At 50.3% G+C, this 72,089-nt stretch overlaps 3 protein-coding genes across 3 annotated transcripts; all 3 read left to right on the top strand.

Moving 5' to 3' along the window:
- Positions 1–17,535: 17,535 nt before the first annotated feature.
- Positions 17,536–23,470, top strand: gdf3 (growth differentiation factor 3). The gene is made up of 2 exons (XM_068039928.1): positions 17,536–17,821; positions 22,671–23,470. The coding sequence occupies exons 1-2, from the start codon at positions 17,536–17,538 to the stop codon at positions 23,468–23,470; spliced, it is 1,086 nt and encodes a 361-aa protein (XP_067896029.1).
- Positions 23,471–35,343: 11,873 nt separating this feature from the next.
- On the top strand, positions 35,344–38,670 carry LOC137374148 (neurofilament heavy polypeptide-like). The gene is made up of 4 exons (XM_068039927.1): positions 35,344–36,330; positions 36,523–37,038; positions 37,315–37,830; positions 38,131–38,670. The coding sequence occupies exons 1-4, from the start codon at positions 35,344–35,346 to the stop codon at positions 38,668–38,670; spliced, it is 2,559 nt and encodes an 852-aa protein (XP_067896028.1).
- Positions 38,671–46,620: 7,950 nt separating this feature from the next.
- On the top strand, positions 46,621–47,800 carry LOC137374147 (spermatogenesis-associated protein 31H1-like). Its single transcript, XM_068039926.1, has 2 exons — positions 46,621–47,113; positions 47,748–47,800. The coding sequence occupies exons 1-2, from the start codon at positions 46,621–46,623 to the stop codon at positions 47,798–47,800; spliced, it is 546 nt and encodes a 181-aa protein (XP_067896027.1).
- The last annotated feature ends 24,289 nt before the right edge of the window (positions 47,801–72,089 follow it).

Genomic DNA, 72,089 nt, shown 5'->3' with positions numbered 1-72,089 from the left:
GTGTACACCATTCCCAAAACTGAGTCCTGGTGTACGCCACTCCCACTCCCAGCACTGACTCCTGGTGTACACCACTCCCACTCCCAGCACTGACCCCTGGTGTACACCACACCGACACCCAGCACTGACTTCTGGTGTATACCACTCCCAGCACTGACTCCTGGTGTACACCACCCCCACTCCCAGCACTGTCTCCTGGTGTACACCACTCCCACTCTCAGCACTGACCCCTGGTGTACACCACACCGACACCCAGCACTGTCTTCTGGTGTATACCACTCCCAGCACTGACTCCTGGTGTACACCACCCCCACTCCCAGCACTGACTTCTGGTGTATACCACTCCCAGCACAGACTCCTGGTGTACACCACTCCCACTCTCAGCACTGACCCCTGGTGTACACCACACCGACACCCAGCACTGACTTCTGGTGTACACCACTCCCACTCTCAGCACTGACCCCTGGTGTACACCACACCGACACCCAGCACTGACTTCTGGTGTATACCACTCCCAGCACTGACTCCTGGTGTACACCACCCCCACTCCCAGCACTGTCTCCTGGTGTACACCACTCCCACTCTCAGCACTGACCCCTGGTGTACACCACACCGACACCCAGCACTGACTTCTGGTGTATACCACTCCCAGCACTGACTCCTGGTGTACACCACCCCCACTCCCAGCACTGTCTCCTGGTGTACACCACTCCCACTCTCAGCACTGACCCCTGGTGTACACCACACCGACACCCAGCACTGTCTTCTGGTGTATACCACTCCCAGCACTGTCTCCTGGTGTACACCACTCCCACTCTCAGCACTGACCCCTGGTGTACACCACACCGACACCCAGCACTGTCTTCTGGTGTATACCACTCCCAGCACTGACTCCTGGTGTACACCACCCCCACACCCAGCACTGACTCCTGGTGTACACCATTCCCAGCACTGACTCCTGGAGTACGCCACTCCCACTCCCAGCATTGACTCCTGGTATACACCACTCCCACTGCCAGCACTGACCTCTGGTGTACACCACTCCCAGCACTGACCCCTGGTGTACACCACTCCCAGCACTGACTCCTGGTGTACACCACTCCCACTCCCAGCACTGACCTCTGGTGTACACCACACCCAGCACTGACTCCTGGCGTAAACCACTCCCAGCACAGACTCCTGGTGTACACCACTCCCCCTCCCAGCACTGACTTCTGGTGTACACCACTCCAAGAACTTACTCCTGGTGTAGGCCTCTCAAATCCCAGCACTGACTCCTAGTATACACCAATCCCAGCACTGACTGCTGCTGAAGGCCACTCCCACACACTACACTGACTACTGGACAACACCACTCCCACTTCCAGCACTGATGCCTGGTGTACACCACTCCCAGCACTGACTCCTAGTGTACACCACTCCCACTCACAGCACTGACCCCTGGTGTACACCACTCCCAGCACTGACTCTGGCAATACACCACTCCCACTGCCAGCACTGACCTCTGGTGTACACCACTCCCAGCACTGACCCCTGGTGTACACCACTCCCAGCACTGACTCCTGGTGTACACCACTCCCACTCCCAGCACTGACCTCTGGTGTACACCACTCCCACTCCCAGCACTGACTCCTGCTGTACACCACACCCACACCCAGCATTGACTAATGGTGTACACCACTCCCAGCACTGACTCCTGGCGTAAACCACTCCCAGCACGGACTCCTGGTGTACACCACTCCCCCTCCCAGCACTGACTTCTGGTGTACACCACTCCAAGAACTTACTCCTGGTGTAGGCCTCTCTAATCCCAGCACTGACTCCTAGTATACACCAATCCCAGCACAGACTGCTGCTGAAGGCCACTCCCACACACTACACTGACTCCTGGACAACATCACTCCCACTTCCAGCACTGACGCCTGGTGTACACCACTCCCAGCACTGACTCCTGGTGTACACCACTCCCACTCCCGGCACTGACTTCTGGTGTTCATAACTCCCAGCACTGACTCCTGGTGTACACCACTCCCACTCCCAGCACTGACTTCTGGTGTACACCACTCCCAGAACAACATCCTGGTGTAGGCCTCTCCCACTCCCAGCACTGACTCCTGGTGTACACCACTCCCAGCACTGACTCCTGGTGTACACCATTCCCACTCCCAGCAATGACTCCTGGAGTGCACTACTCCCAGCACTGACTCCTGGTGTACATCACTCCCCCTCCCAGCACGAACATCTGGTGTACACCACTCCCAGAACTTACTCCTGGTGTAGGCCTCTCCCACTCCCAGCACTGACTCCTGGTGTACACCACTCCCAGCACTAACTCCTGGTGTACACCATTCCCACTCCCAGCAATGACTCCTGGTGTACACCATTCCCACTCCCAGCAATGACTCCTGGAGTGCACCACTCCCAGCAATGAGTCCTGGTGCACACCATTCCCAGCACTGACTCCTGGAGTACGCCACTCCCACTCCCAGCATTGACTCCTGGTATACACCAATCCCAGCACTGACTCCTGGAGTACACCCCTCGCACTCCCAGCACTGACTCCTGGTGTACACCATTCCCAGCACTGACTCCTGGAGTACGCCACTCCCTATCCCAGCATTGACTCCTGGTATACACCAATCCCAGCACTGACTCCTGGAGTACACCACTCCCATTCCCAGCAATGACTCCTGGTGTACACCACTCTCACTCCCAGCACTGACCATTGGTGGACACCACTCCCAGCACTGACTCCTGTTGTACACCACATCGACACCCAGCAGTGACTCCTGCTGTACACTACTCCCACTCCCAGCATTGACTCCTGCTGTACACCACTCCCAGCACTGACTCCTGGTGCACACCATTCCCAGCACTGACTCCTGGCGTACACCACTCCCACTCCCAGCACTGACTCCTGGTGCACACCAATCCCAGCACTGACTCCTGGAGTACACCACTCCCACTCCCAGCTCTGATTCCTGGTGTACAGCATTCGCAAAACTGACTCCTGGTGTACGCCACTCCCACTCCCAGCACTGACTCCTGGTGGACACCACTCCCACTCCCAGCACTGACTCCTGGTGTATACCACTCCCACTCACAGCACTGACCCCTGGTGTACACCACTCCCAGCACTGACTCTGGCAATACACCACTCCCACTCCCAGCACTGACCCCTGGTGTACACCACTCCCAGCACTGACCCCTGGTGTACGCCACACCCACTCCCAGCACTGACCCCTGGTGTACGCCACACCCAGTCACAGCACTGACCCCTGGTGTACACCACTCCCAGCACTGACTCCTGGTGTACAACACACCCAGAACTGATTTCTGGTGTACACCACTCCCACTCCCAGCATTGACTCCAGTTGTATACCACTCCCACTCCCAGCACTGACTTCTGGTGTTAACCACTCCTGACACTGACTCCTGGTGTACACCACTCCCACTCCAAGCATTGACTCCTGGTGTACATCACTCCCCCACCCAGCACTGACTTCTGGTGTACACCACTCCTGGCACTGACCCCTGGTGTACACCACTCCCACTCCCAGCACTGAATCCTGGTGTACACCACTCCCACTACCAGCATTTACTAATGGTGTACACCACTCCCAGCACTGACTCCTGGCGTAAACCACTCCCAGCACGGACTCCTGGTGTACACCACTTCCCCTCCCAGCACTGACCTCTGGTGTACACCACTCCTAGAACTTACTCCTGGTGTAGGCCTCTCTAATCCCAGCACTGACGCCTAGTATACACCAATCCCAGCACTGACTGCTGCTGAAGGCCGCTCCCTCACACTACACTGACTCCTGGACAACACCACTCCCACTTCCAGCACTGACGCCTGGTGTACACCACTCCCAGCACTGACTCCAGGACAACACCACTCCCACTTCCAGCACTGACTCCTGGACAACACCACTCCCACTTCCAGCACTGACGCCTGGTGTACACCACTCCCAGCACTGACTCCTGGTGTACACCACTCCCACTCACAGCACTGACCCCTGGTGTACACCACTCCCAGCACTGACTCTGGCAATACACCACTCCCACTGCCAGCACTGACCTCTGGTGTACACCACTCCCAGCACTGACCCCTGGTGTACACCACTCCCAGCACTGACTCCTGGTGTACACCACTCCCACTCCCAGCATTGACCTCTGGTGTACACCACACCCAGCACTGACTCCTGGTGTACACCATTCCCAGCACTGACTCCTGGAGTACGCCACTCCCACTCCCAGCATTGACTCCTGGTATACACCAATGCCAGCACTGACTCCTGGAGTACACCACTCGCACTTCCAGCACTGACTCCTGGTGTACACCATTCCCAGCACGGACTCCTGGAGTACGCCACTCCCAATCCCAGCATTGACTCCTGGTATACACCAATCCCAGCACATACTCCTGGAGTACACCACTCCCATTCCCAGCAATGACTCCTGGTGTGCACCACTCTCACTCCCAGCACTGACCATTGGTGGACACCACTCCCAGCACTGACTCCTGGTGTACACCACATCGACACCCAGCAGTGACTCCTGCTGTACACCACTCCCACTCCCAGCACTGACTCCTGCTGTACACCACTCCCAGCACTGACTCCTGGTGCACACCATTCCCAGCACTGACTCCTGGCGTACACCACTCCCACTCCCAGCTCTGACTCCTGGTGCACACCAATCCCAGCACTGACTCCTGGAGTACACCACTCCCACTCCCAGCTCTGATTCGTGGTGTACACCATTCCCAAAACTGACTCCTGGTGTACGCCACTCCCACTCCCAGTACTGACTCCTGGTGGACACCACTCCCACTCCTAGCACTGACTCCTGGTGTACACCACTCCCACTCACAGCACTGACCCCTGGTGTACACTACTCCCAGCACATGACTCTGGCAATACACCACTCCCACTGCCAGCTCTGACCTCTGGTGTACACCACTCCCAGCACTGACCCCTAGTGTACACCACTCCCAGCACTGACTCCTGGTGTACGCCACTCCCAGCACTGACCCCTGGTGTACACCACTCCCAGCACTGACTCCTGGAGTACACCACTCCCACTCCCAGCTCTGATTCCTGGTGTACAACATTCCCAAAACTGAGTCCTGGTGTACGCCACTCCCACTCCCAGCACTGACTCCTGGTGTACACCACTCCCACTCTCAGCACTGACCCCTGGTGTACACCACACCGACACCCAGCACTGACTTCTGGTGTATACCACTCCCAGCACTGACTCCTGGTGTACACCACCCCCACTCCCAGCACTGTCTCCTGGTGTACACCACTCCCACTCTCAGCACTGACCCCTGGTGTACACCACACCGACACCCAGCACTGTCTTCTGGTGTATACCACTCCCAGCACTGACTCCTGGTGTACACCACCCCCACTCCCAGCACTGACTTCTGGTGTATACCACTCCCAGCACAGACTCCTGGTGTACACCACTCCCACTCTCAGCACTGACCCCTGGTGTACACCACACCGACACCCAGCACTGACTTCTGGTGTACACCACTCCCACTCTCAGCACTGACCCCTGGTGTACACCACACCGACACCCAGCACTGACTTCTGGTGTATACCACTCCCAGCACTGACTCCTGGTGTACACCACCCCCACTCCCAGCACTGTCTCCTGGTGTACACCACTCCCACTCTCAGCACTGACCCCTGGTGTACACCACACCGACACCCAGCACTGACTTCTGGTGTATACCACTCCCAGCACTGACTCCTGGTGTACACCACCCCCACTCCCAGCACTGTCTCCTGGTGTACACCACTCCCACTCTCAGCACTGACCCCTGGTGTACACCACACCGACACCCAGCACTGTCTTCTGGTGTATACCACTCCCAGCACTGTCTCCTGGTGTACACCACTCCCACTCTCAGCACTGACCCCTGGTGTACACCACACCGACACCCAGCACTGTCTTCTGGTGTATACCACTCCCAGCACTGACTCCTGGTGTACACCACCCCCACACCCAGCACTGACTCCTGGTGTACACCATTCCCAGCACTGACTCCTGGAGTACGCCACTCCCACTCCCAGCATTGACTCCTGGTATACACCACTCCCACTGCCAGCACTGACCTCTGGTGTACACCACTCCCAGCACTGACCCCTGGTGTACACCACTCCCAGCACTGACTCCTGGTGTACACCACTCCCACTCCCAGCACTGACCTCTGGTGTACACCACACCCAGCACTGACTCCTGGCGTAAACCACTCCCAGCACAGACTCCTGGTGTACACCACTCCCCCTCCCAGCACTGACTTCTGGTGTACACCACTCCAAGAACTTACTCCTGGTGTAGGCCTCTCAAATCCCAGCACTGACTCCTAGTATACACCAATCCCAGCACTGACTGCTGCTGAAGGCCACTCCCACACACTACACTGACTCCTGGACAACACCACTCCCACTTCCAGCACTGATGCCTGGTGTACACCACTCCCAGCACTGACTCCTAGTGTACACCACTCCCACTCACAGCACTGACCCCTGGTGTACACCACTCCCAGCACTGACTCTGGCAATACACCACTCCCACTGCCAGCACTGACCTCTGGTGTACACCACTCCCAGCACTGACCCCTGGTGTACACCACTCCCAGCACTGACTCCTGGTGTACACCACTCCCACTCCCAGCACTGACCTCTGGTGTACACCACTCCCACTCCCAGCACTGACTCCTGCTGTACACCACACCCACACCCAGCATTGACTAATGGTGTACACCACTCCCAGCACTGACTCCTGGCGTAAACCACTCCCAGCACGGACTCCTGGTGTACACCACTCCCCCTCCCAGCACTGACTTCTGGTGTACACCACTCCAAGAACTTACTCCTGGTGTAGGCCTCTCTAATCCCAGCACTGACTCCTAGTATACACCAATCCCAGCACAGACTGCTGCTGAAGGCCACTCCCACACACTACACTGACTCCTGGACAACACCACTCCCACTTCCAGCACTGACGCCTGGTGTACACCACTCCCAGCACTGACTCCTGGTGTACACCACTCCCACTGCCAGCACTGACATCTGGTGTACACCACTCCCCGCACTGACCCCTGGTGTACACCACTCCCAGCACTGACTCCTGGTGTACACCACTCCCACTCCCAGCACTGACCTCTGGTGTACACCACTCCCAGCACTGACTCCTGGTGTACGCCACACCCAGTCACAGCACTGATCCCTGGTGTACACCACTCCCAGCACTGACTCCTGGTGTACACCACTCCCACTCCCAGCACTGACCTCTGGTGTACACCACTCCCAGCACTGACTCCTGGTGTACATCACTCCCACTCCCAGCACTGACCTCTGGTGTCCACCACTCCCAGCACTGACTCCTGGTGTACACCACTCCCAGCACTGACTCCTGGTGTACATCACTCCCACTCCCAGCACTGACCTCTGGTGTCCACCACTCCCAGCACTGACTCCTGGTGTACACCACTCCCAGCACTGACTCCTGGCGTAAACCACTTCCAGCACGGACTCCTGGTGTACACCACTCGCCCTCCCAGCACTGACTTCTGGTGTACACCACTCCTGGAACTTACTCCTGCTGTAGGCCTCTCCAATCCCAGCACTGACTCCTATTGTACACCAATCCCAGCACAGACTGCTGCTGAAGCCCACTCCCACACACAACACTGACGCCTGGACAACACCACTCCCACTTCCAGCACTGACGCCTGGTGTACACCACTCCCAGCACTGACTCCAGGACAACACCACTCCCACTTCCAGCACTGACTCCTGGTGTACACCACTCCCAGCACTGACTCCAGGAGTTCACCTCTCCCACTCCCAGCACTGTCTCCTGGTGTACACGACTCCCACTTCCAGCACTGACTCCTGGTGTACACCATTCTCAGCACTGACTCCTGGTGTACACCACTCCCAGGACTGTATCCTGGTGTATACCAATCCCAGCACTGACTCCTGGAGTACACCACTCCCACTCCCAGCACTGTCTCCTGGTGTACACCACTCCCAGCACTGACTCTGGGAATACACCAATCCCCCTCCCAGCACTGACTCTTGGAGTACACCACTCCCACTCCCAGCACTGACTTCTGGTGTACACCACACCCAGCACTGACTCCTGGTGTACGCCACACCCACTTCCAGCACTGAGCCCTGGTGTACACCACTCCCACTCCCAGCACTGACTTCGGGTGTACAACACACCCAGAACTGATTTCTGGTGTACACCACTCCCACTCCCAGCACTGACTCCAGTTGTATACCACTCCCACTCCCAGCACTGACTTCTGGTGTTAACCACTCCTGGCACTGACTCCTGGTGTACACCACTCCCACTCCTAGCATTGACTCCTGGTGTACATCACTCCCCTACCCAGCACTGACTTCTGGTGTACAGCACTCCTGGCACTGACCCCTGGTGTACACCACTCCCACTCCCAGCACTGACTCCTGGTGTACACCACTCCCACTCCCAGCACTGACTCCTGCTGTACACCACTCCCACTCCCAGCATTGACTAATGGTGTACACCACTCCCAGCACTGACTCCTGGCATAAACCACTCCCAGCACTGACTTCTGGTGTACACCAATCCCAGCACTGACTGCTGCTGAAGGCCACTCCCACACACTACACTGACTCCTGGACAACACCACTCCCACTTCCAGCACTGACCCTTGGTGTACACCACTCCCACTCTCAGCACTGACTTCGGGTGTACAACACACCCAGAATTGACGTCTGGTGTACACCACTCCCAGCACTGATTCCTGGTGCACTCCATCCCAACTCCCTGCACTGACTTCGGGTGTACAACATTCTCAGCACTGACTACTGGTGTACACCACTCCCACTCCCAGCACTGACTCCTGGTGGAGGCCACTCCCACTCCCAGAACGGACATCTGGTGTGCACCACTCACAGCACTGACTCCAGGTGCACACCACTCACAGCACTGACTCCAGGTGCACACCACTCACAGCACCGACTCCAGGTGCACACCACTCCCACTCCCAGCACTGACCCCTGGTGTAAACCACTCCCACTAACAGCACTGACTCCTGGTGAACACCACTCTCACTCCCAGCACTGACAGCTGGTGTGCACCACTCCCACTCCCAGCACTGACTCCTGGTGAACACCACTCTCACTCCCAGCACTGACAGCTGGTGTACACCACTCCCACTCCCAGCACTGACTCCTGGTGAACACCACTCTCACTCCCAGCACTGACTCCTGGTGAACACCACTCTCACTCCCAGCACTGACAGCTGGTGTGCACCACTCCCACTCCCAGCACTGACTCCTGGTGAACACCGCTCTCACTCCCAGCACTGACAGCTGGTGTGCACCACTCCCACTCCCAGCACTGACTCCTGGTGAACACCACTCTCACTCCCAGCACTGACAGCTGGTGTACACCACTCCCAATCCCAGCACTGACTCCTGTTGTGCACCACTCCCAGCACAAACTCTTGGTGCACAGCATGCCCGCTCCCAGCACTGACTCCTGGTGTACACCTCTCCCACTCCGAGCAGTGATGCCCGATGTACACCACTCCCACTCCGAGCAGTGACTTCTGGTGTACACCACTCCCAGCACTGAGTCCTGGTGCACACCACTCCCAGCACTGACTCCTGGTGTACATCACTCCCACTCCCAGCATTGACTGACTGACACCTGGTGTACACCAGACCCAGTCCCAGAACATGCTCCTGGTGTAGGCCTCTCCAATCCCAGCACTGACTCCTGGTGTACACCACTCCCACTCCCAGCATTGACTGACTGACTACTGGTGTACACCATACCCAGTCCCAGAACATACTCCTGATGTAGGGCTCTCCAATCCCAGAACTGACACCTGGTGTACACCACTCCCACTCCCAGAACTGACACCTGATGTACACCACTCCCACTCCCAGCACTGACTCCTGGTGTACACCACTACCAGCACTGATTCCTGGTGTACACCACACCTAGCACTGACACCTGGTATACACCACACCCAGCACTGACTCCTGGTGTACACCACACCTAGCACTGACACCTGGTATACACCACACCCAGCACTGACTCCTGGTGTACACCACACCTAGCACTGACACCTGGTGTACACCACACCCAGCGCTGACTCCTGGTGTACACCACTTCCACTCCCAGCACTGACACCTGGTGTACACCACACCCACTCCCAGCACTAACAATTGGTGTACACCACACCCACTGCCAGCACTGACTCCTGGTGAACACCACTCTCACTCCCAGCACTGACAGCTGGTGTACACCACTCCCACAGACAGCACTGAATCCAGGTGTACACCACTCCCAGTACTGACTCCTGGAGTACACCACTCCCACTCCCAGCACTGTCTCCTGGTGTACACTAATCCGCCTCACAGCACTGACACCTGGTGTACACCACTCCCACAGACAGCACTGAATCCAGGTGTACACCACTTCCAGTACTGACCTCTGGAGTACACCACTCCCACTCCCAGCACTGAATCCTGGTGTACGCCACACACACTCCCAGCACTGAATCCTGGTGTACGCCACACACACTCCCAGCACTGAATCCAGGTGTACACCACTCCCAGTACTGACTCCTGGACTACACCACTCCCACTCCCAGCACTGACTCCCGGTGTGCACCACTCCCAGCACAAACTCCTGGTGTACAGCATGCCCACTCCCAGCACTGACTCCTGGTGTACACCACTCCCACTCCGAGCAGTGATGCCCGATGTACACCACTCCCACTCCGAGCAGTGACTTCTGGTGTACACCACTCCCAGCACTTACTCCTGGTGTACACCACTCCCAGCACTTACTCCTGGTGCACACCACTCCCAGCACTGACTCCTGGTGTACACCACTCCCACTCCCAGTATTGACTGACTGACACCTGGTGTACACCAGACCCAGTCCAAGAACATGCTCCTGGTGTAGGCCTCTCCAATTCCAGCACTGACCCCTAGTGTACACCACTCCCAGCACTGACTCCTGGTGTACACCACTCCCACGCCCAGAACTGACACCTGGTGTACACCACTCCCACTCCCAGCACTGACACCTGGTGCACACCACTCCCAGCACTGACTCCTGGTTGAGGCAAACCTACTCCGAGAATGGACATCTGGTGTACACCACGGCCAGCACTGACTCCTGGTGTACACCACACCTAGCACTGACTCCTGGTGTACACCACACCCAGCACTGACTCCTGGTGTACACTACTCCGACTCCCAGCACTGACTCCTGGTGTACACAACTCCCAGCACTGATTCCTGGTGTACACTACTCCGACTCCCAGCACTGACTCCTGGTGTACACCACTCCCAGCACTGATTCCTGGTGTACACCACACCTAGCACTGACTCCTGGTGTACACCACACCCAGCACTGACTGCTGGTGTACACCACTCCCAATCCCAGCACTGAAACCTGGTGTACAAAATTACCAGCAATGATTCCTGGTGTAGACCACCTCCAACCACAGCACAGACTTCTGGTCTACACTTCTCCCACTCCCTGCACTGACACCTGGTGTAAACCGCTCCCATTCCGAACACTGACTCCTGGTGTACACCACTCCCAGCACTGACTCCTTGTGGGGGCCACTCCCACACACAGCAATGACTCCTGGAGTGCACCACTCCTAGCACGAACTCCTGGTGTACAGCATGCCCAATCCCAGCACTGACTCCTGGTGTACACCACTCCCAGCAATGACTCTGGGAATAAACCAATCCCCCTCCCAGCACTGACTCCTGTTGTACACCACTCCCTGCACTGACTCCTGGTGGAGGCCACTCCCACACACAGCACTGATTCCTGGACTACACCGCTCCCACTCCCAGAACTGACACCTGGTGTACACCACTCCCACACACAGCAATGACTCCTGGAGTGCACCACTCCCAGCACAAACTCCTGGTGTACAGCATGCCCAATCCCAGCACTGACTCCTAGTGTATACCACTCCCAGCACTGAGTCCTGGTGTACCCCACTCCCACTCCCAGCACTGGCTTCTGCTGTACACCAACCCCAGCACTGACTCCTGGTGTACACCACTCTCACTCCCAGCACAAATTCCTGATGAACACCACACACAGCATTGACGCCTGGTGTACACCACTCCCAATCCCAGCACCGACACCTGGTGTACACTAATCCGCCTCCCAGCACTGACACCTGGTGTACACCACTCCCACTGAGCACTGAATCCAGGTGTACACCACTCCCAGCACTGACTCTGGGAATACTCCAATCCCCCTCCCAGCACTGACCCCTGGAGTACACCTCTCTCTGCACTGACTCCTTGTGGGGGCCACTCCCACACACAGCAATGACTCCTGGAGTGCACCACTCCCAGCACGAACTCCTGGTGTACAGCATGCCCAATCCCAGCACTGACTCCTGGTGTACACCACTCCCAGCACTGACTCTGGGAATACACCAATCCCCCTCCCAACACTGACTCCTGTTGTACACCACTCCCTGCACTGACTCCTGGTGGAGGCCACTCCCACACACAGCACTGATTCCTGGACTACACCGCTCCCACTCCCAGAACTGACACGTGGTGTACACCACTCCCACACACAGCAATGACTCCTGGAGTGCACCACTCCCAGCACAAACCCCTGGTGTACAGCATGCCCAATCCCAGCACTGACTCCTAGTGTACACCACTCCCAGCACTGAGTCCTGGTGTACACCAATCCCAGCACTGACTCCTGGAGTACACCAATCCCACTCCCAGCACTGACTCCTGGTGTACACCACTCCCACTCCCAGCCATGAATACTGGTGTGCACCACTCCCACTCCCAGCACAAACTCCTGGTGTACAGCATGCCCACTCCCAGCACTGACCTTTGGTGTACACCACTCCCAGCACTGACTCCTGGTGTACACCACTCCCACTCCCAGCACTGACCTTTGGTGTACACCACTCCCAGCACTGACTCCTGGTGTACGCCACACCCACTCCCAGCACTGACTCCTGGTGTGCACCACTCCCACTCCCAGCACTGACCTTTGGTGTACACCACTCCCAGCACTGACCTTTGGTGTACACCACTCCCAGCACTGACTCCTGGTGTACGCCACACCCGCTCCCAGCACTGACCCCTGGTGTACGCCACTCGCACTCCCAGCACTGACTTCGGGTGTACACCACTCCCACTCCCAGCACTGACTCCTGGTGTACCCCACTCCCACTCCCAGCCCTGGCTTCTGCTGTGCACCAACCCCAGCACTGACTCCTGGTGTACACCACTCCCACTCCCAGCACTGACTCTTGGTGTACACCACTCCCACTCCCAGCACTGACTCCTGGTGTACACCACTCCCACTCCCAGCACTGGCTTCTGCTGTACACCAACCCCAGCACTGACTTCTGTTGTCCACCACTCCCACTCCCAACACTGACTCCTGGTGTACACCACTCTCACTCCCAGCACTCATTCCTGATGAACACCACACACAGCATTGACGCCTGGTGTACACCACCCCCAATCCCAGCACTGAAACCAGGTGTACACCACTCCCAGCACTGACTCTGGGAATACACCAATCCCCCTCCCAGCACTGACCCCTGGGGTACACCACTCCCAGCACGAACTCCTGGTGTACACCACTCCCAGCACTGACTTCTGGTGTACAACACACACAGCAGTGACTTCTGGTGTACACCACTCCCAGCACTAACTCCTGGTGTACACCACTCCAATCCCAGCACTGACTTCGGGTGTACACCACACCGACACCCAGCACTGACACCTGGTGTACACCACTCCCATTCCCAGCACTGTCTCCTGGTGTACACCACTCCCAGCACTGACTCTGGGAATACACCAATCCCCCTCCTAGCACTGACCCCTGGTGAGCACCACTCCCAGCACGAACTCGTGGTGTACAGCATGCCCACTCCCAGCACTGACTCCTGGTGTACACCACTCCCAGTCCCAGCACTGACTTCTGGTGTACAACACACACAGCAGTGACTTCTGGTGTACACTACTCCCAGCACTAACTCCTGGTGTACACCACTCCAATCCCAGCACTGACTTCGGGTGTACACCACACCGACTCCCAACACTGACTCCTGGTGTACACCACTCCCATTCACAGCACTGACTCCTGGTGTACACCACTCCCAGTACTGACTTCTGGAGTACACCACTCCCATTCCCTGCGCTGACTCCTGGTGTACACCACACCGACTCCCAGCATTGGCTTCTGGTGTACACCACACCCACTCCCAGCACTGACCCCTGGTGTACACCACTTCCAGCACTGACTCCTGGTGTACACAACTGCTACTCCTAGTACTGACTCCTGGTGCACACCACTCCCAGCACTGACTCCTGGTGTACACCACTCCCACTCCCAGCACTACCTCCTGGTGTACACCACTCCCACTTCCAACCGTGACTCCTGGTGTACACCACTCCCACTCCCAGCACTGACTCCTGGTGTACGCCCTTCTCATTCCCTGCACTGACACCTGGTGTACACCACTCCCAGCTGTGACTCCTGGTGTACACATCTCCCACTATCAGCCCCGAGTCCTGTTGTACACCACTCCTACACCAATCACTGACTCCCGGTTACAACACTCCCACTTTTAACACTGACTCCTGAGGTACACCATTCCCATTCCCAGCACTGACTCATTGTGTACACCATGCCCACTCCTATCTCTGACTCTTGATGTACACTATTTCCATTCCCAGCACTGACTGCTGGTGTACACCACTCCCACTCCCAGCACTGACTCCTGGTGTGCACCACATCCAGTCCCAGCACTGATTCTTGGTGTACACCCTACCAGCACTGACTCCTGGTGTACACCCTTCCCACTACCAGCCTTTTCCCAATTTTAGCAACAGTGAACATCCTTCCCTCTAGTTTACTGTGTGGAGTTGGAAATTTATGTGGCTATTTGTTCTGATCTGGAATGCACTTCCTAAAATGGTGCTAGAAGGAGATTCAATAATGAATTGGATAATTTTTTGAAAAAGACAAATTTTCATGGGTCTTGGGAAGGAGCAGGAGAGTGGTACTGATTGGATAGCTCTTTCAATGAGCTGGCACCAGCCCAAGTGGGGCCGAATGACCAGTTTACGGTTATGTTAACAGTACATCTCATTATGTTGAAGAATTTTGACAGCCCAAGTTTATTGTAAGCAAACTAAGTCAAAATGAAATAAAAATAAGAAATGCTGGAACCACCCAGCAGGTCTGGCAGCATCTGTGGAAAGAGAAGCAGAGTTAACGTTTCAGGTCAGTGACCCTTCTTCGGAACTCAAAATGAATCTCTAATTGCAAAATGACTATTCTGCAAAAGGTCATTGACCTGAAACTTTAACTCTGCTTCTCTCTCCACACATGATGCAGACTATTTGCCGCATTTTCTGCTTTTATTTCACATTTCCGGAATTCACTGTATTTTGCTTTTGTCTTGCTCCAAATATGACAAAAGGTTCATCAAATTCCACAGAGCTATTTAGAAGCTATTTGATCCTTTCAGACCCCAGTGAATCACACATGAATGTTTGAGTGTCCAGGATGATCACTTTTGATAAATTTACATTCAGACCGCACATCAATTCTCACGTGCTGTTTGTATTCAGTGGCATTTCAAAGGGGCTGAACGATGGGTATTTGCATCTGAAAGGAATTCCCTCTGTATACCAGACAGTTGCTGATGGTGTTAAAACCTGGAACAGGGGGCTGCACAAACTTCAAGCAACCAAACTTTTCACTTGTATTGTCTCCAATTAAGTTTATTGCGAGGGGAGGAATCAATGCTTCAAGGTCTTACACATTTACCATCTAGTTTAAGAACACAAGACAAGGAGTTGGCCATTCAGTCATTAGATCATTGCCTGATCTGTATCTTAACTCCATCTCTCTGCCTTGGATCTGTAACTCTTAACACCATTAAAATAATAATCTATCAATCTCAGTTTTGAAATTTTCAACAGCTTCTTGGGAAAGAGAGAGTTTCCGATTTCCATGACATTTTGTGTGGGGGCGGCACAGTGCACTGTAGCCTCACAGCTCCAGCGACCCGGGTTCGATTCTGGGTACTGCCTGTGTGGAGTTTGCAAGTTCTCCCTGTGACCGCGTGGGTTTCCGCCGGGTGCTCCGGTTTCCTCCCACTGCCAAAAGACTTGCAGGTTGATAGGTAAATTGGCCATTATAAATTGCCCCTAGTGTAGGTAGGTGGTAGGAGAATGGTGGGGTAAAAACAAGAAATGCTGGAACCACTCAGCAGGTCTGGCAGCATCTGTGGAAAGAGAAGCAGAGTTAACGTTTCGGGTCAGTGGATGTGGTAGGGAATATGGGATTAATGTAGGATTAGTATAAATGGGTGGTTGTTGGTCAGCACAGACTCGGTGGGCTGAAGGGCCTGTTTCAGTGCTGTATCTCTCTATGACTCTAAGTGCATCATCCCTGAATGGCCTGGCTCTAATTTTAAGGTTCTGGCCCCTTGTTCTGAACTCCACTACCAGAGGAAATAGTTTCTCTCCATCGACCCTATCAACTCTTTTGATCATTTTAAACAGCTCAATTGGATAACCCCTTAATCTCTGCTCCTCAAGGGAATACAAGCCTAGTTAATGCAGCCAGTTCCCACAATTTAACCCTTTTAGCTGCATTATCATTCTGCTGAATCTGTTCTGCATTCGCTCCAAGGCCAGTTTATCCTTCCTGTGATGTGGTGCCCAGAGCTGAACACAGCCCCCAGTTGGGCCTGAGCTCTGGACAGCTGAAACATAACTTCCACCCTTTATATTCCCTTTGTATTTGAGATGAAGGTTAATATTCCTTTCCAATTACTTTTTGTACCATTCCAGTAGCATTTAGTAATTTTTGTATTTGGACCCCTAACTCTCTCTTCTCCTCCTAACTGCTCGTCATTTAGAAAATACTCTGATCTATCTTTCCTGAGTGCAAGGTTTGATTTTATATTCCTCTTGTGTTCTGGTGTCTGTTCCTCCATATTGACAGGAATACACACCTTCAGTCTGTGAGGTTGCAGAAAAAGTGTCTGAGTTTAAGGGAGGTTATGAAGTTAACATCTGCTCAGTCAGTGACTGTCTGGGATAGATAGGGAATTCCTTTCAGATGCAAACACCATCATTCAGCCCCTTTGAAGTGCCACTGAATACTAACAACAGGTGAGAATTGATATGTGTTGGAAGCTTTTTTTTTTCAGATATTCAGTCCCAGGGACACCCAGCAGTCAAAATCCTATCTAGTTGAGGGAAGCTTCTCAATCCCCCAGCCCCAGAATGTGAGGCTGCCCCCAGGAGCTCTCTATTGAAATGGTAATTGCAGAGAGAGAGAGAGCTTGAATCACCAATCAGCAGGGTTGTTGAGGCTGATACTGGTCTGTATCAGGAGCTGGGCTCAGGCCTCTCACTGATCACTATTATTCCTCGTGTCTTGATGCTGGAGCCAGCAATGGCTCCTCTGGGTCAGCTTGCGATATATTTCGCTGTGATTTCCTTTTGCCGTGTCAGTCTGTGTGAGCTGCAGGAGCCCCAGGTTCAGGAAAAGGCCTTTCTAAAAGCTTTGGGTTTATGGAGTAGGCCCCAGCCCTCCAATCCCAGGCCTGTCCCAGCTCGTTTGTGGAAGATGTTTCAGAGGAGGTCTGCGCCCCTCAGCCGCAGGGACCCTGGAGATGATGTGTGTAGAGTGGACGAGCTGGGGGTAGATGGAGACACCCTCCGTCACCTCCCCGATCTGGGTAAGTGATGCTTCCCTAATGTGGGGTAAGTGGGAGTGTGGGGAGGCCTGGGGAGAGAGGTTGGAGTTGGAACTACCAGGCTAACTGTCTTTACTCAGGTGAGAATGTGGTACTCACTAGCACAAGGAGGCGTTGAGGTCATAGAGTCATTTATGGCACAGAAGGAGGCCATTTGGCCCATCGAGTCCCTGCTGGCTCTCCAAGGAGCTATGCAGTCAGTCCCACACCCTCGCTCAATCCCCATTGCTCTGCAAGTCTATTTCCCTCATATGACCATCCAACATTCTCATGAAGTCATTGATCGTTTCCGTTTCTACCATCCTTGTGGGCAGCAAGTTCCAGGTCATTACCGCCCGCTTCATAAAAAAGTTCTTCCTCATATTCCCCGTGCATCTCTTGCCCAAAATCTTCAAACTGTGTCCCCGAGTCCTTGTACTATTAGTTAATGGGAACAGTTTTTCCTTGTCTAACTTATCTAGGCCTGAGATAATACTGTACACACCCATTAAATCTCCCCTCAATCTCCTTTGTTCTAAGGAGAACAAATCCAGCTTTTTCAACCTAACCTTGTAACTAAAATCCCCCATCCCTGTAACCATTCTGGTAAATCTCCTCTGCACCCTCTCGGGACCCCAACATCTTTCCTGAGGTGCAGTGACCAGAACTGGATGCAACTCTCCAGTTGGGGCCTAACTAGAGCTTTCTAAAGGTGCAGCATAACTTCCCTGCTTTTGTACTCAACACGCCTGTTTATAAAACCCAAGATCCCATAGGCTTTACTAACAACTCTCTCAATATGTTCTGCCACCTTCAAAGATCGATGCACCTGCATCCCCAGCTTCCTGAACACTGTTTACAGCTGTGCCATTCAGTATATAATTGCCTCTCCCTATTTCTTTTGCCAAAATGCATCACCTCATACATGTCAGTATTAAATTCCATCTGCCACCTGTCTGCCCATTCTGCTAGCCTATCTATGTCCTGTCCTATGTCATATCATCTTCATTGTTTGCCGCACCTCCAAGTTTCGTGTCATCAGCAAATTTTGAAATTGTATTCTGTATTCCAAGATCTAAATGATTTTTATATAGCAAAAAAAGCAGTGGTCCCAGGACTGACCCTTGGGGAACGCCACTGTCTACCATCCCCCAGTCTGAAAAACAACCATTTACTATGACTTACTATGCCGTTTCCTGCTCCCGCCCCGAACTGGAAAACTTAATCAACTTTGCTTCCAATTTCCACCCTCCTCTCACCTTTACATGGTCCATCTCTGACACTTCCCTTCCCTTCCTCGTCTTCTCTGTCTCCATCTCTGGGGATAGGTTGTCTACTAATATCTATTATAAGCACACTGACTCCCACAGCTACCTTGACTACACTTCTTCACACCCTACCTTCTGTAAGGACTCTATTCCATTCTCCCAGTTTCTCCGTCTCCGACGCATCTGCTCTGATGATGCTACCTTCCATGACGGTGCTTCTGATATGACCTCCTTTTTCCTCAACCGAGGATTTCCCCCCACTGTGGTTGACAGGGCCCTCAACCGTGTCTGGCCCATTCCCCGCACCTCTACCCTCACCCCTTCCCCTCCCTCACAGAACCGTGACAGGGTTCCCCTTGTCATCACTTTTCACCCCATCAGCCTCCATATCCAAAGGATCATCCTCCGCCATTTCTGCCACCTCCAGCGTGATGCCACTACCAGTCTACCCCTCCCTTCCCCTGTCAGCATTCCGAAGGGATCGTTCCCTCCGTGACACCCTGGTCCACTCCTCCATTACCCCCACCACCTCGTCCCCGTCCCATGGCACCTTCCCCTGCAATCGCAGGAGGTGTAATACCTGCCCATTTACCTCCTCTCTCCTCACTATCCCAGGCCCCAAACACTCCTTTCAGGTGAAGCAGCGATTTACTTGTACTTCTTTCAATGTAGTATACTGTATTCACTGCTCACAGTGTGGTCTCCTCTACATTGGGGAGACCAAGCGCAGACTGGGTGACCGTTTTGCGGAACATCTCCGCTCAGTCCGCAAGCAGGACCCTGAGCTTCCGGTTGCTTGCCATTTCAACCCTCCCCCCTGCTCTCATGCTCACATCTCTGTCCTGGGATTGCTGCAGTGTTCCAGTGAACATCAACGCAAGCTCGAGGAACAGCATCTCATTTACCGATTAGGCACACTACAGCCTGCCGGACTGAACATTGAGTTCAATAATTTCAGAGCATGACGGGCCCCCCATTTTACTTTCATTTTTAGTCATTTTTCCTTCCTTTTTTTTACATTCTTTTTTACATTTTTTACAATTTTGTTTTTGCATTTATTTCATTTCATCTTAGTTTGTTCAGTTTGCTTACCCACTGTTTTTTTCAGGTTTGCACTTGCTGCTGTTCAATATTCAGTGTATTAATACCTAATCTATACTAATGCTTTGTCTTTCAACACACCATTAACGTATTGTTTGCCTTTGCTCCGTGACCTTTTGGTCAGCTATGTGGCCTGGTCCAATCTAGACCTCCTTTGTTATCTCTTGCCCCACCCCCACCTCACTTGTTTATAACCTGTGAATGTTCTAATATTTGTCAGTTCCGAAGAAGGGTCACTGACCCGAAACGTTAACTCTGCTTCTCTTTCCACAGATGCTGCCAGACCTGCTGAGTGGTTCCAGCATTTCTTGTTTTTATTTACTATGACTTGCTGTTTTCTGTCCTTAAGCCAATTTTTAATCCACATGGACCCTGACCCTCCTATTCCTTGAGCCTCAATTTTGTTAATCAGCCTTTTATGTGGTAGCTTATCAAATGCATTCTTAAAATCCATGTGAACAATATCCACTGCATTCCCTTCATCAAACTTCTCTGTTACTTCATCAAAGAATTCAATTAGATTAGTTAAACATGATCTACCTTTTACAAATCCATGCTGGCTATCCCTAATTCACTCGAACCCCTCCAAGTGTCTGTTGATATTTTCCCTGATTATTGTTCCCAAATCCTTACCCACCATTGATGTTAAACTAACTGGTCTGTTGTTGCTAGGACTGTCTTTTCACCCTTTCTTGAATATGTGTATCATATTTGCCATTCTCCAATCCTCTGGCAGCTCCCCCGTATCCAGGGAAGATTGGACATTTATGGCAAACCCTTCTGCTATCTCCATCCCCACTTCATCTAGCAACCTGGGATGGAAACCATCCGGACCAGGTGACTTATCTACCCTAAACATAGCCAGACCTTTTAGTACCTCCTCCCTCTCAATTTTAACCCTGTCATTTGCCTCTACTCTCTCCACTTCTACTGCTGTTTTGTCAGCCCATTTCCTTCGTGAAAGTACTCATTAAGTATATTAGCCTTGCCCTGCACCTCTAAGCATATATTACCCTCTCTGACTCTAATAGGTTCCACTCCTTCTTTTACCACTCGCTTACTATTTATGGGCTGGGAGAAGATCTTTAGGTTCCCTTTTATGTTGACTGCCATTCTATTTTCATATTCTCTCTTTGCCAGTCTTATTTTCCTCTTCGCCTCCCCTCTTAACTTCTTTTATATAGTCTGGTTCTCACTTGATGAGTTCACCTGAAATGCATCATGCACTCTCTTTTTTTGTTTCATCATATTCTCGATCTCCCTCAACCAAGGAGCCCTATTCTTGGTTCCCCTACCTTTCACCCTTGTCAGAATGTTCCTAGGCTGTACCTGAAGCATCTCTTCCTTAAAGATAACCCGTTGTTCCGATACAACTCTGTCAGTCTTTGGTTTCATTCTACCCCGGCTAGATCCCTTCTCATTGTGAATGGCCTTCTTGCCCCGCTGCCAATTGAGGCCCTTAACTGGGAAATTAACCCCCAATTAAGGGCTTCTTCCCACTGCAGCTGCAATTACCCATGTGGCGGTTGGCCCTGCAGCCACAGGGGAAGCACGGAACGAAAAACTGTGCGGGCTGTTTCCCGGCTCCAGGGTGGGGTTCCCTTGATCAAAGGCACTTAGTGCCTGAACGAGGGACCTGGCATCGGGAAGAGAGGTGCCTGCTGAGGGCCTCTGATTGGCCATCAGCTCTGCAAGGCTGGGACTTCCGGCACCGGGGTCCTAAAGCCTATGGAAGGCCCACTGCTGTCCATTTAAGTGCCTGACTGGTACTAAACTTGGCAGGCCTTCCGTAGAAGATGGAACGCGGGGATCTCAGTGTCAGTTTCCCTGACGTCGGACCCCCGCCGTTAGAATAAAATTCTCCCTTTGGTCCACTTGGCCCACCTCATTACCCAGCACCAGATCCAGCAATCTCTCTTTTCTGTTAGGGCTCAGAACATACTAATTAAGGATGTTCTCCTGAACACATTTGCAGAATTCCTCCCCCTCCTTTCCCTTTACTCTAAAATTATCCCAATTGATATTTGGGAATTAAAATCCCCTAATATCACCACTATATAGTTCTTCCACATCTCTGTGATTTACCTGCATATTTGCAGAGGTGAATAGCATAGATATATTTGAGGAGAGGCTCGATAAACATGAGGGAGAAAGGAATAGCGGTGGAGCATATGCACCGGCAGAGAGCTGCTGGGCCGAATGGCCTGTTTCTGTGCTGTAAATTCTATATAACACTGTCTGAATGACAACTGAAATTTTAAAGGAGCTGCACCACACCCGTTCTGTACAACTGCCAGGGCCGGCAGGGTGCTCGAGGCTCAATGGGGATTTCAAATGATTCGTGAATCCGTCTGAGCCTTTAATTGTGGTCACAACTGGTCCTTTCCTGGGGGAGCCTCTTTCCTGGGTCTGTATGGGAGTCCCCCAGGCTGTATTGACCTGGCCCCTTGTTCAGATGGTTAATCTTTGATCTCTTTTGTCAGGTGGTCCAATCCCTGGGCTGGGATCGCATCCATGGCTGTGCATGCAGAAACAGCTTTACTTCAACCTGTCGGTGCTGGAAGAAGCAGAGGAGCTCACACTGGCCCAGTTGGAGCTCACACTCCTCGGGGACCCCTACCCAATCCCTGGGGAAGCAGCAACTTGCACCCTGTCCATCTGGAAGGTGGGCGAGCCCTCCAGCTCCAGCCAGCAACTCATCGCCTCGCAGTCCTTCCAGTCCATGCACGGCTCCCTCTACTTCAACCTGACTCAGATCTCTAGGGTCTGGAGACGCCAGACCAGCAACCTGGGGGCACTTCTGGAGATGGGCAGTGCCTCAATGGAGGGCGGGCAGGAGCCAAGCCCAGTTTGCGCCCGGATTGCCCGGGATCTGCGCGCCTCCTTGTTGGTGGTGACCCTGAATCGGGAGAAATGCAAAGCGTCCAGGAGGAAGAGGAGCTCCTTTCAGCTGCCCCTCGCATTCAGTCGCGTCTGCAAACGGAGGAGGCTCCACATCCAGTTCAAGGACGTGGGCTGGCAACACTGGATCATCGCCCCCCAGGGCTACATGGCCAACTACTGCCATGGGGAATGCCCTTACCCCCTCAGCGAGAGCCTCAATGGCACCAACCATGCCATTCTGCAAACGCTGGTGCACGCCACCGACCCTGGCCATACCCCCCAACCCTGCTGCGTCCCCATTAAACTCTCCCCCATTTCCATGCTCTATTATGATAACAATGACAATGTGGTTTTGAGACATTACGATGATATGGTGGTGGATGAGTGCGGTTGTAGATAAGAGCTTCCTCCAGATGAAGTTGTTTTTAATCTGGTTACCTTTCTCCCCTCTTTTAGCAATCTTTAAATCTTATTTTTTTCCCACAATAAAAGCCTGCCTTCTAACAATTATGCTTTTGCTTTCTGGCAAAGATTGTAAACCTGGATTTATCTTTAACTCCGGAGGGTGAGCGAGTGACGATGTTACAGATTTTCTCATCTGCCTTCACTGACTAGTTTTGTTCGTTGAAACTTGTTTATTTGAATCGTCACTTGCAGAGTAGATTAAGGATATCCCGCATAATCCTGGACACGCAGACATGTTCATCTGTGATTCATTGGGGTCTGAAAAGGTCAAACAGATACTAAATGGCTCTGTGCAATTTGATGTACTTGGAGGTCCATTTTTACTTGGTTTACAATAAATCTCAAAATAAACTTTTGCTGTCAAATTTCATCTACGTAATGGGTTGAACTGTTACCATAAACTGATAAAACTCGCACAGTGCAGTGCATTAGATAATAGAACTCCTGTGCTCTGCCTGGATCGAGCTTCAACTGCTTCCTGCCGTCAGCTTAATGTGATCTACGGAGAAACATTTTGAAGTCTCAATAAATCTTTTTTTATTATTCGTTCATGGGATGTGGGCGTCACTGGCTCGGCCAGTATTTATTGCCCATCTCTAATTGCCCTTGAGAAGATGGTGGTGAGCTGCACTGTCATTATCTATCATTATATGTACAATAAATTTGCACTATACTAATTTGAATGTAGGTTATGGGGTGAATGTTTTCCCTCCCCCTGAAGTCTCTGATTATAGCTGGGGCATAGGACCCTGCACAATTCTCCACTTTCCATGGGTCAACCAAAATACTTACTGAAGCAGACTACTCAGATAAACAGCCATTGTCTTTATCCTTTAGCAGATCAGAGAAGGTTCACGAGGCTGATTCCTGGGATGAAGGGGTTGTCTTATGAGGAAAGGTTGAGCAGGTTGGGCCTATACGTATTGGAGTTTAGAAGATTGAGAGGTGATCTTAATGAAACATATAAGATTCTGAGGGGGCTTGGCAGGGGAGATGCTTAGAGGATGTTTCCCCTTGTGGGGGAATCTAGAACTAGGGGATATCGTTTCAGAACAAGGGGTCTCCCATTTAAGATGGAGATGAGGAGGAATTTCTTCTCTCAGAGGTTCGTTAATCTTTGGAATTCTCTACCCAAGAGCAATGGAGGCTCATTGAATATATTCAAGGCTGAGTTAGTCAAGATTTTTCATCTACAAGGCTGTAAAGGGTTATGGGAGGCAAGCACGAAAGTGGAATTAAGGCCACAATCAGATCCGCCATGATCTTATAGAATAGCAGAGCAGGCTGGAAGGGCTGAATGGCCTACTCCTGCTCCAATTTCTTATGTCCTCCCTCCACAAACTCTGTACACTAGCCATCGATTCTGTTCCTCTCCCTGGCCATTGTTGCAGCCTGAACTAGAGTGATTGCCAGCTCACTGTCCTGTTGTGCCTTGAACTGAGCTTCATTTCTACTCCAAACTTGCACCTCTGTAAATCCCCTCTTGTCTCCACCCCTACCAAAGCCCATTTGATGCTGAAATTCTCATCCATGCTTTTGCCACCTCCAGTTTTGACTATTCCATTGCTCACCTGGTCAGCCTCCCATCAACCGTGACCTGTAACCTTAAGCCCACCCAAAACTCTGCTGCAGGTATCCAATCCCACATCAGTCCTGTTCACCCATCATCCCTCCCCTTGTTGACTTGCATTTGCTCCAGGTCTCTCAACATCTTCAATTCGCATCCTTGTGTTGAAATCCCTTCATGAAGTTACACTACAGCTATACAAAGCTGTAGTTAGATCACACCTGCAGTACTGTGTTCAGTTCTGGGCACCACTTAAAGAAGGATATATCAGGCCGGGAGGGAGTGCAGCGTTAACAGGACTGCAGGCGTTAGATTACACGGAAAGATTACACAAACGAGAGTTGGATTCCCTTGAATTTAGAAAGTTAAGGAATGATTTGATCTAAGTTTTCAAGATATTAAGGGAAACATATAGGAGAGATAGAGAGAAACTATTTCTGCTGGTTGGGGAGTCCAGGTCTAGAGGCATAGCTTACAAGTTAGAGCAAGGCCTTTCAGGAGTGAAATTAAGAAACATTTCTACACACAAAGGGTGGTAGAAGTTTGGAACTTTCTTTGCAAACAGCAGTTGATTCCAGATCAATTGTAAATTTTAAATCTGAGATTGATAAATTTCTGTTAACCAAAGGAATTAAGGGATATGGGGTATGTGGAGTTAGGTCACTGATCAGCCATAAGCTCATTGAATGGTGGAACAGACTCGAAGGGCTGAATGGCCTCCTCCTATTCCTATGTTCCTCTCCCTTCTCTGTACCTGGAACACTTTCCAACCTCTCCATTCCTCAAACCTGAGCTCTTCGGCATCCCTGCCTCCCCTCTTTTGCCTAACACTGGTGACTGTGCCACGAGCTGTTGAAGCCCCACCCTCTTGAATTCCCTCCCTAAAGACCCTCTGCTTCCCTTTCCTTCATTACAACACTCTTAAATCCCACCTCTTTGACTAAGGCTTTGGTTATCACTCCTAATATCTCCTCCTTTATCTCGATGTCCATTTCTGATTACTCTGCTGGGATGCGCCTTGGGACATTTTTCGGCATTAAAGATGGTAAATAAATAAGATTGTTGTTGGGTATCACTGCTGAGCTAGAAATTGTTCTCATTCAGTGTCAACAGGACCGTATTCCAGCAGTGAGTACAAGATAATGATTAGCTGTGGCTCAGTGATTGTGTATTTAAAACCCACACTGGAGACAGACTCGAATACATAATCTAGGCTGACAAATCAGTGCTACACTGCTGGATGTGCTGTCTTGTCTGAGACATTAAATCAGGGCCCTTCTGCCCTTTCAGGTCGATGTAAAAGTTCCCATAACATTATTTTGAAGTAAAATGGGGGAATTCTATCACTGCCCTGGTCAATATTTATCCCTCAACTAAAAACCTTGCTGTGTGCAGATTGGCTGCTGGGTTTCCTACAACAGTGAATGACAACACTACAAAAGTACTTCATTGGCTGTTCAAGTGTTTTGACAATCCTGAGGTTGTAAGAGGTGCTATATAAATGCCAGTTCTTTCTCTAGCTGGGGAAATTCTGATTGGTTCTTTTTCTCTCCTATCTAACCCAGGGTGCTAAAGCAAAATGCCAGCGCCTGGTCCGAGTATGACCAGATGGTTTTGCATAGACTACTCAGGGACTGAGGCCCTTTCTGAACAATACGAATTCATTCCAGACCAGATGCACCAATTATTCACCAAAATACTGTGGGAGAATAGGGAAGTATCTGGAGCAAAATATTTCCCATTGCTATTACAGAAAATGGGGCCATAGAGAAGGCCACACCAAGCTCCTAGAGAAAACTCACTCCAAGATCACTGAGAAAGGCCACTCCAAGATCACTGAGAAAGCCCACTCCAAGATCACTGAGAAAGCCGACTCCAAGACGATTGAGAAAGCCCACTCCAAGCTCACAGAGAAGGCCCACTCCAATCCCATAGATAAAGACCACTTCAAGCTCACAGAGAAGGCCCACTCCAAGCTCACAGAGAAGGCCCACTCCAATCCCATAGATAAAGAACAACTCCAAGCTCACAGAGAATGTCCACTCCAAGCCCAGAGAAAAAGCCCACACCAAGCTCACAGAGAAGGCCCACTCCAAGCTCTCAGAGAAAGCCCACTCCAAGCTCATAGAAAAAGCCCACTCCAAGCCCATAGAGAAGGCCCACTCCAAGCTCACAGAGAAAGCCCACTCCAAGCTCATAGAGGAAGCCCACTTCAAGCTCATAGAGAAAGCCCACTCCAAGCCAATAGAGAAAGCCCACTCCAAGCTCATAGAGAAGGCCCACTCCAAGCCCACAGAGAAAGCCCACACCAAGTTCATAGTGAAGGCTCACACCAAGATCATAGAGAAAACCCACTCCAAGCCCATAGAGAAGGCCCACTCCAAGTTCATAGTGAAGGCCCACTCCAAGCTCATAGAGAAAACCCACTCCAAGCTCATAAAGCCCAATCCAAGCCCATAGAGAAGGCCCACTCCAAGCTCACAGAGAAGTTCCACTCCAAACTCATAGAGAAGTCCCACTCCAAGCTCAGAGAGAAAGCCCACTCCAATCCCATAGAAAGTCCACTCCAAGCCCATAGAGAAAGCCCACTCCAAGCTCACAGAGAAAGCCCACTCCAAGCCCACAGAGAAAGCACACTCCAAGTTCATAGTGAAGGCCCTCTCCAAGCTCATAGACAAAGCCCACTCCAAGTTCATAGAAAAGGACAACTCCAAGCTCGTAGAGAAGGCCCACTCCAAGCTCATAGAGAAAACCCACTCCAAGCTCACAGAGAAAGCCCACCCCAAGCTCACAGAGAAAGCCCACTCCAAGCGCACAGAGAAAGCCCCCTCCAAGCCCAGAGAGAAAGCCCACTCCAATCCCATAGAGAAAGCCCATACCAAGCTCACAGAGAAAGCCCACTCCAATCCCATAGAGAAAGCCCACACCAATCCCATAGAGAAAGCCCACTCCAAACCCATAGAGAGAGCCCACTCCAATCCCATAGAGAAAGACCACACCAAGCTCACAGAGTAAGCCCACTCCAAGCTCACATTGAAGGCCCACTCCAAGCTCACAGAGAAGGCCCACTCCAAGCTCAGAGAGAAAGCCCACTCCAAGCTCACAGAGAAAGCCCACTCCAAGCTAACAGAGAAAGCCCACTCCAATCCCAAAGTGAAATCCCGCTCCAAGCTCACAGAGAAAGCCCACTCCAAGCTCACAGAGAAATCCCACTCCAAACCCATAGAGAAAGCCCACTACAAGCTCACAGAGAAAGCCCACTCCAAGCCCAGAGAGAAAGCCCACTCCAATCCCATAGAGAAAGCCCACTCCAAGCTCACAGAGAAAGCCCACTCCAAGCTCACAGAGAAAGCCCACTCCAATCCCATAGAGAAGGCCCACTCCAAGCTCATAGAGAAGGCCCACTCCAAGCTCATAGAGAAGACCCACACAAAACTCTGAGAGAAGGGCCACTCCAAGTTCATAGCGAAGGCCCACTCCAAGCCCACAGAGAAAGCCCACTCCAAGTTCGTAGTGAAGGCCCACTCCAAGCTCATAGAGAAAGCCCACTCCATGCTCATAGAGAAAGCCCACTCTAAGCCCATAGAGTATGCCTACACCAAGCACATAGAGAAGGCCCACTCCAAGTTCACAGTGAAGGCCCATTCCAAGGTCATAGAGAAGGACCACTCCAAGCTCATAGAGAAAACCCACTCCAAGCTCACAGAGAAAGCCCACTCCAAGCTCACAGAGAAAGCCCACTCCAAGCCCAGAGACAAAGCCCACTCCAATCCCATAGAGAAAGCCAACCCCAAGCTCACAGAGAAAGCCCACTCCTAGCGAACAGAGAAAGCCCCCTCCAAGCCCAGAGAGAAAGCCCACTCCAATCCCATAGAGAAAGCCCATACCAAGCTCACAGAGAAAGCCCACTCCAATCCCACAGAGAAAGCCCACTCCAATCCCACAGAGAAAGCCCACACCAATCCCATAGAGAAAGCCAACTCCAAACCCATAGAGAGAGCCCACTCCAATCCCATAGAGAAAGACCACACCAAGCTCACAGGGTAAGACCACTCCAAGCTCACATTGAAGGCCCACTCCAAGCTCACAGAGAAGGCCCACTCCAAGCTCACAGAGAAAGCCCACTCCAAGCTCACAGAGAAAGCCCACTCCAAGCTAACAGAGAAAGCCCACTCCAATCACAAAGTGAAATCCCGCACCAAGCTCACAGAGAAAGCCCACTCCAAGCTCATAGAGAAGGCCCACTCCAAGCTCACAGAGAAAGCCCACTCCAAGCTCACAGAGAAAGCCCACTCCAAGCCCATAGAGAAAGCCCACTCCAAGCCCAGAGAGAAAGCCCACTCCAATCCCATAGAGAAAGCCCACCCCAAGCTCACAGAGAAAGCCCAGTCCAAGCGCACAGAGAAAGCCCACTCCAAGCCCAGAGAGAAAGCCCACTCCAATCCTATAGAGAAAGCCCACTCCACGCTCACAGAGAAAGCCCACTCCAAGCTCACAGAGAAAGCCCACTCCAAGCCCATAGAGAAGGCCCACTCCAAGCTCATAGAGAAGGCCCACTCCAAGCTCATAGAGAAGACCCACACAAAACTCTGAGAGAAGGGCCACTCCAAGTTCATAGCGAAGGCCCACTCCAAGCCCACAGAGAAAGCCCACTCCAAGTTCGTAGTGAAGGCCCACTCCAAGCTCATCGAGAAAGCCCACTCCATGCTCATAGAGAAAGCCCACTCTAAGCCCATAGAGTATGCCTACACCAAGCACATAGAGAAGGCCCACTCCAAGTTCACAGTGAAGGCCCATTCCAAGGTCATAGAGAAGGCCCACTCCAAGCTCATAGAGAAAACCCACTCCAAGCTCACAGAGAAAGCCCACTCCAAGCCCATAGAGAAGGCCCACTCCAAGCCCATAGAGAAGGCCCACTCCAAACTCATAGAGAAGGCCCACTCCAAGCTCATGGAGAAGGCCCACTCCAAGCTCACAGGGAAGGCCCACTCCAAGCGAACAGAGAAGGCCCACTACAAACCCATCGAGAAAGCCCACTCCAAGCTCACAGAGAAAGCCCACTCCAAGCTAACAGAGAAAGCCCACTCCAAACCAATAGAGAAAGCCCACACCAATCCCATAGAGAAAGCCCACTCCAAACCCATAGAGAAAGCTCACTCCAATCCCAGAGAGAAAGCCGACTCCAAGCTCACAGAGAAGGCCCACTCCAAGCTCACAGAGAAAGCCCACTCCAAGCTCACAGAGAAAGCCCACTCCAAGCCCATAGAGAAGGCCCACTCCAAGCTCACAGAGAAAGCCCACTCCAAGCTCACAGAGAAAGCCCACTAAAAGCCCTCAGAGAAGGCCCACTCCAAGCTCACAGAGGAAGCCTCCTCGAAGCTCACAGAGAAGGCCCACTCCAAGTTCATAGAGAAAGCCCACTCCAAGTTCATAGAGAAAGCCCACTCCAAGCTCATAGAGAAGGCCCACTCCAAGCTCACAGAGAAAGCCCACTCCAAGCCCAGAGAGAAAGCCCACTCCAAGCTCCCAGAGAAAGCCCACTCCAAGCTCATAGAAAAAGGCCACTCCAAGCCCATAGAGAAGGCCCACCCCAAGCTCACAGAGAAAGCCCACTCCAAGCTCATAGAGGAAGCCCACTTCAAGCTCATAGAGAAAGCCCACTCCAAGCCAATAGAGAAAGCCCACTCCAAGCTCATAGAGAAGGCCCACTCCAAGCCCACAGAGAAAGCCCACACCAAGTTCATAGTGAAGGCTCACACCAAGATCATAGAGAAAACCCACTCCAAGCCCATAGAGAAGGCCCACTCCAAGTTCATAGTGAAGGCCCACACCAAGCTCATAGAGAAGGCCCACTCCAAGCTCATAGAGAAAACCCACTCCAAGCTCATAAAGCCCAATCCAAGCCCATAGAGAAGGCCTACTCCAAGCTCACAGAGAAGTTCCACTCCAAACTCATAGAGAAGTCCCACTCCAAGCACAGAGAGAAAGCCCACTCCAATCCCATAGAAAGTCCACTCCAAGCCCATAGAGAAAGCCCACTCCAAGCTCACAGAGAAAGCCCACTCCAAGCCCACAGAGAAAGCACACTCCAAGTTCATAGTGAAGGCCCTCTCCAAGCTCATAGACAAAGCCCACTCCAAGTTCATAGAAAAGGACAACTCCAAGCTCGTAGAGAAGGCCCACTCCAAGCTCATAGAGAAAACCCACTCCAAGCTCACAGAGAAAGCCCACCCCAAGCTCACAGAGAAAGCCCACTCCAAGCGCACAGAGAAAGCCCCCTCCAAGCCCAGAGAGAAAGCCCACTCCAATCCCATAGAGAAAGCCCATACCAAGCTCACAGAGAAAGCCCACTCCAATCCCATAGAGAAAGCCCACACCAATCCCATAGAGAAAGCCCACTCCAAACCCATAGAGAGAGCCCACTCCAATCCCACAGAGAAAGACCACACCAAGCTCACAGAGAAAGCCCACTCCAAGCTCACATTGAAGGCCCACTCCAAGCTCACAGAGAAGGCCCACTCCAAGCTCAGAGAGAAAGCCCACTCCAAGCTCACAGAGAAAGCCCACTCCAAGCTAACAGAGAAAGCCCACTCCAATCCCAAAGTGAAATCCCGCTCCAAGCTCACAGAGAAAGCCCACTCCAAGCTCACAGAGAAAGCCCACTCCAAGCCCATAGAGAAAGCCCACTCCAAGCTCACAGAGAAAGCCCACTCCAAGCCCAGAGAGAAAGCCCACTCCAATCCCATAGAGAAAGCCCACCCCAAGCTCACAGAGAAAGCCCACTCCAAGCGCACAGAGAAAGCCCACTCCAAGCCCAGAGAGAAAGCCCACTCCAAGCCCAGAGAGAAAGCCCACTCCAAGCTCACAGAGAAAGCCCACTCCAAGCTCACAGAGAAAGCCCACTCCAATCCCATAGAGAAGGCCCACTCCAAGCTCATAGAGAAGGCCCACTCCAAGCTCATAGAGAAGACCCACACAAAACTCTGAGAGAAGGGCCACTCCAAGTTCATAGCGAAGGCCCACTCCAAGCCCACAGAGAAAGCCCACTCCAAGTTCGTAGTGAAGGCCCACTCCAAGCTCATCGAGAAAGCCCACTCCATGCTCATAGAGAAAGCCCACTCTAAGCCCATAGAGTATGCCTACACCAAGCACATAGAGAAGGCCCACTCCAAGTTCACAGTGAAGGCCCATTCCAAGGTCATAGAGAAGGCCCACTCCAAGCTCATAGAGAAAACCCACTCCAAGCTCACAGAGAAAGCCCACTCCAAGCTCACAGAGAAAGCCCACTCCAAGCCCAGAGAGAAAGCCCACTCCAATCCCATAGAGAAAGCCAACCCCAAGCTCACAGAGAAAGCCCACTCCAAGCGCACAGAAAAAGCCCCCTCCAAGCCCAGAGAGAAAGCCCACTCCAATCCCATAGAGAAAGCCCATACCAAGCTCACAGACAAAGCCCACTCCAATCCCACAGAGAAAGCCCACACCAATCCCATAGAGAAAGCCTACTCCAAACCCATAGAGAGAGCCCACTCCAATCCCATAGAGAAAGACCACACCAAGCTCACAGGGTAAGCCCACTCCAAGCTCACAGAGAAAGCCCACTCCAAGCTCACAGAGAAAGCCCACTCCAAGCTAACAGAGAAAGCCCACTCCAATCCCAAAGTGAAATCCCGCTCCAAGCTCACAGAGAAAGCCTACTCCAAGCTCATAGAGAAGGCCCACTCCAAGCTCACAGAGAAAGCCCACTCCAAGCTCACAGAGAAAGCCCACTCCAAGCCCATAGAGAAAGCCCACTCCAAGCTCACAGAGAAAGCCCACTCCAAGCCCAGAGAGAAAGCCCACTCCAATCCCATAGAGAAAGCCCACCCCAAGCTCACAGAGAAAGCCCAGTCCAAGCGCACAGAGAAAGCCCACTCCAAGCCCAGAGAGAAAGCCCACTCCAATCCTATAGAGAAAGCCACTCCAAGCTCAGAGAGAAAGCCCACTCCAAGCTCACAGAGAAAGCCCACTCCAATCCCATAGAGAAGGCCCACTCCAAGCTCATAGAGAAGGCCCACTCCAAGCTCATAGAGAAGACCCACACAAAACTCTGAGAGAAGGGCCACTCCAAGTTCATAGCGAAGGCCCACTCCAAGCCCACAGAGAAAGCCCACTCCAAGTTCGTAGTGAAGGCCCACTCCAAGCTCATCGAGAAAGCCCACTCCATGCTCATAGAGAAAGCCCACTCTAAGCCCATAGAGTATGCCTACACTAAGCACATAGAGAAGGCCCACTCCAAGTTCACAGTGAAGGCCCATTCCAAGGTCATAGAGAAGGCCCACTCCAAGCTCAGAGAGAAAACCCACTCCAAGCTCATAGAGAAAGCCCACTCCAAGCCCATAGAGAAGGCCCACTCCAAGCCCATAGAGAAGGCCCACTCCAAACTCATAGAGAAGGCCAACTCCAAGCTCATGGAGAAGGCCCACTCCAAGCTCACAGGGAAGGCCCACTCCAAGCGAACAGAGAAGGCCCACTACAAACAGATCGAGAAAGCCCACTCCAAGCTCACAGAGAAAGCCCACTCCAAGCTCACAGGGAAGGCCCACTCCAAGCTAACAGAGAAAGCCCACTCCAAACCAATAGAGAAAGCCCACACCAATCCCATAGAGAAAGCCCACTCCAAACCCATAGAGAAAGCTCACTCCAATCCCAGAGAGAAAGCCGACTCCAAGCTCACAGAGAAGGCCCACTCCAAGCTCACAGAGAAAGCCCACTCCAAGCTCACCGAGAAAGCCCACTCCAAGCTCACAGAGAAAGCCCACTCCAATCCCATAGAGAAAGCCCACACCAATCCCATCGAGAAAGCCCACTCCAAACCCATAAAGAGAGCCCACTCCAATCCCATAGAGAAAGACCACACCAAGCTCACAGAGTAAGCCCACTCCAAGCTCACATTGAAGGCCCACTCCAAGCTCACAGAGAAGGCCCACTCCAAGCTCAGAGAGAAAGCCCACTCCGAGCTCACAGAGAAAGCCCACTCCAAGCTCACAGAGAAAGCCCACTCCAATCCCAAAGTGAAATCCCGCTCCAAGCTCACAGGGAAGGCCCACTCCAAGCTCACAGAGAAAGCCCACTCCAAGTTCACAGAGAAAGCCCACTCCAATCCCATAGAGAAGGCCCACTCCAAGCTCATAGAGAAGGCCCACTCCAAGCTCATAGAGAAGACCCACACAAAACTCTGAGAGAAGGGCCATTCCAAGTTCATAGCGAAGGCCCACTCCAAGCCCACAGAGAAAGCCCACTCCAAGTTCGTAGTGAAGGCCCACTCCAAGCTCATAGAGAAAGCCCACTCCATGCTCATAGAGAAAGCCCACTCTAAGCCCATAGAGTATGCCTACACCAAGCACATAGAGAAGGCCCACTCCAAGTTCACAGTGAAGGCCCATTCCAAGGTCATAGAGAAGGCCCACTCCAAGCTCATAGAGAAAACCCACTCCAAGCTCACAGAGAAAGCCCACTCCAAGCTCACAGAGAAAGCCCACTCTAAGCCCAGAGAGAAAGCCCACTCCAATCCCATAGAGAAAGCCCACCCCAAGCTCATGGAGAAAGCCCACTCCAAGCGCACAGAGAAAGCCCCCTCCAAGCCCAGAGAGAAAGCCCACTCCAATCCCATAGAGAAAGCCCATACCAAGCTCACAGAGAAAGCCCACTCCAATCCCATAGAGAAAGCCCATACCAAGCTCATAGAGAAAGCCCACTCCAAGCTCATAGAGAAGGCCCACTCCAAGCTCACAGAGAAAGCCCACTCCAAGCTCACAGAGAAAGCCCACTCCAAGCCCATAGAGAAAGCCCACTCCAAGCTCACAGAGAAAGCCCACTCCAAGCCCAGAGAGAAAGCCCACTCCAATCCCATAGAGAAAGCCCACCCCAAGCTCACAGAGAAAGCCCACTCCAAGCGCACAGAGAAAGCCCACTCCAAGCCCAGAGAGAAAGCCCACTCTAATCCCATAGAGAAAGCCCACTCCACGCTCACAGAGAAAGCCCACTCCAAGCTCACAGAGAAAGCCCACTCCAATCCCATAGAGAAGGCCCACTCCAAGCTCATAGAGAAGGCCCACTCCAAGCTTATAGAGAAGACCCACACAAAACTCTGAGAGAAGGGCCACTCCAAGTTCATAGCGAAGGCCCACTCCAAGCCCACAGAGAAAGCCCACTCCAAGTTCGTAGTGAAGGCCCACACCAAGCTCATAGAGAAAGCCCACTCCATGCTCATAGAGAAAGCCCACTCTAAGCCCATAGAGTATGCCTACACCAAGCACATAGAGAAGGCCCACTCCAAGTTCACAGTGAAGGCCCATTCCAAGGTCATAGAGAAAGCCCACTCCAAGCCCATAGAGAAGGCCCACTCCAAGCCCATAGAGAAGGCCCACTCCAAACTCATGGAGAAGGCCAACTCCAAGCTCATGGAGAAGGCCCACTCCAAGCTCACAGGGAAGGCCCACTCCAAGCGAACAGAGAAGGCCCACTACAAACCCATCGAGAAAGCCCACTCCAAGCTCAGAGAGAAAGCCCACTCCAAGCTCACAGGGAAGGCCCACTCCAAGCTAACAGAGAAAGCCCACTCCAAACCAATAGAGAAAGCCCACACCAATCCCATAGAGAAGGCCCCCTCCAAGCTCACAGAGAAAGCCCACTCCAAGCCCATAGAGAAGGCCCGCTCCAAGCTCACAGAGAAAGCCCAGTCCAAGCTCACAGAGAAAGCCCACTCCAAGCCCTCAGAGAAGGCTCACTCCAAGCTCACAGAGGAAGCCTCCTCGAAGCTCACAGAGAAGGCCCACTCCAAGTTCATAGAGAAAGCCCACTCCAAGTTCATAGAGAAAGCCCACTCCAAGCTCACAGAGAAAGCCCACTCCAAGCTCACAGAGAAAGCCCACTCCAAGCTCATAGAGAAAGCCCACTGCAAGCCCATAGTGAAGGCCCACTCCAAGCTCACAGAAAATCCTCACTCCAAGCTCACTGAGAAAGCCCACTTCATGCCCAGAGAAAAAGCCCACTCCAAGCCCATAGAGAAGGCCCACTCCAAGCTCACAGAGAAAGCCCACTCCAAGCTCACAGAGAAAGCCCACTCCAAGCCCTCAGAGAAGGCCCACTCCAAGCTCACAGAGAAAGCCCACACTAAGCCCATAGAGTATGCCTACACCAAGCACATAGAGAAGGCCCACTCCAAGTTTACAGTGAAGGCCCATTCCAAGGTCATAGAGAAGGCCCACTCCAAGCTCATAGAGAAAACCCACTCCAAGCTCATAGAGAAAGCCCACTCCAAGCCCATAGAGAAGGCCCACTCCAAACTCATAGAGAAAGCCCACTCCAAGCTCATAGAGAAAGCCCACTCCAAGCCCATAGAGAAGGCCCACTCCAAGCTCACAGAAAATCCTCACTCCAAGCTCACTGAGAAAGCCCACTTCATGCCCAGAGAAAAAGCCCACTCCAAGCCCATAGAGAAGGCCCACTCCAAGCTCACAGAGAAAGCCCACTCCAAGCTCACAGAGAAAGCCCACTCCAAGCCCTCAGAGAAGGCCCACTCCAAGCTCATGGAGAAGGCCCACTCCAAGCTCACAGGGAAGGCCCACTCCAAGCGAACAGAGAAGGCCCACTACAAACCCATCGAGAAAGCCCACTCCAAGCTCAGAGAGAAAGCCCACTCCAAGCTCACAGGGAAGGCCCACTCCAAGCTAACAGAGAAAGCCCACTCCAAACCAATAGAGAAAGGCCACACCAAGCTCACAGAGAAGGCCCACTCCAAGCTCACAGACAAAGCCCACTCCAAGCTCACAGAGAAAGCCCATTCCAAGCCCTCAGAGAAGGCCCACTCCAAGCTCACAGAGGAAGCCTCCTCGAAGCACACAGAGAAGGCCCACTCCAAGTTCATAGAGAAAGCCCACTCCAAGCTCATAGAGAAGGCCCACTCCAAGCTCACAGAGAAAGCCCACTCCAAGCCCATAGAGAAGGCCCACTCCAAGCTCACAGAGAAAGCCCACTCCAAGCTCACAGAGAAAGCCCACTCCAAGCCCATAGAGAAGGCCCACTCCAAGCTCACAGAGAAAGCCCACTCCAAGCTCACAGAGAAAGCCCACTTCAAGCTCATAGAGAAAGCCCACTCCAAGCTCATAGAGAAAGCCCACTCCAAGCCCATAGAGAAGGCCCACTCCAAGCTCACAGAAAATCCTCACTCCAAGCTCACTGAGAAAGCCCACTTCATGCCCAGAGAAAAAGCCCACTCCAAGTTCATAGAGAAAACCCACTCCAAGCCCATAGAGAAGGCCCACTCCAAGCTCACAGAAAATCCTCACTCCAAGCTCACTGAGAAAGCCCACTTCATGCCCAGAGAAAAAGCCCACTCCAAGCCCATAGAGAAGGCCCACTCCAAGCTCACAGAGAAAGCCCACTCCAAGCTCACAGAGAAAGCCCACTCCAAGCCCTCAGAGAAGGCCCACTCCAAGCTCACAGAGGAAGCCTCCTCGAAGCTCACAGAGAAGGCCCACACCAAGTTCATAGAGAAGGCCCACTCCAAGTTCATAGAGAAAACCCACTCCAAGCCCATAGAGAAGGCCCACTCCAAGCTCATAGAGAAGGCCCACTACAGACCCATAGAGAAAGCCCACAACAATCCCATCGAGAAAGCCGAATCCAAACCCATAGAGAAAGCCCACTCCAATCCCAGAGAGAAAGCCCACTCCAAGCTCACAGAGAAGGCCCACTCCAAGCTAACAGAGAAAGCCCACTCCAAGTTCACAGAGAAAGCCCACTCCAATCCCATCGAGAAAGCCCACTCCAAGCTCATAGTGAATGCCCACTCCAATCCCATAGCGAAGGCTCACTCCAAGTTCATAGAGAAGGCCCACTCCAAGCTCACAGAGAAAGCCCACTCCAAGCTCACAGAGAAAGCCCACTCCAAGCTCACAGAGAAAGCCCACTTCAAGCTCATAGAGAAAGCCCACTCCAAGCCCATAGAGAAGGCCCACTCCAAGCTCACAGAAAATCCTCACTCCTAGCTCACTGAGAAAGCCCACTTCATGCCCAGAGAAAAAGCCCACTCCAAGCTCATAGAGAAAGACAACTCCAAGCCCATAGAGAAGGCCCACTCCAAGTTCATAGAGAAAACCCACTCCAAGCCCATAGAGAAGGCCCACTCCAAGCTCATAGAGAAGGCCCACTACAAACCCATAGAGAAAGCCCACACCAATCCCATAGAGAAAGCAGACTCCAAACCCATAGAGAAAGCCCACTCCAATCCCAGAGAGAAAGCCCACTCCAAGCTCACAGAGAAGGCCCACTCCAAGCTAACAGAGAAAGCCCACTCCAAGTTCACAGAGAAAGCCCACTCCAATCCCATCGAGACTGCCCACTCCAAGCTCACAGAGAAGGCCCACTCCAAGCTAACAGAGAAAGCCCACTCCAAGTTCACAGAGAAAGCCCACTCCAATCCCATCGAGAAAGCCCACTCCAAGCTCATAGTGAATGCCCACTCCAATCCCATAGCGAAGGCCCACTCCAAGTTCATAGAGAAGGCCCACTCCAACCTCATAGAATAAGCCTGCACCAAGCTCAGAAAGAAGGCCCACTCCAAGTTCATAGATAAGGCCCACTCCAAGTTGATAGCGAAGGCCCACTCCAAGCTCATTGAGAAGGCCCACTCCAAGCTCACAGAGAAAGCCCACACTAAGCCCATAGAGTATGCCTACACCAAGCACATAGAGAAGGCCCACTCCAAGTTCACAGTGAAGGCCCATTCCAAGGTCATAGAGAAGGCCCACTCCAAGCTCATAGAGAAAACCCACTCCAAGCTCATAGAGAAAGCCCACTCCAAGCCCATAGAGAAGGCCCACTCCAAACTCATAGAGAAAGCCCACTCCAAGCTCATAGAGAAAGCCCACTCCAAGCCCATAGAGAAGGCCCACTCCAAGCTCACAGAAAATCCTCACTCCAAGCTCACTGAGAAAGCCCACTTCATGCCCAGAGAAAAAGCCCACTCCAAGCCCATAGAGAAGGCCCACTCCAAGCTCACAGATAAAGCCCACTCCAAGCTCACAGAGAAAGCCCACTCCAAGCCCTCAGAGAAGGCCCACTCCAAGCTCATGGAGAAGGCCCACTCCAAGCTCACAGGGAAGGCCCACTCCAAGCGAACAGAGAAGGCCCACTACAAACCCATCGAGAAAGCCCACTCCAAGCTCAGAGAGAAAGCCCACTCCAAGCTCACAGGGAAGGCCCACTCCAAGCTAACAGAGAAAGCCCACTCCAAACCAATAGAGAAAGCCCACACCAATCCCATAGAGAAAGCCGACTCCAAACCCATAGAGAAAGCCCACTCCAATCCCAGAGAGAAAGCCGACTCCAAGCTCACAGAGAAGGCCCACTCCAAGCTCACAGACAAAGCCCACTCCAAGCTCACAGAGAAAGCCCATTCCAAGCCCTCAGAGAAGGCCCACTCCAAGCTCACAGAGGAAGCCTCCTCGAAGCTCACAGAGAAGGCCCACTCCAAGTTCATAGAGAAAGCCCACTCCAAGCTCATAGAGAAGGCTCACTCCAAGCTCACAGAGAAAGCCCACTCCAAGCTCACAGAGAAAGCCCACTCCAAGCCCATAGAGAAGGCCCACTCCAAGCTCACAGAGAAAGCCCACTCCAAGCTCACAGAGAAAGCCCACTCCAAGCTCACAGAGAAAGCCCACTTCAAGCTCATAGAGAAAGCCCACTCCAAGCTCATAGAGAAAGCCCACTCCAAGCCCATAGAGAAGGCCCACTCCAAGCTCACAGAAAATCCTCACTCCAAGCTCACTGAGAAATCCCACTTCATGCCCAGAGAAAAAGCCCACTCCAAGCCCATAGAGAAGGCCCACTCCAAGCTCACAGAGAAAGCCCACTCCAAGCTCACAGAGAAAGCCCACTCCAAGCCCTCAGAGAAAGCCCACTCCAAGCTCACAGAGGAAGCCTCCTCGAAGCTCACAGAGAAGGCCCACTCCAAGTTCATAGAGAAAAGCCACTCCAAGCCCATAGAGAAGGCCCACTCCAAGCTCATAGAGAAGGCCCACTACAGACCCATAGAGAAGGCCCGCAACAATCCCATCGAGAAAGCCGACTCCAAACCCATAGAGAAAGCCCACTCCAATCCCAGAGAGAAAGCCCACTCCAAGCTCACAGAGAAGGCCCACTCCAAGCTAACAGAGAAAGCCCACTCCGTTCACAGAGAAAGCCCACTCCAATCCCATCGAGAAAGCCCACTCCAAGCTCATAGTGAATTCCCACTCCAATCCCATAGCGAAGGCTCACTCCAAGTTCATAGAGAAGGCCCACTCCAAGCTCACAGAGAAAGCCCACTCCAAGCTCACAGAGAAAGCCCACTTCAAGCTCATAGAGAAAGCCCACTCCAAGCCCATAGAGAAGGCCCACTCCAAGCTCACAGAAAATCCTCACTCCTAGCTCACTGAGAAAGCCCACTTCATGCCCAGAGAAAAAGCCCACTCCAAGCTCATAGAGAAAGACAACTCCAAGCCCATAGAGAAGGCCCACTCCAAGTTCATAGAGAAAACCCACTCCAAGCCCATAGAGAAGGCCCACTCCAAGCTCATAGAGAAGGCCCACTACAAACCCATAGAGAAAGCCCACACCAATCCCATAGAGAAAGCAGACTCCAAACCCATAGAGAAAGCCCACTCCAATCCCAGAGAGAAAGCCCACTCCAAGCTCACAGAGAAGGCCCACTCCAAGCTAACAGAGAAAGCCCACTCCAAGTTCACAGAGAAAGCCCACTCCAATCCCATCGAGAAAGCCCACTCCAAGCTCATAGTGAATGCCCACTCCAATCCCATAGCGAAGGCCCACTCCAAGTTCATAGAGAAGGCCCACTCCAACCTCATAGAATAAGCCTGCACCAAGCTCATAAAGAAGGCCCACTCCAAGTTCATAGATAAGGCCCACTCCAAGTTGATAGCGAAGGCCCACTCCAAGCTCATTGAGAAGGCCCACTCCAAGCTCACAGAGAAAGCCCACTCTAAGCCCATAGAGTATGCCTACACCAAGCACATAGAGAAGGCCCACTCCAAGTTCACAGTGAAGGCCCATTCCAAGGTCATAGAGAAGGCCCACTCCAAGCTCATAGAGAAAACCCACTCCAAGCTCATAGAGAAAGCCCACTCCAAGCCCATAGAGAAGGCCCACTCCAAACTCATAGAGAAGGCCAACTCCAAGCTCATGGAGAAGGCCCACTCCAAGCTCACAGGGAAGGCCCACTCCAAGCGAACAGAGAAGGCCCACTACAAACCCATCGAGAAAGCCCACTCCAAGCTCAGAGAGAAAGCCCACTCCAAGCTCACAGGGAAGGCCCACTCCAAGCTAACAGAGAAAGCCCACTCCAAACCAATAGAGAAAGCCCACACCAATCCCATAGAGAAAACCGACTCCAAACCCATCGAGAAAGCCCACTCCAATCCCAGAGAGAAAGCCGACTCCAAGCTCACAGAGAAGGCCCACTCCAAGCTCACAGACAAAGCCCACTCCAAGCTCACAGAGAAAGCCCACTCCAAGCCCTCAGAGAAGGCCCACTCCAAGCTCACAGAGGAAGCCTCCTCGAAGCTCACAGAGAAGGCCCACTCCAAGTTCATAGAGAAAGCCCACTCCAGGTTCATCGAGAAAGCCCACTCCAAGCTCATAGAGAAGGCCCACTCCAAGCTCACAGAGAAAGCCCACTCCAAGCTCACAGAGAAAGCCCACTCCAAGCCCATAGAGAAGGCCCACTCCAAGCTCACAGAGAAAGCCCACTCCAAGCTCACAGAGAAAGCCCACTCCAAGCTCATAGAGAAAGCCCACTCCAAGCCCATAGAGAAGGCCCACTCCAAGCTCACAGAAAATCCTCACTCCAAGCTCACTGAGAAAGCCCACTTCATGCCCAGAGAAAAAGCCCACTCCAAGCCCATAGAGAAAGCCCACTCCAAGCTCACAGAGAAAGCCCACTCCAAGCTCACAGAGAAAGCCCACTCCAAGCCCTCAGAGAAGGCCCACTCCAAGCTCACAGAGGAAGCCTCCTCGAAGCTCACAGAGAAGGCCCACACCAAGTTCATAGAGAAGGCCCACTCCAAGTTCATAGAGAAAACCCACTCCAAGCCCATAGAGAAGGCCCACTCCAATCTCATAGAGAAGGCCCACTACAGACCCATAGAGAAAGCCCACAACAATCCCATCGAGAAAGCCGACTCCAAACCCATAGAGAAAGCCCACTCCAATCCCAGAGAGAAAGCCCACTCCAAGCTCACAGAGAAGGCCCACTCCAAGCTAACAGAGAAAGCCCACTCCAAGTTCACAGAGAAAGCCCACTCCAATCCCATCGAGAAAGCCCACTCCAAGCTCATAGTGAATTCCCACTCCAATCCCATAGCGAAGGCTCACTCCAAGTTCATAGAGAAGGCCCACTCCAAGCTCACAGAGAAAGCCCACTCCAAGCTCACAGAGAAAGCCCACTCCAAGCTCACAGAGAAAGCCCACTTCAAGCTCATAGAGAAAGCCCACTCCAAGCCCATAGAGAAGGCCCACTCCAAACTCATAGAGAAGGCCAACTCCAAGCTCATGGAGAAGGCCCACTCCAAGCTCACAGGGAAGGCCCACTCCAAGCGAACAGAGAAGGCCCACTACAAATCCATCGAGAAAGCCCACTCCAAGCTCAGAGAGAAAGCCCACTCCAAGCTCACAGGGAAGGCCCACTCCAAGCTAACAGAGAAAGCCCACTCCAAGCTCACAGAGAAAGCCGACTCCAAACCCACAGAGAAAGCCCACTCTAAGCCCATAGAGTATGCCTACACCAAGCACATAGAGAAGGCCCACTCCAAGTTCACAGTGAAGGCCCATTCCAAGGTCATAGAGAAGGCCCACTCCAAGCTCATAGAGAAAACCCACTCCAAGCTCATAGAGAAAGCCCACTCCAAGCCCATAGAGAAGGCCCACTCCAAACTCATAGAGAAGGCCAACTCCAAGCTCATGGAGAAGGCCCACTCCAAGCTCACAGGGAAGGCCCACTCCAAGCGAACAGAGAAGGCCCACTACAAACCCATCGAGAAAGCCCACTCCAAGCTCAGAGAGAAAGCCCACTCCAAGCTCACAGGGAAGGCCCACTCCAAGCTAACAGAGAAAGCCCACTCCAAACCAATAGAGAAAGCCCACACTAATCCCATAGAGAAAACCGACTCCAAACCCATCGAGAAAGCCCACTCCAATCCCAGAGAGAAAGCCGACTCCAAGCTCACAGAGAAGGCCCACTCCAAGCTCACAGACAAAGCCCACTCCAAGCTCACAGAGAAAGCCCACTCCAAGCCCTCAGAGAAGGCCCACTCCAAGCTCACAGAGGAAGCCTCATCGAAGCTCACAGAGAAGGCCCACTCCAAGTTCATAGAGAAAGCCCACTCCAGGTTCATCGAGAAAGCCCACTCCAAGCTCATAGAGAAGGCCCACTCCAAGCTCACAGAGAAAGCCCACTCCAAGCTCACAGAGAAAGCCCACTCCAAGCCCATAGAGAAGGCCCACTCCAAGCTCACAGAGAAAGCCCACTCCAAGCTCACAGAGAAAGCCCACTCCAAGCTCATAGAGAAAGCCCACTCCAAGCCCATAGAGAAGGCCCACTCCAAGCTCACAGAAAATCCTCACTCCAAGCTCACTGAGAAAGCCCACTTCATGCCCAGAGAAAAAGCCCACTCCAAGCCCATAGAGAAAGCCCACTCCAAGCTCACAGAGAAAGCCCACTCCAAGCTCACAGAGAAAGCCCACTCCAAGCCCTCAGAGAAGGCCCACTCCAAGCTCACAGAGGATGCCTCCTCGAAGCTCACAGAGAAGGCCCACACCAAGTTCATAGAGAAGGCCCACTCCAAGTTCATAGAGAAAACCCACTCCAAGCCCATAGAGAAGGCCCACTCCAAGCTCATAGAGAAGGCCCACTACAGACCCATAGAGAAAGCCCACAACAATCCCATCGAGAAAGCCGAATCCAAACCCATAGAGAAAGCCCACTCCAATCCCAGAGAGAAAGCCCACTCCAAGCTCACAGAGAAGGCCCACTCCAAGCTAACAGAGAAAGCCCACTCCAAGTTCACAGAGAAAGCCCACTCCAATCCCATCGAGAAAGCCCACTCCAAGCTCATAGTGAATTCCCACTCCAATCCCATAGCGAAGGCTCACTCCAAGTTCATAGAGAAGGCCCACTCCAAGCTCACAGAGAAAGCCCACTCCAAGCTCACAGAGAAAGCCCACTCCAAGCTCACAGAGAAAGCCCACTTCAAGCTCATAGAGAAAGCCCACTCCAAGCCCATAGAGAAGGCCCACTCCAAGCTCACAGAAAATCCTCACTCCTAGCTCACTGAGAAAACCCACTTCATGCCCAGAGAAAAAGCCCACTCCAAGCTCATAGAGAAAGACAACTCCAAGCCCATAGAGAAGGCCCACTCCAAGTTCATAGAGAAAACCCACTCCAAGCCCATAGAGAAGGCCCACTCCAAGCTCATAGAGAAGGCCCACTACAAACCCATAGAGAAAGCCCACACCAATCCCATAGAGAAAGCAGACTCCAAACCCATAGAGAAAGCCCACTCCAATCCCAGAGAGAAATCCCACTCCAAGCTCACAGAGAAGGCCCACTCCAAGCTAACAGAGAAAGCCCACTCCAAGTTCACAGAGAAAGCCCACTCCAATCCCATCGAGAAAGCCCACTCCAAGCTCATAGTGAATGCCCACTCCAATCCCATAGCGAAGGCCCACTCCAAGTTCATAGAGAAGGCCCACTCCAACCTCATAGAATAAGCCTGCACCAAGCTCATAAAGAAGGCCCACTCCAAGTTCATAGATAAGGCCCACTCCAAGTTGATAGCGAAGGCCCACTCCAAGCTCATTGAGAAGGCCCACTCCAAGCTCACAGAAAAGCCCACTCTAAGCCCATAGAGTATGCCTACACCAAGCACATAGAGAAGGCCCACTCCAAGTTCACAGTGAAGGCCCATTCCAAGGTCATAGAGAAGGCCCACTCCAAGCTCATAGAGAAAACCCACTCCAAGCTCATAGAGAAAGCCCACTCCAAGCCAATAGAGAAGGCCCACTCCAAACTCATAGACAAGGCCAACTCCAAGCTCATGGAGAAGGCCCACTCCAAGCTCACAGGGAAGGCCCACTCCAAGCGAACAGAGAAGGCCCACTACAAATCCATCGAGAAAGCCCACTCCAAGCTCAGAGAGAAAGCCCACTCCAAGCTCACAGGGAAGGCCCACTCCAAGCTAACAGAGAAAGCCCACTCCAAGCTCACAGAGAAAGCCGACTCCAAACCCATAGAGAAGGCCCACTCCAAGCTCACAGAGAAAGCCCACTCCAAGCCCATAGAGAAGGCCCACTCCAAGCTCACAGAGAAAGCCCACTCCAAGCTCACAGAGAAAGCCCACTTCAAGCTCATAGAGAAAGCCCACTCCAAGCTCATAGAGAAAGCCCACTCCAAGCCCATAGAGAAGGCCCACTCCAAGCTCACAGAAAATCCTCACTCCAAGCTCACTGAGAAAGCCCACTTCATGCCCAGAGAAAAAGCCCACTCCAAGTTCATAGAGAAAACCCACTCCAAGCCCATAGAGAAGGCCCACTCCAAGCTCATAGAGAAGGCCCACTACAAACCCATAGAGAAAGCCCACACCAATCCCATAGAGAAAGCCGACTCCAAACCCATAGAGAAAGCCCACTCCAATCCCAGAGAGCAAGCCCACTCCAAGCTCACAGAGAAGGCCCACTCCAAGCTAACAGAGAAAGCCCACTCCAAGTTCACAGAGAAAGCCCACTCCAATCCCATCGAGAAAGCCCACTCCAAGCTCATAGTGAATGCCCACTCCAATCCCATAGCGAAGGCCCACTCCATGTTCATAGGGAAGGCCCACTCCAACCTCATAGAATAAGCCTGCACCAAGCTCATAAAGAAGGCCCACTCCAAGTTCATAGATAAGGCCTTCTCCAAGTTGATAGCGAAGGCCCACTCCAAGCTCATCGAGAAGGCCCACTCCAAGCTCACAGAGAAAGCCTCCTCGAAGCTCACAGAGAAAGCCCACTCCAAGCTCACAGAGAAAGCCCACTCCAAGCTCACAGAGAAAGCCCACCCCAAGCTCTCAGAGAAGGCCCACTCCAAGCTCACAGAGAAAGCCCACTCCAAGCTCACAGAGAATGCCTCCTCGAAACTCACAGAGAAAGCCCACTCCAAGCTCACAGAGAAAGCCCACTCCAAGCTCACAGAGAAAGCCCACCCCAAGCTCTCAGAGAAGGCCCACTCCAAGCTCACAGAGGAAGCCTCCTCGAAGCTCACAGAGAAGGCCCACTCCAAGTTCATTGAGAAAGCCCACTCCAAGCCCATAGAGAAGGCCGACTCCAAGCTCACAGAGAAAGCTCACTCCAAACTCACAGAGAAAGCCCACTTCATGCCCTGAGAGCAAGCCCACTCCAAGCTCATAGAGAAAGCCCAATCCAATCCCACAGAGAAAGCCCACTTCATGCCCAGAGAGCAAACCCACTCCAATCCCATCGAGAAAGCCCACTCCAAGCCCAGAGAGAAGGCCCACTCCAACCCCATAGAGAAACCCCACTCCAAGCTCACAGAGAAGGCCTACTCCAAGCTCACAGAGAAAGCCCACCCCAAGCTCACAGAGAAAGCCCACTCCAAGCTCACAGAGAAAGCCCACTCCAAGCTCACGGAGAAGGCCTACTCCAAGCTCACAGAGAAAGCCCACCCCAAGCTCACAGAGAAGGCCTACTCCAAGCTCACAGAGAAAGCCCACTCCAAGCCCACAGAGAAGGGCCACTCCAAGCTCATAGAGAAAGCCCACTCCAAACTCATCGAGAAAGCCCACTCCAAGCCCATAGAGAAAGCCCAGTCCAAGCTCATAGAGAAAGCCCACTCCAAGCTCATAGAGAAAGCCCACTCCAAACTCATTGAGAAAGCCCACTCCAAGCTCATAGAGAAAGCCCACTCCAAGATCATCGGGAGTAACAAGGAGCTCCTTTCCATTCCCTGTCTCTGCAGAATTAACTGTTATCGCACAATGGGAGACTCCACGTTCTATCCCTTTTCCTGCTCTGTATAGTCCAGTGGTGATCAGCTCTTGCAGTACACACTGGAGATAGTGGTGGGGATCCCCTGGCAGTGCACAGCTGACAGGGTGGTCTGCACCCCTGGGGTCCACTCACCTTTCACCTCCATGTTCCACAGCCACAGATGCCATCTTCGCTTTGCCAGGTTTTCCAATCTTCCCACCTCTCTGCTATTCTGTTGTTTTCATTTACACCTCCTCTTGACCCATCTTTTGTTTCGTTACTTGCCCCATTATGCCTTTCATCATTTAGGGGGGAGGGCAGAACTGACTATCACAGACCTCCCCTTTTGTTCTGTTCCTCCCAGCCCCCACAACCCACCTTTTCCCAGGCTCTTCACTTGCTTAAAAGCTGTTCATCTCCAGCATCTTCCAGTTCTGATGAAAGGTCATTGACCTGAAACATTAGGCTGAATGTTAATCTGGAGGAGCGTGTGCCTTTGGGTGGGGATGGGACTTGTAAAACTGGTGAAATTGGCAGTGCATCGGGAATCTGGCTCCACTCCATCGACTTTCACATTTCCCTCCAGGCCGTGAGGCTGTGCGCGAGCAACCCCTTCAGGAGAGGCGGGATTTCAGTTGACAATATGTTAATCGCTCAATTGCAGCAAAAGCATGGATTTTCACTTTAACTTTGGAACCATGGGTTTCCTGGGCTTCCTGGAACTCGTCAGTGAAAGCAAGGTGGGAACACAACGGCAATTGATGGGGATGAAGTCGTGACAGGGAAATGCGCCACTAAGTACTGAGTACTCATAACTGCTTTCTTAGCTGCATGTGGGACTTTGTGCAAAGAGGTTATTACACACACTTTAGAGGTTTCATAGGATCATAGAATAGTACAGCACAGGAGAAGGCCATTTGGCCCATCAGGTGGCTTTCATGAAGATCAATTCAGTTAGTCCCACTTCCCTGCTCTTTCCCCATATCCCTGCAATTTTTTCTCCTTCAAATATTTATCCAATTCCCTGACTATTATTGAATCTGTAATCACCACCCCATCAGGCAGTGCAGTCCAAATCCTAACCACTCGTTGCACGAATATGTTTTTCCTCGCATCACCTCAGGTTCTTTCCACAATCACCTTATATCTGTGCAATTCAGTTGTCAACTCTTCAGCCACTGGAAACCGTTTCTCTCTATTTATTCTACCAAAACCAGGGGTCTCCAACCTTTTCACGTGGGGGGACCACATTACAATTTTTGTCTTAAATAGGGGGCTGGTGAGACAATTTCAGGAAGATAAAGGCATTAAAAATTGATCCTATTATCAATCAAAACAACAACAAATGTGCATTTTTGTGTAGAAGTTTTAAAGAAGAAGACCAATTCTCATTCTCAAGACTTACTTTCTCATTACTATGTTGGACACTGATTTAATGATTTAATTTTTTTGCTTGCATAAATACTCAATCTGTGCCCACACACTTGACGCAGTGATGCGGAGTATTCCAGATAGATGTCCATCTGTCAGGAGTGATCTTGATCTCTTTATATCTCCCACCCCTCTCTGCGTCTCTCCCTCTCTCCCACTCTCTGTCTGTCTCTCCCTCTCTCCCACTCTCTCGCTGTCTGCCTCTCCCTCTCCCCCTCTTTTTCAGATTGTTTCTCCCTCGCCCCTCTCTCTGTCTATCTCTCCCTCATTCCCTCTCTGTCCGTCTCTCCCTCTCTTTCTGTCTGTCTCTCACTCTGTCTCTCCCCTCTCTCTGTCTGTCTCTCCCCTCTCTGTCTGTCTCTCCCCTCTCTCCCTCTCTGTCTGTCGCTCCTCTCTCTCTCTGTCTCTCCTTCTCTCTCTCTGTCTCTTCCCCTCTCTCTCCGTGTCTCTCCCTCTCCTTCTGAAAATCTGTCCTTCTCCCTGTCTCTCTCTCTCTCTCTCTCTCTCCCCTCTCTACTCTTTATTCTCCGCTCCCCATCTGCGTACTCACCATAAAGATGGATTATAGAACCAGGCTGTGAACACCGCCTCTCCGCTGGGCACAGCCTTGTTGTGTAGGAGTTGGTTCCTGACAAACCTGTAGTTGCCCGCTTCTACCACCTAGAAGGACAAGGGCAGCAAATGCATGGGAACATCACCACCTGCAAGTTCCCCTCCAGGCCACACACCATCCTGACTTGGAACTATATTGCCGTTCCTTCACGCTCAACAACACCTTCTCAAGGGCAGTTAGGGATGGGAAATAAATGCTGGCCTGGCCAGCGATGCCCACATCCCATGAACGAATAATAAAAAAAAGGTGCCTGACATTCCAGCAGATTACATCCGCAGAACAGATGGAAACCTTTGGAGGGCCGGACTCTGGCTCGCGGGCCGTATGTTGGACAACAATGATCTAAAACCTTCATGATTTTAAACACCTCTATCAAATCTCCCTTTAGCTTTCTCTGTTCTAAGGAGAACAACACGAGCTTCTCCAGTCTATCCAGGTAACTGTAATCCCTTATCCCCGGAACCATTCTAGTAAATCACTTTTATATCCTCTCCAAAGCCATCACGTCCTTCATAAAGTGTGGTGCCCAGATTTTGACTCAGTGCTCCAGCTGGGACTGAGTTAGTGTTTTATGTAGATTTAGCATAACTTTCTGGCTTTTGTACTCTATGCCTCTATTTACGAAGCTCAATACCTCATATGCTTTATCAACTGCTTTGTTAACCCGCCCGGCCGCCTTCAGCGATTTGTGCACAAATACCCCCAGATCTCTCTTGAAATTCACCCCCCCCCTTTAAAATTGCACCATTTAGTGCGTATTGTCTCTCCTCATCCTTCCTCCCAAAAGGTATCGCCCCAGGAAAAGAGTAGGGCCCATTAGGGATCAAAGTGGCAATCTGTGTGTGGAGCCAGAGGACATAGATGAGGTTTTGAATGATTACTTTTCATCTGTGTTCACTATGGAGAAGAACGATGTAGGTGTAGAGATCAGGGAGGGGGATTGTGATATACCTTGAACAAATTAGCATTGAAAGGGAGGAAGTATTAGCTGTTTTAGTGGGCTTAAAAGTGGATAAATCCCCAGGCCCAGATGAGATGTATCCCAGGCTGTTATGTGAGGCAAGGGAGGAGATTGCAGGTGCAGAGGAGACTGGAGGACAGCGAATGTGGTACCATTATTCAAGAAGGGTAGCAGGGATAAACCAGGTAATTATAGACCTGTGAGTTTAATGTCAGTGGTAGGGAAATTATTGGAAAAAATTCTGAGACAGGAGTAATCTCCACGGGTGGCACAGTGGCGCAGTGGTTAGCACCGCAGCCTCACAGCTCCAGGGACCCGGGTTCAATTCTGGGTACTGCCTGTGCGGAGTTTGCAAGTTCTCCCTGTGTCTGCGTGGGTTTCCTCCGGGTGCTCCGGTTTCCTCCCACATACCAAAGACTTGCAGGTTGATAGGTTAATTGGCCATTATAACTTGCCTATAGTATAGGAAGGTGGTAGGGGAAATATATAGGGACAGGTGGGGATGTGGTAGGAATATGGGATTAGTGTAGGATTAGTAGAAATGGGTGGTTGATGGTCGGCACAGACTCGGTGGGCCGAAGGGCCTGTTTCAGTGCTGTATCTCTAAACTAAACAAAAAACTAAACTTGGAGAGGCAGGGATTAATCAGGGATAGTCTGTATGGCTTTGTCAGGGGGAGATCGTGTCTAACAAATTTGATTGAATTTTTTGAGGAGGTGACTAGATGTGTAGATGAGGGTAAAGCAGTTGATGTAGTCTACATGGACTTCAGTAAGGCTTTTGGTAAGGTCTCGCATGGGAGATTGGTTAAGAAGGTAAGAGCCCATGGGATCCAGGGCAATTTGGCCAATTGGATTCAAAATTGGCTTAGTGGAAGGAGGGTGATGGTTGAGGGTTGTTTTTATGAATGGAGGCCTGTGACCAGTGGGGTACCACAGGGATCGGTGCTGGGACCCTTACTGTTTGTAGTGTACACTAATGATTTAGACGTGAATATAGGAGGTATGATCAGTAAGTTCGCAGATGACACGAAAATTGGTGGTGTTGTAAATAGTTTGGAGGAAAGCCTTAGATTATAGGACAATATAGATGGGCTGGTAAGATGGGTGGAGCAGTGGCAGATGGAATTTAATCCTGAGAAATGTGAGGGGATGCACTTTGGGAGGACTAACAAGGCAAAGGAATATACAATGGATGGTAGGACCCTAGGAAGTACAGAGAGTCAGAGGGACCTTGGTATACTTGTCCATAGATCATTGAAGGCAGCAGCACAGGTAGGTAAGGTGGTTAGGAAGGCATATGGGATACTTGCCTTTATTAACCAAGGCATAGAATATAAGAGCAGGGAGGTCATGATGGAGCTGTATAAAACGCTAGTTAGGCCACAGCTGGAGGAGTAATGTGTACAGTTCTGGGACCACACTATAGGAAGGATGTGATTGCACTGGAGAGGATGCAGAGGAGATTCACCAGGATGTTGCCTGGGCTGGAACATTTCAGCTATGAAGAGAGACTGAAAAAGCTAGAGTCGTTTTCCTTGGAGCAGAGAAGGCTGATGGGGGACATGACTGAGGTGTACAAGATTATGAGGGGCATTGATAGGATAGATAGGAAGAAGCTTTTTCCCTTAGCGGAGTGGTCAATAACCAGGGGACATCGATTTAAGGTAAGGGGCAGGTGGTTTAGAGGGGATTTGAGGAAAAGATTTTTCATCCAGAGGATGGTTGAAAGCTGGAACACACTGCCTGAAGTAGAGGCAGGAACACTCACAACATTTAATAAGTATTTAGATGAGCACTTGAAACGCCATAGCATACTAGGCTACGGGCAAAGTGCAGGCAAAAGGGATTAGTTTGGACGGGTGCTTGATGGTCGGCGCAGGCACGCTGGGCCGAAGGGCCTGTTTCTGTGCTGTAAAACTCTATGACGTTCACCGCATTCAATTTCATCTGCCACGTTAGTGGGCAGAAAAGTGGCCAATGGAATTCAATCCAGAGAAGTGTGAAGTCATGCATTTGGGGAGGGCAAACAAAGTGAGGGAACACACAATAAAAAGGAGGGTATTGAGAGGGGTAGAAGAAGAGGAGTGCATGTCCACAGGTTGCTGAAGATAGCAGGACAGCTAGATAAAGTGGTGAAGAAGGCATATGAAATACTTTCCTTTATTGACCGAGGTATAGAATACAAAAGCAGGGATGTAATGCTGGAACTGTGTAAAACGCTGGTTAGGCCACAACTGGAGTATTGCGTACAGTTCTGGTCACCACATTACAGGAAGGACATAGTTGCTCTGGAGAGAGTACAGAGGAGATTTACAAGAATGCTGCCAGGGCTTGAAATTTGCAGCTATGAGGAAAGATTGGATAGGCTAGGGTTGTTTTCCTTAGAACAAAGGAGGCTGAGGGGTGACTTAATTGAGGTGTACAAAATTATGAGAGGCCTAGATAGAGTATAAATCCGGGAGCGGGTAAATCCAGTGCGAGGCTCGGGGCCTTCACTTACCTTCAGGAGCGGAGAGCAGTCGGACCTGTGTGGAAACAACCAGAACCGGGAGCAGATAAATCCAGTGCGAGGCTCGGGGCCTTCACTTACCTTCAGGAGCGGAGAGCAGTCGGACCTGTGTGGAAACAACCAGAACTGGGAGCAGATAAATCCAGTGCGAGGCTCGGGGCCTTCACTTACCTTCAGGAGCGGAGAGCAGTCGGACCTCTTGCAGAGCGCCGGAGTTTTGAAAAAAAAGAAAAAAAAACAACAGTGACGTCACAGGAAAGCTGCAAGATGATTGGTTGGTGAGTCACTGCTGTTAGGGAATAGCTCTAAATAGTTGGGTAAGTATCTAAGGTAAGAAAGGTCCATAGTTTATTTCATGTATAGTAAGTACTGTTTTTTTTAGGGAGTTCTGTAGTAACGAGGACCAGGGAAGAAGGGCCCGAGAGTAATTGATATTATTTGACATTAAGATCTTCCAAAAGGTTAATTTAAAGGGTTATGTCATGGCAGGAGAGCTCAAAGCCAGGGTGTGTTCCTCGTGCTCCAAGTCGGAAGCCGGGAACATTTCCAGTGCTCGGGACCAGCATGTGTGCAGGAAGTGTCTCCAGCTGCAGCTCCTGGAAGCCCGGGTTTCAGAGCTGGAGTGGCAGCTGGGGACAATGTGGAGCATCTGCGAGGCGGAGAGTATCGAAAGGTGGTCACACCGCAGGCTCAGACCCCACAGGCAGGAAGGGAGTGGGTGACCACCAGGCAAGGCAAGAGGACTAGGCAGGCAGTGCCGTAATCTCCTGTGGCTATTCCCCTGCAAAACAGATATTGCTTTGGATACTGTTGGGGGGAATGGCCTCTCAGGGGAAAGCAGCAACAGCCCAATTCATTGCACCATGGTTGGCTCTGCTGCACAGGGGAGGAGTAAAAAGTGTGGGAATGCAATAGTTACAGGGGATTCAATTGTAAGGGGAATAGATAGGTGTTTCTGTGGCCGCAAAAGAGACTCCAAGATGGTATGTTGCCTCCCTGGTGCTCGGGTCAAGGATGTCTCAGAGCTGTTACAGGACATTCTGAAGGGGGAGGGTGAACAGCCAATGGTCGTGGTACACATTGGTACAAACGACGTAGGTTAAAAAAGGATGGGGTCCTAAAAGCAGAATATAGGGAGTTAGGAAGTAAGTTGAAAAGTAGGATCTCAAAGGTAGTGATCTCAGGATTACTACCAGTGCCACGTGCTAGTCAGAGGAGAAATAGAAGGATATATCGGATGAATATGTGGCTGAAGAGATGGTGTAAGGGGGAGGGTTTTAGATTCCTGGGACATTGGGACCTGTTCTGGGGGAAGGTGGGACCAGTACAAACTGGACGGGTTACACCTGGGCAGGACAGGGACTGATGTCCTTGGGGGAGTATTTGCTAGAATGGTTGGGGAGGGTTTAAACTAAAATGGCAGGGGAATGGGAACCTTTGTAAGGAGTCAGAGGAGGGGGAATCATAGACAAGAACAAAAGACAGAAAGGGGAATAAGAAAAGTGATAGGCAGAGAAATCAAGGGCCAGAATCAAACAAGGCCACAGTGAAAAATAGTGGGAAGGGGTCAAGTAATGTTAAAAAAACAAGCCTTCAGGCTTTGAACCTTAACGCGCGGCGCATTCGCAATAAAGTGGATGAATTAATCGCTCAAATAGATGTAAACGGGTATGATATAGTCGGGATTACAGAGACATGGCTACAAGGTGACCAGGGATGGGAAATGAACATCCAGGGGTATTCAGTATTTAGGAAAGGCAGCCAAAAAGTAAAAGGCGGTGGAGTTGCATTGCTGGTTAAAGAGGAAATTAATGCAATAGTGAGGAAAGATATCAGCTCTGACGATGTGGAATCTGTATGGGTAGAGCTAAGAAACACTAAGGGGCAGAAAACGTTATGTGGGGGTTGTATATAGACCGCCAAACTGTAGTGGTGATGTTGGGAATGGCATTAAACAGGAAATTAGGGATGCATGCGATAAAGGAACATCTGTAATTATGGGTGAGTTTAATCTGCATATAGATTGGGCAAATCAAATTAGTCACAATACCATAGAGGAGGAATTCTTGGAGTGTATATGGGATGGTTTTCTGGACCAATACGTTGAGGAACCAACTAGAGAACAGGCCATCCCAGACTGGGTATTGTGTAATGAGAGAGGAATAATTGACAATCTAGTGGTGCAAGACCCCTTAGGGACGAGCGACCATAATATGACAGAATTCTTCATCAAGATGGAGAGTGACATAGTTGATTCTGAGACAAGGGTCCTGAATCTTAGGAAAGGAAACTACAAAGGTATGAGGCACGAATTGGCTTTGACGGATTGAGAAACGTTACGTAAAGGGATGACGGTGGATTGGCAATGGCAAACATTCAAAGAGCATATGGACAAACTGCAACAATTGTTTACCCCTGTCTGGCGCAAAAGTAAAACGGGAAAGGTAGCCAAACCATGGCTTACAAGGGAAATTAGAGATAGCATTAGATCCAAGGAAGAGGCACATAAATTCACCAGAAAAAACAACAGACCTGAGGATTGGAAGCAATTTAGAATTCAGCAAAGGAGGACCAAGGGATTGATTAAGAAGGGGAAAACAGAGTACGAGAGCAAGCTTGCGGGGAACATAAAAACTGACTGTAAAAGTTTCTATAGGTATGTGAAGGGAAAAAGATTGGTGAAGACAAATGTAGGTCCCTTACAGTCAGAAACAGGGGAATTTATTGTGGGGAATAAAGAAATGGCTGACCAACTAAATGCATACTTTGGTTCTGTCTTCACAAAGGAGGACACAAATATCATACCAGAAATGTTGTGGATCACAGGGTTTAGTGAGAGAGAAGAACTGAAAGAAATCAATATTAGTAGAGAAATGGTGTTGGGGAAATTGATGAGATTGAAGGCCGATAAATCCCCAGGGCCTGATGGTCTGCATCCCAGAGCACTTAAGGAAGTGGCCCTAGAAATAGTGGATACATTGGTGGTCATCTTCCAAAATTCTATAGACTCTGGAACAGTTCCTACAGATTGGAGGGTAGCTAATGTAACCCCACTATTTAACAAGGGAGGTAGAGAGAAAACAGGGAATTATAGACTCAGCCAGCCTGATGTCAGTAGTGGGGAAAATTCTAGAGGCCATTATCAAAGATTTTATAGCAGAGCACTTGGAGAACAGTGGTAGAATCGGGCAGAGTCAGCATGGATTTACGAAATGGAAATCATGCTTGACAAATGTACGAGAATTCTTCGAGGATGTAACTAGTAGAGTTGATGAGGGGGAGCCAGTGGATGTGGTTTATTTGGACTTTCAGAAGGCTTTTGACAAAGTCCCACATAAGAGATTAGCGTGTAAAATTAAAGCACATGGGATTGGGGGTAGTGTATTGCGATGGATAGAAAATTGGTTGGCAGACAGGAAACAAAGGGTAGGGATAAATGGGTCTTTTTCTGAATGGCAGGCAGTGACTAGTGGGGTACCGCAGGGATCGGTGCTAGGACCCCAGCTATTCACAATATGCATTCATGATTTAGATGAGGGAACTAAATGTAATATCTCCAAATTTGCAGATGACACAAAACTGGGTGGGAGGGTGAGTTGTGAGGAAGATGCCAAGAGGCTTCAGGGTGATTTGGACAAGTTGAGTGAATGGGCTAATGCATGGCAGATGCAGTATAATGTGGATAAATGTGAGGTTATCCACTTTGGTAGCAAAAACAGGAAGGCAGATTATTATCTGAACGGCTATAAACTGAGAAACGGGAATATGCAGTGAGACCTGGGTGCTCTCGTACACCAGTCGCTGAAGGTAAGCATGTAGGTGCAACAGGCAGTAAAAAAGGCAAATGGTATGTTGGCCTTCATAGCGAGAGGATTCGAGTACAGGAGCAGGAATGTTTTGCTGCAATTATAGAGGGCCTTGGTGAGGCCACACCTGGAACATTGTGTGCAGTTTTGGTCTCCTTATCTGAGGAAGGATGTTCCTGCTATAGAGGGAGTGCAGCGAAGGTTTACCAGACTGATTCCTGGGATGGCGGGGCTGATGTATGAGGAGAGATTGAGTTGGTTAGGAGTCTATTCGCTGGAGTTCAGAAGAGTGAGGGGGGATCTCATAGAAACCTATAAAATTCTAACAGGACTTGACAGGGTAGATTCAGGAAGGATGTTCCCGATGGTGGGGGAATCCAGAACCAGGGGTCATAGTCTCAGGATCTGGGGTAAACCTTTCAGGACTGAGATGAGGAGAAATTTCTTCACCCAGAGAGTGATGAGCCTGTGGAATTTGCTACCACAGAAAGCAGTTGAGACCAAAACATTGTATGTTTTCAAGAAGGAGTTAGATATAGCTCTTGGGGCGAAAAGGATCAAAGGATATGGGGGGAAAGCGGGAACAGGTTACTGAGTTGGATGATCAGCCATGATCATAATGAATGGCGGAGCAGCCTTGAAGGGCCGAATGGCCTACTCCTGCTCCTATTTTATATGTTTCTATGACTTGCTTCCCCTAGCTGAGAGGTCAGTTACCAGGGAGCACAGTTTAAGGTGATTGCTAGAAGGATTAGAGGAGACTTGAGGAAAAACATTTTCACCCAGAGGGTGGTGGGTGTCTGGAATTCACTGCCTGGATCGGTGGTGGAAGGAGAAACCCTCAACTCATTTAAAAGGTACCTGGACCTGCACCTGAAGTGCTGTAACCCGTGCAAGGCTATGGACCAGCTGCTGAAAGGTAGGATTAGAATGGGCGGCTAGTTTTTTCAAGCCAGCACACACACGATGGGCTGAATGGCCTCTTTCTGTGCCCGTAAATTTTCTATGGTTCTATGGTTTCCGCCCATTCCACTAGTCTGTTTTGTCCTCTTGAAGTCTATTGCTCTCTTCCTCACTGTTTACTAAAACTTCCAAGTTTCATGTCTTCAACACTTTGGAGGTCTGATTTGCACTATGGAGCTCCGTTCTATCAGATCAGCATGGGTGTCATTTATGCTGCATTCGATTGTACCAAAGATGAGAACCAAGAACTGGGGGTAAACATGCACAAATCGTTGAAGCTATCAGTGCAGGTGAGAACACAGTTAATTCAGCATAGGCTTTATAAATAGAGACATCGACTGGGATTTTGTGTAGCCCCCTGAGGTGAGATTGGAGATCGGTAACACAGAGTATCGCAGTATTGCGGGGGACGGGGTGGGGTGGGGCAGAGGGCCCGTCGCCTGTTGTGTGTTGTTGTTGTAGTTGTAGCTTAGCTAGGGAGTTGTTGATGAAGTCTTGGAGTCTGGACAAGGTCAACTAATAACTTATTATTTACACATCTCTATTTACACTCTCTTCAAGCCTCTCTAGCTAGCCTCCTTCGTGCTGCTACTCTCTTCTTCCAAAGTCCATTACCATGTGACTGTTACATCAACATCACTACAGTGGGAGGGGTTGCTCTCACTGTCTCCAACATTAACCCTCTAAGATCCTTATACAGCATCTCCCCCCAAGTCTTTATCCATACATTTCTTTAACATAAAGACATTCTTGACTTTACCTACTAACCTTTCTCCCCCCAAGTCTCTGACTTCACAGATTTAATCTGTTAGGAGGTTTTACGGCTCTCCCTGATCTTGTTCTAGTCTGACTGGGATGATCAGTAGTCTTCCTGGTAAGTCTGGGTCACTGACTTGGTTGATTTTTACTTAGGATTGTAGTCTCCTTTTTGCTCTGGGTTTCTTCATCATCATCTGGGTCTTCCAAATAAATAAATAATTGTTGCTTTTGGGGAATAAGGATAATATTTCTGCTATTTCTATATATGTACCACATATGATCTCTGGTAGTTTCCGTCTCTGTGGATTACAGTACCTTCCCTTCCTAGGTCTTATATTCATACTCTTTGGCCTTCATTCAGTTTTGGTAAGTCTATGGCACGAAATCTTTTGTTGTAATTTTGAGTTTGTTGCTTTCTATAAGAGTTTTCCCAGTCTCTTACTCTCTCGTAGTCCCAAACATCCAATCCTGGAAGCAATTTTATAGGCAACACAGGAAGTTGTGTTCTTATCTTCCTGCCCATCAATAACTCTGCAGGTCCGCACATCAGCGGTGTAGATTGATAAATTAGAAATGAGGTTGGAAGGTCTTCATTCTTCTTCCATAAGGACTTTATGATTCTTACACCTCTTTCCACTTCACCATTCGATTGTAAGCAACTCTTTACCTGTGGCTGTTTGACTTCATCAATCTTCTTGATCAGATGCAGTTCTAAGCACGCTTTTCTGCTTAACAGGGAAAATTCTTGGTTTTGCAAGACGTATAGAGTTTCCATAATTTGTCTCCCTCTATCTGGGAGAGTTGCTTGAAGCTTACCCTTCACTTTCAGTTGTGTCCCGCCTGGATCATGCTAAAGCCTGGCTTGGGTATAAAATTAAAACCCAACCCGGGCCCAACCCGTCAACAGCCAACCCAACCCCGAACTGGGCTCGAGTCCTTTAATTTTTTCAAATACCCGACCCGACCCGACCTGAACCCAACGCATGTAATCGGGTTTGGTCAGGTAGCCAGGCTTCACTGCAGAGTACGGAGTCCGGACTGAACGTTTCCAGACTTGATGTCCTGAATGTTCATTTGAAGATTACTTCCCGGAGCAAGGCAGCACTGTCTACGTCCAGCCCGACCCAACCCGAGCCCGAATGCTGGACCCGGAAAAGAGACCCTACCTGACACGATCCCGACACTTGTCGTCGGGTCTGGTTGGGTAGCCACGCTTTAGATCATGCAACTGAGTAGGCAATGTCTCATCAATCATGGCTCTTGGTTTGACAGAACTGTGACACTAGCACCTGTGTCCAATTGGAAATTTGTTAGATGTCATTTCCATAAATGTCCACCATCCAAAATCCTTGATTTGGATCATTAATTTCACCTAGGAAACCTCCTGGCTCCTTGTCTGCTGGAAGTTGATGCACTTCATTTACCGCTCTTTGTGTGAAGGTCTTTTGCTTTGCAGTTTTGAGTGAAGAGGTCTTGCTCTGGCACATTTTCCCATTACACTTTACTAGGATACTGCTCCCGTCTGTGGGTCTTCCTAGCTCCACAGTGCTGGCACGGTTTCCTGGAGTCATGCACCTTCTCACCTGTGTGTGTCTTCTCTATAGATTGCCTCTCCATCTTTGACTTCAAGAACTGTAGTCAGTGGATTTCTTCTCATCCAGGGCTTTTCTGCAGCCCGCAGAATGTTTCTGTTCTGTCTTTGGATTTCCACCTGTCGTATGATCTGAATTGCCTTCTCGAATGTAAGGTCATCTTTCGACTGTAAGAGATCTGATAAAGGCTCATCAACTATTCCCACAACTATTCAGTCCCTTATCAGTTCCGCTTTCAACTCTCCATAGTCACACTCCTCAACCAATCTGTACAGATCATTTATAAAAGGATCTACGGATTCGCCCACCTTCTGGACTCGCTTGTTAGATTTTGCTCTTTCCAAAATTTTGTTACACCCTAAATTGAAATATTTGTCTAAGACCTGTAGCACATCCTCAAATTTATCAGAAGCTTCATTTATTCCTTGCCTCACAATCACATCACCCACAATTGCACCCATAGAGTATAAGAATGTATTTATTTGTTATGCTTCTGATTTAGTTTGCAGCTGGGAAGCAATCCTAAATCATGGAATCTTTGTCCCAAAAGAACTAATTTTGTACCTGATTGGGTCCTTCCTGATCATGGAAGCTTTCAGGCATTTTAAACTTCAAATCCATTTTGTTTTCCTAGGCTTTGCTAGGCTTTTTAGGGTGCTCCCCTTTCTTTTTAAACCATTTTGACTTTAATGGAGGTGTTCACTTTCTTTCTGGGGGTTTCCTGTGTTTTCCAGGAGTTCCCGCACTTTTCTGAGGTTTCCTGCACTTTCTCTCTGTGGTCTGGTTGAGTAATAGCTGCTGACTCCGCCCGACTCACGAGTCACCTTTTCAAAGGAGATCAACCTCACTCCCCGCTTTTTCCAACCCAGTAAGCCATTATCCAACAATGTCCCCTTTTCGAATTCTCTCACCTGATCCTGGACCGTCGCCTGGCACTGTGACTCGGAACCTGTTCACTGGATCTGGATGTTTCGCTGCAGACCGCCACACTTCTGTGGTGCAGTCTGAATGCCGCATGACTGACCCAGCAACTGTCTGTGTCATCTGCGGCTGCACAGCAGCTCTGGAGCTCTTTGCAGTCTCCTGACAAGATTTGTTCTTTTGGCACTACTTCACGAGATAAGGTTTTTTCAGTACTTTCTAGTTGTAAAAACCTATGCTACTATATGGTGTGCTGTTATTGTAGTTGTAGAATAGCTAGGGTGTTGTTGATAAAGTCCTGGAGTCTGGATAAGGTCAACTCATAACTTATTATTTACACATTTGTATTTACACTCTCCTCAAGCCTCTCTAGCTAGCATCCTTCGTGCTGCTACTCTCTTCCCAAACCCCATTACCATGTGACTATTACATCATCATCATTACACTGGGAGGGGTTGCTCTCGCTATCGTCAGCATTAATCCTTTCAGGTCCTTATACTACATCGCCAAGTGATCTTCCCAGGGCGGGATAGGCCGATGGTGGCCTTGTCGCCCTGAGGCCAACTGAAGCCCTTAAGTGGCCTATTAATCGCCAATTAAGGGCCTCTTCCCACCGCCGCTGGGATCTTACCAGTGACAGGGTGCCTCAGCCACGCAGGGAGGATGCCTTGCAACACAAAGACCCCTCCCTGCGGGCTTGGTGGGGCAGTGGAGAGGTCTTCCCTTCCTGGGCAATTTGTGGCCCATGGAGGACCCCCGCCAGGAACCACTTTACCCCCAGGCCTTCCAGACTGGCCCCGGGGACCCCACCCCACCTCTGGTCCGGTATTCCAACACTGGGCTTGGGTCTGAGGCCTCTGCAATAATGGGAGTGGCCACTGCTCCTGGTGGTGCTGCCAATACTGCTGAACTGGCAGCCCTCTGATTGGCCGGCAGCTCTTGGAGGTGGGATCCCCGTCTTTAAAGGGATGGGATCCCAGCTTCTGAAGCTTAGACTTAAAAAAACTCCTCTGCCTTTTTGGCCCTGTGCCAGGAGCCCCGCCTCCAGCACAAAATCCAGCCGACAAAGCAAGGAAGTTAATGATGAACCTTTTTAAAACTCTGGTTTGGCCTTAACTGGAGTATTGTGTCCAATTCTGGACACCACACTTTAGGAAGCCTGTGGACTCTCCCCATTCTATGTGGCTCGGTACTGTGAAATCAGAGAACTCAGCACAGATTGCTATTGATCTTGAACTCTTTATGGAGTAGCACCATTGTGGATGAGACCAGCTATTTCAGTATTGACCGGGAATGGGACCTTCCTGCTTTGCGTGGCTCCATACCCTATCAATCAGGTTAAACAGCACTGATGTGGAGATGAAAATAACCTCCCTACTTTGCTCAGGAGCACACTGCATTATGATCAGCAAACACAGGAATAAGGATGCCAGATACTCCTTGGAAAATGAGTGCCTAAATGGGGTAAATGAGTAAAGGGATCTAGGGAAACAGATTTATAAATCATTAAAAGTAGCAACACAGATTAACAAGGGCATAAAAATGCAAACAAAGCATTTGGGTCATTTCTAGAGAGGCAGAATTGAAAAGCAGAAGTTAAGTTAACCTGGTAAAGAACCTTAGTTTGATTATATTTCAGAGCACTGTGCACATTCTGGTCTTTATATTACAAAAAAGATAAAGAGGCATCCAACTGTTCTGGCCTTTTTATGACTCCAGACCTACAGCAATGTGGCTGACTCTTAACTGCCCTCTGATATGGCCTAGCAAGGCACTCAGTTTAACCACAACAAAGAATAACTTATCTGGCAGGGGAAAGACCATGATCAGCGGGCTTTGATCCTGCAGGTGGGTTTTTATGGAGTTTTGGAGAGTTTCAGCACCGTTTATACGGCATTTCGCCCTTTGGGATTGGAGATCTACCATGGTTGTTGTTTTCCTGTTGGTTGGGGTTTTAGTGCCTGTCCCAGGAAAGTTTCAAGCAAATAATGGCTGCAACCAACAATGGAGCTCCAGGCTAGGGGGTGAGCAACACCGTTAAGGTGGTGATGGGCGGCACAGTGGCGCAGTGGTTAGCACCACAGCCTCACAGCTCTAGGGACCCGGGTTCGATTCTGGGTACTGCCTGTGTGGAGTTTGCAAGTTCTCCCTGTGACCGCGTGGGTTTTCGCCGGGTGCTCCGGTTTCCTCCCACATCCAAAGACTTGCAGGTTGATAGGTAAATTAACCATTGTAAATTGCCCCTAGTGTAGGTAGGTGGTAAAGGAATATGGGATTACTGCAGGGTTAGTATAAATGGGTGGTTGTTGGTCGGCACAGACTCGGTGGGCCGAAGGGCCTGTTTTAGTGCTGTATCTCTAAATAAAAATAAATTTAAAAAAAATAGAAAGTGAAGGAGGTGCACCCATTGACCGCGCCTTCTTCATTCAGAAAATCCTGATCCAATGCTGTGGATTCCAAGCTGCGGACATCTTCTGCCTGCAGGACAACCCCAGCCGTGGATATTTCGATGTGACGTTCAAGAACATGGTGGCTTGCACCAAGTTCCTGAAGGTCTCCAAGGGAAGAGGAAACCAGGCGCCACTGTCAATCCTCACGGCGGAGCCATTCTTCACACTAGGATCGCAACTGAACCGGGTGGTGACAACCCACATCTACAACCCCCATGTTCCTGTCATGGATGTGCTTATTTTCCTCGCCAGGTACATGGAGGTGGCTGGGAGCAGCACCGAGGTCAAGGACCTGTTTGGGATTTGGGAAAAACCATCTAAGAAGGAGAGGAAAGGGGAGGCAGCTGCAACAAGTGACCCCAACTCCTCCTCAACAGATAGAATCATGAGTGACCAGGAGTTTTTTCTGAGCTCAACGAATCTACAACAGCTTGTGTACACTATGGGTATGCAGGAGAATACCCAAGGACTGGGACTAGTAAGGATACCTGGGGTGGTAAGCAACATCCAGTTTTAAATGGATATAAAGATTGCTTCCATTAATGTGCATAGCGTTAAATCCACTACGCGATGTGTTTCGACCTTGGGCTACCTTGCCAAGGTCAGCCGACCTACTGTTTCTGCAGGGATACCGCACCTTAGTACTTACAGGCAATGGTTGCGATGGTGGTCCCACGGGCCATCGATCTGGTCAGGGGAAATGATTCTCCTGCCTCTGGCCTGGGTATTCTGCTGCAAGGAGGCAACTTCACTATCTCTGAAGCTAAGGAGGTGGTGGGCAGTTGCCTCCTCATAGCAGATGTAATGTACAACAATGCTTCACTCCAGTTAATCAACGTGTACGTCCTGGTTCAATACAGCGAGCGGCTGACTATCTTCTAGCAGCTTCCACTGCTGCTGGCGATGTCCAGGCCGATCATTCTAGGTGGTGACTTTAATTGCATCATCGATGCAGCTGGACGATCAGTGACGACAGCAAACTGGACGCTACGTCCAGATTCCTGATGGAAACAGTAAAAGATGCCAAGCTGCACGATGTCTTCAGCAAACCTGCAGATGGAGCACAGCGTAGATACACATGGTCAAGATTGGACAGGTCTGCCCGTTCCAGAATTGACTTCCTGTTTGTGTCCCATGCATTCAGGGTCAGATCCACCGAAGCCAAGCCAGTGTTCTTCTCTGACCACTGCCTCCTACTGGCTGACTGTCACTTACAGGACGACCAGCGGGTTGGCAAAGGGGGCATGGAAGCTGAATGTAAAACTGCTGACCCTAGAGAACACTGAGGAACTCAAGAGGGATTACAAAGGTTGGAGAACCGTGAAACCCCTCTGAGTCTCCGGTGCACTGGTGGGAAGCGATCAAGGCGAACATCAAGAGGTTCTTTATTCTCAAAAGCTGTTCAGAGGGTGAGAGAGAGAGACAGAGGGAAATGTCCCGACTCCAGGAAAGAATGCAGAATCTGCTCCGGCTGCATTCGATGGAGGTCGAGGTCAAGAAGGATCTCCAAGCGGTGAAGAGCCAGCAGGCCTCGCTCTTTTCCACAGTGGCCTCCAAGATCATCTTCCGGTCCAGAGTCCGCTCCAATGAGCAGGATGAGATGTGCTCACGTTACTTCTTCCAAAAGGTACACAGAGAGAGAGCTCTGTTATCAGCAGCCTGAAGGAAGAGGATGGCTCGGTAAGGTCATCGCAGTCCGACATACTAAGGATCAGCAAATCCTTTTATGCCAGGCTGTACGATGTGAAGTCCACGGACAGCACGGCCTGCCAGTCCTTCCTGTCGTCTATCATTGAGGTCTTAGATGGACGAGCTGACAAAGACTGTCAGGTCCTTCGAGATGAATAAAACTCTAGGAAACGACAGCTTACCAGTTGAGTTGTATTCGACTCTGTGGGACTGGGTTGGCCCAGACGTGCTGGATGTACACGAGAGTATGCTTCTGACTGGCAGCATGTCAGAATCCATGGGGAAAGGCATCATCACCCTCATCTACAAGAGGAAGGGGGAGAGGGCGGAAATCAGAAATTGGTGGCCCATCTCACTGCTTAATGTTGACTACAAGATTCTGTCCAAAGTCATAGCCAGTTGGGTCAAGTTTGCTCTGGAGTTGGTGATTCACCCCGATCAGACCTGTACTGTACCCTGCAGGAAGATCTCTGATAGTCTCGCGCTACTCAGGGATACGATCGCCTATGTACGGGACAGGAGGGTGGACACCTGCCTCATTAGCTTGGACCAGGAGTAGGCTTTTGACAGGATATCGCACACTTACATGATGGACGTGCTTTCCAAAATGGGGTTTGGGGAGGGAATCTGAAATTGGATCCAACTGCTCTGCACAAACATCAGTAGCGCAGTCTCAATCAACGGGTGGGAATCGGAAAGTTTCCCGATCAAATCTGGAGTCAGACAAGGCTGTCCTCTCTCCCCTGTCTTATTTTTTTGCTGTATTGAACCTTTTGCTGAGCCCATTAGGAAGGATGCGAGCATAAGAGGGGTGACAATCCCAGACAGCGGAGGCACTCAGGCCAAAGCCTCCCTGAACATGGACGTTGTCGCTGTCTTCTGCTCAGATCTGTGGTCCATTTGCAGGCTGATGAGCATCTGCGACCAGTTCAAACTAGCCTCGAGAGCCAAGGTAAATCGCGGTAAAAGCGAGGCCATGTTCTTTGGGAACTGGGCCAACCGATCCTTTGTCCCCTTCACCGTCTGATCAGACTACCTGAAGATGCTGGGGATATGGTTTGGAGCAGCCAGGTCGTGTGCCAAAAACTGGAAGGAGCGAATAGCCATGGTAAAACATAAACTGAGTGTATGGGAGCAGCGTTTTCTCTCCATTGTGGGTAAGAAGCTAGTCATCAGGTGCAAGACGCTCATGTTGTTGCTGCTCGTGGCGCAGATCTGGCCCATACATCACTCCTGCACTGTGGCGGTCACCCGAGCCATCTTCCACTTTATCTGGAGATCGAAAATGGACCTTGTCTACGGGGACACAATGTTCAAACCTCTGGATAAAGGGGGAAAAATATACCCAGCGTCGCCCTCATCCTGATGGCCTCCTTTGTGTGCAGCTGCATCGAGCTGTGCGTAGAACCCCAGTACACAAATACCAAGTGCCACTACATGCTGAGGTTCTATCTGTCCCCGGTGTTGCGAAGGATGGGTCTGGCCACATTGCTGCAGAATTCTCCATCCACTTGGCCGTACCACCTATCCTTTGTGGAAAAGTTTGTGCAGAGAAACACCTTTGACCACCAAACCATCAGGCAGTGGTCCGCACGGAATGCCCTCACGATCCTGTGGGAAAAGGAGATGGTGCATCCTGTCGGATGGTCTCCTGAGCAGACTGCCAAAGTCATTTGGCAGAATGCTTCATCGCCAGAACTTTCAAACAAGCACCAAGACGGGTGACAATCCCAGGCAGCGAAGGCACTCAGGTCAATGCCTCCCTGCACATGGACGACGTTGCTGTCTTCTGCTCGGAGCTGCTTGGCCGGTGGTGAGAAGGGCCCTCCCCGTCAGATCCTTCCTGCACGCCCAGAGTCTCACTGCCTCCGCACGCTGCCCTCGAGGTGGCTGTGGTGGGGCATGGACTGTTGCCCACCTCCTTCTGGAATGTTCCTTTGCAAAGCAGGTGTGGAAAGAGATGCAGTGGTTTTTGTTGAGGTTCATCCCAAGCAGCTCCGTAACACAGGAGTCTGTGCTCTACGAACTGTTCCCAGGGATGCAGACCCAGATAAACATTAACTTTTGCTAGAGGACCATCAACTCGGTGAAGGATGCACTTTGATCTGCCCGAAACCTGCTGGTCTTCCAGAGAAAAGAGATGTCTACGACTGAGTGTTGCATACTGGCACATTCCAAGGTCTAGGACTACGTGCTGAGGGACGCACTAAAGCTTGGGGTAGGCACCGAATGGGGAAAGACCACTGTGTAAAGTCCTCCTGCCATAGTGAACTGAGGGGCTAGAACCTGTGTAAAACTCCACGGGCTGTATACACCAAAATGTTTTTTACTCTGTAATGCCAATGTGCATTGTATTTAAAATGGCAAGAATTGTGAGGCACTTCATGTTTTTCTGTATCAAAGAAATCTGATCTCTATTGTAGTTTCCGGAATGTGGAATTTGAACTGTTTTGAACTCTTTTGTAATGTATTTTCGCAATTTTTTTGAATAAAGTATATTTTTGGAAAGAAAAACTACAAATAATAACAAGAGACAACAACAGTTCAAGACGTTCTCACCATCACCTTCTCAGGGCATCTAGGGATGGGTGACAAATGTTGGCTTTGACAGTGGCACGCATCCTGAGAGTCAATCGAAAAATAAACACACACATACAAAGGAGAGACTCTCAGAACAATGTGTTCAAAATAATGATATTAATGCAATACATAAGCTGGTGGGTGAGGGGGGGGTGGGTGCGGGGCAGGATTGAAGTGTAAGGGAGGAGAGAGTTTGCGTTTTATAAAAGCCATCCTTCTCCATGCATAATCAGTGCCCACCACTTCCCCGTCCCAGGGCACCTTCCCCTGCAATCGCAGGAGGTGTAATACCTGCCCATTTACCTCCTCTCTCCTCACTATCCCAGGCCCCAAACACTCCTTTCAGGTGAAGCAGCGATTTACTTGTACTTCTTTCAATGTAGTATACTGTATTCGCTGCTCACAGTGTGGTCTCCTCTACATTGGGGAGACCAAGTGCAGACTGGGTGACCGCTTTGCGGAACATCTCCGCTCAGTCCGCAAGCAGGACCCTGAGCTTCCGGTTGCTTGCCATTTCAACACTCCCCCCTGCTCTCATGCTCACATCTCTGTCCTGGGATTGCTGCAGTGTTCCAGTGAACATCAACGCAAGCTCAAGGAACAGCATCTCATCTACCGATTAGGCACACTACAGCCTGCCGGACTGAACATTGAGTTCAATAATTTCAGAGCATGACAGCCCCCCCATTTTACTTTCATTTTTAGTTATTTTTTCTTCCTTTTTTTACATTCCTTCTTACATTTTTTACAATCTTTTTTTGCATTTATTTCATTTCATCTTAGTTTGTTCAGTTTGCTTACCCACTGTTTTTTCAGGTTGTTTTTCTTCAGGTTTGCACTTGCTGCTGTTCAATATTCAGTGTATTCACACCTAATCTGTACTAATGCTTTGTCTTTCAACACACCATTAACATATTGTTTGCCTTTGCTCCGTGACCTTTTGGTCAGCTATGTGGCCTGGTCCAATCTGCACCTTCTCCTTTGTTATCTCTTGCCCCACCCCCACCTCACTTGTTTATAATCTGTGACTTTTCTAATATTTGTCAGTTCCAAAGAAGGGTCACTGACCCGAAACGTTAACTCTGCTTCTCTTTCCACAGATGCTGCCAGACCTGCTGAGTGATTCCAGCATTTCTTGTTTTTGTTTCAGTGCTCACCACTTATTAGCTACTGCCTTTGTGATTAACTAAATGAAAAGCAAAACATAACATTAAACAGTTATATTATGGAAATGGATAAGCCTCAAATCAGCCTCTAATTGTTTCAGTATCTTTGTAAAACCCATATTCTCATTGAGCTTCAAAACAATTCCCTGTTGCTATGAGGCTAAAAAGATCACAAATGTCAACATGTAAAGATAAAGGCACCAATCCCACACTCCCAGTGGGGAGTTTCACTCAAAGGGAACACAGCTTGGAAGAGTGTAGTTAGTGTAATCCTCTCTCTGCCCCATACTTCCTTTCAGTGAAGCTCCTGAATGAATGTATGAGAGGAGTGAGGTTTTTGGGAAGAAAGCTGCAGATAACCACCCCAGAACTTTACAGAGGTTTATTTTCTTTAAATAAGTTTTTAAGAACATAAGAATTAGGAGCAGGAGTAGGCAATTCAGCCCCTCAAACCTGCTCCGCCATTCAATACGATCATGGCTGATCTCATCTCGGCCTCAACTCCTCCTTCCTGCCCATTCTCCATAACCCTCCAACCCATTACTAATTTTTTCTCATCCCTTCCTCATTATGCAGGACAGGGCCTCGCAAACAACATTACTTCTTGATCAACTATTACACAGAGTCAAAAGCAAAATACCGCAGATGCTGGAAATCTGATATAAAAACAGAAAATGCTGAAAATACTCAGGTCAGGCAGCATCTGTGCAGGGGAAACACAGCTAATGATTCAGGCTGATGACCTTTCGTCAGAACTGGAAAAAGTTAGATGCAACAGGTCTTAAGCAAGTACTTTGGTGAGCAAGTGGAGGAGCTGCTGCAGGGCAACAAGCATCCCCAGCAAAACCTTCAGGCAATCCTGGATTGCCCCTCTGGGAGGCACTCTCATTTTGTAGCTTAGCCTGCCCTATCTACAGGCCCTTTCAGGGACAGCATGTTCTTCAAGGCTTCAGCTGCACCATAATGTCCTTATACAGTAAAAGCTTCGTTATCTGGCATGTGCCAGACCTGGAAGGTGCCGGATATTCAAAAATTCTGGTTAATCAAAGTACTTACCAAGACAATACAATACAATAGTTTTAATTTTAAGAGAAATGATTACATACAAAGTACAAGAAAATGTACAATGCAGAAATCTCGAGGCAGTAAAGATGCATAGAAATCTTGTGGTGCAGTCAACGTAATGTATAAAATACACTAATGCTGAGAACAATTGACTGGACTTGGGAAACTCGGCCCAGGAGAGCTTTGGGAGATGTCTGGAGGTGCCGGATGGATTCCCGTTACTGCATTTGAGACTTATTTAGGAAGATTTTGGAAATTCCAGAAAATAGAGCTTGCCAGTGGGTAAAGCGCCAGATAAGAAAGATTTTCTTGTACCATACCAGCCCATCAATCCAGATTAGAACCTGGAATGCAGGGAGTTCGCCACACATAACCTTCGAGACTCTGTCCAGTTCCACCTCCCCAAGCAGTGATTCCTGACTTTGAAAACTCAGCACTAATCTGGATGGGTGGGCCATATGAATATTCCTCCATATCCACATTACGTTGCATCTGCCATGTTTCTGCTTATTTCGCTATCTCTCTGTCCTCTTGAAGTCTGCTACTGTCCTGTTTACTCTTTACCACATTGCTAAGTTTTGTATCAGCCACAAACTTCAAAATTGTAAATCCTGTATTTATATACTGTCATTTATATACAACAAGGAAAGCAATGGTCCTAATACTGACCCCTGGGTGACCCCACTCATACTTCCCTCCAGCCAGAGAAACATCCATTCACCACTACTTTCTGCCTCCTATCCCTTACCCAATTTCATACCCAAGCTACCACCGAACCTTTAATACCATGTGCTTCCATTTTCTCAAATGTCTGTAATGTGGTACTTTATCTAATGTCTTCTGAAATAGGTAATTGGTTTCCGAATTTCCTCTTTATATTTAAAAAGGAAAAGGCTGCTGAATTTTGTTTTCAGTCTCTGAAAGGGTGTGTGAATGTGTTAAACGTTTGCCGCTGTTGACCTGACAACGTGATGTTATCAATGGACAACACGCCAACAGAAACTGTTGCTGTTTTCTGTTTTTGGTTTTGAACCGATTTGGAGTAATGAAGAGAGTCTTTGAAATTTGGCTTTATACATTTTACGGTAAAGGTGCATGATGTGGATTTATTTTGATCAAAATACCACTGTCAACAACAGAGCTTCTTGAAAAAGCAAAATCAGTTTGAGAGAAACAATATTATATATGAGATATTATATTATATAGATACTAGCCACGCATGCGCAGGGTCGAGCAGTAAGCCTTCGTCCTTCCATCCTTCATCAACCTGCTCGAGAGGCTCTGGAGGGATTTAAACAGCAGGGAGAAATCTGAGCTTTTGTGGAACTGGGATCCAGCATAGGTCTAGCGGGCACAGGGCTGTATTTGGGGTGGAAGTGGTAGCCTTTGGGATGGTGGGTACTGGAGATTAGAGGCATGGGTGAGGGTTTCCGCAGCTGAACAGCTGAGGCAGGGATGGAGATGGGAGATGTTGCAAAGATGGAAGTCAGCTGCCTTTATGATGGAGAGGATGTAGGACCAGAAGCTCAGCTCAGGGTTCAATATGATGCCAAGGTTCCGAACAGTCTGGCTCAGCCTAAGACGGCACAGTGGTTAGCACCAACAGCCTCACAGCTCCAGGGATCCGGGTTCAATTCTGGGTACTGCCTGTGCGGAGTTTGCAAGTTCTCCCTGTGACCGCGTGAGTTTTCGCCGGGTGCCTCCCACCACCAAAGACTTGCAGGTTGATAGGTAAATTGGCCATTGTAAATTGCCCCTAGTGTAGGTAGGTGGTAGGGAACATGGGATTACTGTAGGGTTAGTATAAATGGGTGGTTCTTGGTCGGCACAGACTCGGTGGGCCGAAGGGCCTGTTTCAGTGCTGTATCTTTAAATAAAAATAAAATAAGTCTGGAAACTGTAATTGTGTGACTGACTCCATCCCCATTCCCTACAGTATTCACAAGCAGGAAGTAATTAACCCCTACAAAGTGCATTACTAAAGTAAATTATATGCTGTATGAAATACAAAAGCAACACACATACTGTGGATGCTGGAAATCTGAAATAAAAACAGAATATACTAGGAATATTCAGGTCAGGCAGCATCTGCAGTGAGAGAAATTTTTTATCCCCAAAATATATCTTATTCATAAAATTTGTAAAGATACATTATGTAACAATTGAAATCTGCTTTTTTAATACAGTACATGAGGTGCATCAGGTATCTCTCAACACTTGTCATTACAGGTTATATCTACAATGTACATTTACATTTCATGTCAAAAATTCTCTGGTACATACAGCCTGAGTGGTTTTATATGCTTTCCAGCACCTTGCAGGAGGGCCTTACACAGTGGTGGAGAAACCTTTTTTTCTCAAAAATATACTTTATTCATAAAAATCTGTAAAAAAAAAATACATTACAAAATAGTTCAGAAC

The sequence above is a fragment of the Heterodontus francisci genome, chromosome 10 (assembly GCF_036365525.1).
Source record: "Heterodontus francisci isolate sHetFra1 chromosome 10, sHetFra1.hap1, whole genome shotgun sequence".
NCBI classification, from domain to species: Eukaryota; Metazoa; Chordata; class Chondrichthyes; order Heterodontiformes; family Heterodontidae; genus Heterodontus; species Heterodontus francisci.
The sequence above is the reverse complement of the archived record's forward strand: the minus strand, read 5'-3'. Positions and strand labels throughout refer to the sequence as shown.

Coding starts and splice junctions, on each gene's coding strand:
- LOC137374147 (XM_068039926.1), top strand. CDS start 46,621: ATGCCCAGAGAGCAAACCCACTCCAATCCCATCGAGAAAGCCCACTCC. Junction 47,114..47,747: donor CCACTCCAAGATCATCGGGA/GTAACAAGGAGC, acceptor ATTTCCCTCCAG/GCCGTGAGGCTGTGCGCGAG.
- LOC137374148 (XM_068039927.1), top strand. CDS start 35,344: ATGCTCATAGAGAAAGCCCACTCTAAGCCCATAGAGTATGCCTACACC. Junction 37,039..37,314: donor ACTCCAAGCTCATAGAGAAG/GCCCACTCCAAG, acceptor CCTCACTCCAAG/CTCACTGAGAAAGCCCACTT. Junction 37,831..38,130: donor ACTCCAAGCTCACAGAGAAG/GCCCACTCCAAG, acceptor CCTCACTCCTAG/CTCACTGAGAAAGCCCACTT.
- gdf3 (XM_068039928.1), top strand. CDS start 17,536: ATGGCTCCTCTGGGTCAGCTTGCGATATATTTCGCTGTGATTTCCTTT. Junction 17,822..22,670: donor CCGTCACCTCCCCGATCTGG/GTAAGTGATGCT, acceptor CTCTTTTGTCAG/GTGGTCCAATCCCTGGGCTG.